The 72,089-nt window shown below is 35.7% G+C and overlaps 1 protein-coding gene across 1 annotated transcript; it reads left to right on the top strand.

Annotated features, from left to right (window-relative positions):
• Positions 1 to 17,518: 17,518 nt before the first annotated feature.
• LOC131078673 (uncharacterized protein At1g51745) lies at positions 17,519 to 49,397 on the top strand. Its single transcript, XM_058016424.2, has 3 exons — positions 17,519 to 18,333; positions 25,899 to 26,968; positions 47,349 to 49,397. The coding sequence occupies exons 1-3, from the start codon at positions 18,143 to 18,145 to the stop codon at positions 48,920 to 48,922; spliced, it is 2,835 nt and encodes a 944-aa protein (XP_057872407.2). The 5' UTR covers positions 17,519 to 18,142; the 3' UTR covers positions 48,923 to 49,397.
• The last annotated feature ends 22,692 nt before the right edge of the window (positions 49,398 to 72,089 follow it).

Raw genomic sequence — 72,089 nt, 5'->3', positions numbered from 1 at the left:
AAGTTGATTTAGGTTTGATAAGATATTTGTTTGAACTAGCTTAAAGATGATCGACAAAATCATGCAACGCAATGGCAGAGGTACACTATCAAGGTTGTTTATGCTCCGGAGGATGATAACCAGTTTTAGGCTTGCTGTAAACTGTTTTAGACAGGTTTGACTATTCTGGACTGGCAAAATCAGAGACCCGTACGACATAATTTCTGAGACCGTACGATAGTATAATAGTTTAAGGACAACAACAATTCTATTTTGTACGAGTTGCTGCCTAGAACCGTACGACAAATGGGTAGGTCCCGAACGACAAAAGATTCAATGCAATTATGTTTCGTACGACACAGGATTTAGCTTAAACGACAGACTGTTGGGTCTCGTACGACAGAGGATTTAGCTTGGACAACAATTTAGAATACTCGTACGACACAGGATATGGTGAGGATGACAAATGATCAGGCTCGTACGACTGTTAACAGGACAGAGATAAGAATTCTAAGTTTTTCGATTGCTGAGTATGACCAATTCTGAGGTGGACTGATTTATGACCAGGATAGACTAGCTTCGACACGGACAAATTTTCACTAAGTTGTTGATTCGTTTTCTCCAGTTTTAGTTTCAGGGATGAAAACATAGAAAACACACAGTATGAATAGTAACTCCAATCACAACATGCAAACCCTATGGAAGTTTCCTTAGAGAAGAAAACCTTTGCTTGCTGACTTAGGTACACACCCAATAGCTAATCAGAATATGGCCACTGAGTCTCATGCAATGGATTCTCAATGTCGTATTAGCTGACTCCAAATGCTAATGGGAGCACGATATGGCAAGTGTCTTGGGAGAGTTACTATCTCTCTTGCACAAAGATTATAAACCTTTCAGAGGTGAATCAGGTAGCTTCTAATTTTAATTGGATTTAGTAAGGGTTTCGTTCGGCGCGTCGAGGTATAAACTCAATTAAGAGGTCTTCCAGCCTTGAAAACCAAGGTTCAATATACCCGAAGGTACCGAGGAGAGTTATTCCCGAGCATTGCCGTTGACTTGATTTTCATCAAATCATGTTTATTTTATAGTGGGCTGGATTACTTGGCGTTTAGCCATTCCCACTTAGGTCGTTCCCCTCACACTGATTGTAACGACTTTAAGAGTTTTTCAACCCCTCGGGAGGGCAGGCCTGCTAAAGATGTACAAATCTCAAACAAAGAAAAATCCTCAAGGGTCTAGATTTTTTATTGTCTTAAAAAGACAAGAGCATACTCTCCTACCTCTCAGAATTTTCTAAAAACACAAAAGACAAATTTGTTCATTAACTAGATAGCAAGTTAAGTGCCTAAAAAAAAATTAAAGACTACACGATGTTTGATTGATTTCTCTTTAGGCAACCTGCAAAAACAACATATCAGTAGTCATGTTGTTTTTATTCTTTGACAGATGTATGTTTGATTGGTAAATTCTTTGACAAGTGTCCTGCAAGAAACTGGTTAGGCTGTGAAAATATCAGGCAGACAGAAGACAATTCAGGGTCAGCGTTAGCATAATCAAAATTTAATTCAAGAAAAACCCCGAAAAGTGAAACTTGCTTTTAATCTAACAGAAAACAAAATCGTACGATAATTCTCATAAAATGGAACGACAAAAAACTTTTATCGTACGAGTCATAAATTGGCACAAGATGACAGAGGATAAAATCGAATAACCAGAAACAGTATGTCGTACGAGTCCATATTCTAATTTGTACGACAAATTACAAGATATAATTTTATGTCGTATGATAAACTACAAGCTTCAATATAATGTCGTACGATACAGTGAAACTGCTCATACAATATTCACAGAGATTGTACAGATGAAACCTGTAGGATAAAAAGAATGATTTTAAGGCCAAAAAAGTAGTTTTCTGCCCCATGGTGGGCGCCAGAAATGTGTGTGTGAAAAGTGGACCTATATTTGTATCTGAAATACACAACACTTCAATTAAGTCATTACATGTATGGTTAAACATATATAAGCATGAATATAAAAACCATAACAAATCGACCCATTGCCTTCTAAAAGATGCGAGTATAAGATTGCTCTCAGATTTGTATAAGCAATACCAGTGACTAGACTACGCCAAGACGAAGGATTTAATCAATATGAACATGATATTAAGCTAAATGGATGCAAGATTAATCTAACAAGATTTAAGCAATATTAAATAACTAATATGCAATATTCTCAATGAACCTAGAGCAAAAACAATATAATAACAATATATTTTCCAGGATCCCTGAATAAGAGATGAGAGCCTGAATTTATAGAAAATTCAGAAAGAAACCAAACGCTGAGATCAAATGATGATGAGCGGTCAAGATTTTCCAAGAGGAAGCACAATCCAGGTGAATTGATGTGATTGGATGCTTTTCTCAGTTTTAAAGGAAATTGAACTAAAATTAAGATAAAATCAGAAAAAACTGATTTATTCTCTATTTCATTCAATTTTAAGATTTAATTGTTTTAATTGCTTTCTCTGAGATTATTTATCAATTTTTAATTTGTTTTTCAAGATTATCTCCAATTGATTTCTTTTCTCAATTTTTAATTCTTTCTTGGTCAATTAATTCCTTTTTTGATTTATTTCCTTTTTTGAAGATTTGTGCTCATAATTTCCAATTCCTCTTTCTTGATTTGTTTCCTTTTTTGAAGATTTATGGCAAATTGATTTATTTAATTAAATATGCTAGGATATTTAATAAAATAAATAAGAAAATTGTTTAAAAAAAGATTTACTTGGAATGATTTATTAATTAAATAAATATTTAATTAATATTGAGTTATTGATTTTGTCATGTGACATTTGATGATTAAAGGATTAATCGCCTACTCAAGATTTATTTAATTGCCTTGGTTAGGACCTTGGTGATGTTGTCGAGATTAGGGGCTCGTGGTTTAGATGACCATTTTTAGGGTATTGCAATGTCAACTATTTTATTTAATTTATTATAAACTATGTAAATCATTAATTTAATTTAACATTATTAAACTATATAAATCAATTAATTAATAATTAAACCAATAATCATAACACTTCAAAGTAAACCAACATAGGATAGCTCAAGAGACCACTAGACGCTAAATAACAACTCACACCAAGACATCAAGCTGACAAGGGTAATCAACTTAAACCTAGAGTGTAAAATGGGATATCATGTCATCTCCGATCAACTTGCCATTGGGATAAGACATGCTCAGACCTGTGAAGCCAGGTGAAGTTGATGTCTGATACCTACAAACTTGTCACCACCGATACATATGCAATAACATATACTACAACATATATCATGAAATAGGCAGACAAGTGAAAAGGAATTGTAATGACATATCACGCTCATGAATGAGTGGTATGGCATCATCCCTTCCACAAACGTAGTAGAAGACAGTCACACAACTAAGCACTATCATAAACATCATCGTATCCAATATAATCATGACATAGGGTTAGTACATCATAAGATACCATCAAATAACCATACACAAATATAGACCATGCATGTAAAATAAGTACATAAAGATCATCAAATAAGAGTCCATCATCATAATAGTCTATGAATATCATCATCCTCATGAAATCATAATATCAATTATAAATATAATGTGTCTATCATCAATAATAAAGCATCCAGATCACAAGTAAATCCATAAAAATCTATCAAAAGAATCTTGGGGTAGTCTATGCTATAGCAATATAGTCTATCGATGTACAAAAGGGAAAATGGAATCAAGGAGAGACACTACATGAGAGACCAAGTAGCCCCCCCTCAATGCAGAATCTACACCAATGGTAGAAGCTCGAAATTGAATGAAGAAATTGATCCATGATTGTCGAACAAAATTCCTCCCCTTGGGAAGAAACAAAACCAAAGGTGTATCCATGAAGTCTCCCGGATCATGAAGGGAAGATGTAGGAAAAAAACTCAAGATGTATGGAGTCTTTGAAAACTGCTTAAGTGTCCCCATGTCGATGCTAAAAGTTGTCCCCTCTAAATCAGGTGTACTAATCCACATTGCTGAAAAAGGCAATCCAAGATCTAGTGGAGATGAATGTAGAACATGGTCCAAAGACTCACATGTCTCCTCTAAGGATAAAGAGACCTCCTCCAAATGTTGCACATAAGTATCCACAATCATGTCAATCTCAAAATAATGATCATGTAGAGAATGAACAAGAGGGTCAGAGTCTTCACTCGCAACAATCGAAGAAGGATAATCTTCATCAAAGAGAAGATGAATATCATCAATGATGTCTCCCAAATCTACAATGTAGGATTCCACAAACAAACTTGTAATGGTTGTCAAGTAGTCATCCCAATGAACTGAAGTTGGAAGACAAGGAATACCCTAATGCACTGAATCACAAGAAGGCAAAATTGTTGCAATATTCGCATCATCAAGTGTGATAGGTGATGTGATATCAATGGGAGAAGATGAAATGCAAGACTCAAGAATGAGTTAACATGTGAGAATACCCAAGTTCAAGTACCCAAAATTCTCCTCGATATCTGAATCATCACAAGAAGTGCAATCAACATATGAAGAATCAATCTCATTAATAGGACCAAAATGTGAAAAGGAGTATAATTGAGATGCATGATTAACCACCCCAATTGCAATGATAACTCTGGTCTACAAGTCTCTAATGATAATTGAATCAGGTGTGAACTCCACAGTTTTCCTTGTTGCCCCATGAGTGATCTGATAGATGGAAAGAAGATTTTTTGTCAAATGGGGTACACACAACACATCATTGAAGGAGTTATCCCTGATGGAAATAGATCCTTTCCCAATCACATTCATATATGTATGATTTCCCATCAAATTTGGTGGCATGTGGCAAGGCTCAAACGAAGAGAACATAGACTACGAATATGCCATATGATGAGAAGCTCCTAAATCTAGAAGCCATCTCTCTGAATCACGACTTGTAGTAGCACATAGAGATTTTCCTTGACTTGTCCCAAAAGAGTGATCCTTCCCTTTATCCTTTTCTTTGGAAGAAGAAGTAGAAGTAGACATTCTAGAAGTCAAACTGATTCTATTCTTCTTAAGAAGGTGTTTCAATTCATCAATATCCTTCTTGTAACAATGATGTTCATCATGTCCCGACTTCTTGCAATATGCATAAAAAAGATTGTCCTTATATGATTTTCTCTTAGGTGAGGATGTAGAATCATCTTGTTGTGGAGAGGATGATTGTGCTCCATCTTTTTGTGGCTTTGGCTTAGACTACTTTTGGTTCTTGCCTTTTCCTTGATTGCTTTGATTCCCTTTATTAGCCACCAAAGCTTGTGACTTTGAAGATTTGAGAATCCCCATCTTGGTCAACTTAGATTTCTCAAGTATCAAAAACTTTGTGAATGCATCAAATGATGGTGGAGTTTATGAGGCACCTTGATCCAATCAATGGGTGTGAAAGCTAGAAACAAATGTTGCATACTTTGATGGAAGCTTGTCCAACAAGTTGTAAACCAATTGAGCATCGTTTTTGTCAATGCCACAATCCTTCAACTGCGTTCTTAGCTCATTTGCCTTTGTGACACAATATTGGATTGTATCAAAAACCTTGGCATCCAATGTTGTGAGTTCACCATCAAGCTTGTAGCCCTTAATCTCATCAACTTGACCATACAATTTCTCATAAATATCCCAAGCCTCTTTAACTGTAGTACATTTATCAATGTGAAAATGAGGTCATCTGATACATACTTTCTCAAGGTTCCAAGTGCCATAGAATTTTTAGTGAGTTATTCAACTTGAGCATTAGGATCAACCTTAGGATTAGGTGGTGTTGTTATTGTTCCATTTACATAATGAATGAGTCCTTTTTTCATTAACTTACTCCATGCTTTAACTTTCCATGGTGCATAATTATGTGGAGTTAAAAGTGGAAATTTAGGAGAACCCATAGCACCAAAATGAAAAAACACAAGATAGAGAGAGGCACAATCACACAAGACACCCCCCCCAAATTCACTCAATTAAAGAACCCTGCCCCCCCCCCTCCCCCCAAAAAAAAAAAAAAAAAAGATGACTTGACACTTTATACTTAGTGTGATTACAATGGGCCACTTGCAAAGAATGACAAAGTGGACTTCTGATTTCAACTTTACAATTGCCTTAAATAGGCTATAAGAGACTCCAACAAATACTGCAAGTGATCTAAACTGAGATCCAAACAAAATACAAGTACTAAATAGGCCAAAACTGACCAAATAATGAAAGTACAATTTCTACTCAAAATGGTGAAAATCTGATAGTACCATGTGAAAGTAGACAAAAAATTATGCACTTTAAAAAAAAACTCCACCTAAAAAGGAGGTCGTATGAGCTCGAACGAAGCCTCTGAAGTTGTAAAATTGAGGATTGGACATGTACAGTTGTGAAAAACTAGAAATTGTAAAAACTCTATCCACCGAAATAAAAAAATACCTCCGCCACTGTGGAGAGCACAAAAAATTAGCCCAAAAAAAAAAGCGCTAAAATGAGCAAGTTATGGGCCTCTAAAGTTTGCCTGCAAAATCAAAAACCTCATTGGACAGGGGCTAAAAGATTTCAAAAAAATGTTGATGTCATCATTCCATGGGGTTAAATTTGATGGCCATATGACCATCACCAAAACGTCACCTCCCCTACCTGCATGTATTATCTGTACTGTACGGATTATGACATGCGACAAACTTTGGTTGGCTCTGTACTACTGACGTGGCAATTTGCTGGATCAATCGTACGATGAGATGGCTCCAAGGTGGTGCTGAAGTGTGGCAGGTGATTGTGCAAATTCCACGTGAAGGTTGGATGACACATTGGATTGGCGCTTGTGGCAGATAACTGGGATACTGCGTGGCCCAATATATGAGTGCCACGTGATGGATGGCAGAGAGGTGCCAGGCAATTTTGGGACCACCGCGTGGCAGCTGGTGTGTAGACTAGGACCAATTAAAACTTTTTGCGTGGTGGATGGATGTGGGCCCCTTTAGGATGAGTGTCGTCACTGGTTTAGGAGCTAAGAGGCACTGTCGGGGGTGGCGCAAAGTGTAGATGTCGCTTAAGTAGTGCTGGAAGTCAGTGGTAGGATGGAGTTGTACCCAAGAAACAGTGTTGGTAGCCAGTAGGGGAGGCAGATGCTCAGAATTGCGGGAGGATGGAGTCTGCAGGCGCTTGGAAAATGTATCGATTGGGAGTTGCTATCGTTGCACAGTATAGAGAATTCTTGCAGACCCTGCACGAGCAAGGATGTGGAAAGTATAGTGGCGAGTGGTTGGGAGCCCTCCCACCCGATAAAAAATACAGTTTTTAAAAAATATATATATTTTAAAAAATAAAACATTTACATATAATATATTAAAAATTTGTGAAAATGACAAAAGAAAATTTGAAATATAGATTTTGTAGAAAAATTATATTTTAATTTTTTTTTAAAAACAAATCTGTATCATCTATAGCCAAATTGGCTAAAAAAATTCTCCAAAGCCTCGAAATCAATTTTTACCAAATATAGGCAAATTTATACTAGAAACGACCTCTTGGACGCAACAGTGGGGTTGAAATCGCTATAATATGCCTCCAAAATGAGCAGCTCTCGAGATCCGAAAATTAAATGCTCCAAAAGCTCTCCAAAAAGAATACTCAATGCAGCCCCAATAGCTCTGATACTATGTAAGAATTTTTCAAATATAGCCAAGATCTAGAGCACAATGAATAGCATGAGAGAGACAAAATATTCTATAAGAATAAACTGTATTCTAATCGAGATGCAAATACTATCAACTAGATCATTACTAGATCATTACTAGATCATTACATACAATGTAGATGAGCTTGCTTATAAAGGCAAAGCCAAATGGATATGTGAGCACACAATCATGACATGTGGCTCAATGAGAAACAAGGGTAGGTGAGGGTAGGTAGGAGTAGGTGGGAGAAATAATAAAATATTCCACCAGAAGTGGATCACCCACCGAAGGTGGAATGTAACAACAAGATAAGACCACAAAAGGTGGAATTTCTCCTACATGCATCATCCCTGTGTGCACACTTCTCTAAGTGTCTCATATCCAAACTACTATGAAATGCATTACCCTAATTCAACTTAAGTAAAGTGTAATTATGAGACATAATTTACACCAATTATAATGAATCTCTTTAAAATTTGTAGTGTAAGTGTATTTAGAAGGAACAAAGGGAAAAGTAGATGAAGAAGGAATATCTTATGTAGGGAGATTTTCCTTTCTATCATCATGCATATCCTCTTTGATGGGTTGGGAAGGAGGATCGTTATCATCTAAGGCCTCATCTTTATTTAATGTTATGTGGGGAGATAGATCATGAATAAAATGCATAACATCATCTTCTCTACAAATGTTTTGATGATTAAGATAAGCTCTAGAAGAATAAGAGGGATCTAGAGAGATTGAAATACCAATATTTTGATCTTGCCCCCCTTGCACTAGGGTATGAGAAGAAGATGGTGCCATGTTTCTCTTTAATGATTGCTCTCCATTAGAGAGATCATTGATAGGAGTATTAGATTTTTATTCTTTCACATTAGATACCCTAGGAGAGGTACAAGTATTAGGTTTTTAATTAGCATTTCTAGGATTAGGATTTATAAAAGCTTTTATGTGATCTACACATGTTTCCTAAAAATATCACCATAAAGCAACATGCACCATGGATAAAAGCTTTGAGATTTAATTGATTAATAGGAAGTAATTTAGAAATTCTAAAAATGCAATATGCCAAAGTGCTATGAATGAAAAGAAGCAATGCGAAGTAAAAGAAACCATTATCCAATACATGATTATGATAAATATAAGTGAAAAGCAATGTAAGAATATGTGAAATGGCAAGTAAATCAGATCTATTAATTGCCATTATGAATGATTAAAATCAGATATGAAAATAAAAGTTATGAGTTATGTAACCCACAAATCAAATTAACCAAAATAAATTAGGGTTTTTGTGAATTTGACCTCTAAATTTATGTAATTTGATTAAAATAAGATCTATGAATGCAAAATTGAAAATTAAAATGTTTCCAAATCATATTTGAAATAATTAATCCAAATTAAGCAACCCACAAGTTCAATTTTAGAATTATAAATCAGGGTTTGTGTGAATTTAACCTCTAATTTATGTAATTCAATTGGAAATTAAACTTGTATATGTAAATTTGAATTTGGAAATGCATAGACAATGAGATCTAAGAACATAAATAAGAAATTAAGGTGTAAGATGTTAGGTTCACCAAAATGTAATGTGGTGAAAATTAGGGTTTCCACCACTAGATGTAGTAAAACCACTAATTTTTCTCAGGGACCAATTACACTAGGGAAAGATAGGAATTTGATAGATCTAAATCTAATAGATCTAGTTTCTGATCAAATTCCAGGGGTTTTAAGTGTGCGTATTCTTTCTCTTGAGTTGATTTGATTTAAATTTGTTCAAGATGTTGAAATTAGGTTAAATGTGTGTAAATTGAAGCAATTATGCATAAACAATGAGCTACAGTCATCAAATGGAGCCACAAACCTAGATCTGAGCAATATGTGAGTGTTCGAATCTGTTCCTAGAAGGTTGACCTGAATTGTTAGAACCAAAGTGTTAGTCACTCTGGTTCTCTGAACTTTTTGTCATCCAAAAGGGAACCTGTTCATCTTTGCGAATAATGTTGATCCTGGAAATTACACCTTTGTACCTATTTACTGCACACATAAAGAGGGAAAATTGTTGGGAATAGAGGTTTGCCTAAGTCAAAACCTGGTTTAGGAATTAACCTTAAATGAATAAATGCAAATACTGAAATAAATAATGGAAAGATATACCTCATATCTGCAATTGTTGATGATGATTCTTTGCTTCTTGAATGTAATCACATATGTTGTATGAAATGGCATGGACCCTAATCACACACACATTCTTGCATATGAATGATGTAATTTTACTCCACAATGGTTGAATGAAGAATATGCAGCCTTGACGATTTTTGAAAATGCTTGATAATGAACGCTTCACGGATGCAATGATACTAGGAACTAATTACTTGGAGTCATAGGATGGATGGATGAAATTAGGTTGATCAAATGTCATTATATAGGGGTATCTAGGTCATTTACCGATTAGGTCGACCTCCAACGATCATGTGGAGCCACAAAATTAAATTGTCATTGGAGAAATAGGACCTTGGCTCTATTTCAAAATTGAGCCCAACTAAGAGGGACCAAGACGTTGGGTGCCATGGTCCTTCTCAAAAAGGGACCACAATTAAGCCCTAGGGAGCAGGACACCCCTTTAGAAGTTCATCAGTGGGTGTACATAGCATCAGAACTCTAGTTTGGGCACAAAACAGACCTAGATAGGTGATGAGGAGGGGACATGATAATGTAGGGGCACAAACATGAGCTGTAAATTGGCCTGGTGACAATTTATAATGCTACAATATATATTGATGAGACCATAATAATATAAACATAAAAAATAGATAAATAATATACCTATAAAACAATGATCTAGACTCAAGTTTAGTCAAACCAATTCATAGAACTAGGTCTAGCACTAGGATCAACATAGGTTCATATCGACATTTACCTAAAGTGATGCAAGGTATTACAATAAAAAACTTGACCACGAGACAATGATGACTTGAACCTACATGTGTGTGTGGGAAAACTTAGATGGCATCACTCGCATGTTCACCATGTCTATATCCCTCTCTCCAATGATGCTCTCCCCCTTTATCTTAGAGGGAAGGGCCTATCATCCTACATCCAAAATTTAGCAACCGCAATAGTATTTATCCCATTACATGCAATTGTCATCATATACAATGAAAAAAAAAGCAATAATCATATATCATTTAGCATTAAAGATAAGCATTAGATACACATATGCCCAATTCAAAACATCCATCTAATGGAATCTAATTCTCACATGCATATTTACCACACCATAACATGAAGGTAAAAAATATTATCAATGTTGCAAATCTAGTGTTCAATTCACGTCATGTGAGATTTGTTAGGTCTAATTATATGACTAATATTGGGGAATGGTTGGTTAAGAATTAGGTTTTACATCTAAATATCTTGTTATAACCTCGAATGAATAATGCATAGGTTCTCCAATGCTCGAAGATGAGAGGATGTTCCTTAATCCCAATCATTAGTGTAAATATTTTCTCACCTAATTGATGTGTTGTTATTTGTACCTAGGTACTATGCGCCCCTTGTCTCGATTTGATTAATGGTGATAGAGGAGAGGGATTGTAATTTAAGCATTAACACACCCCCCTTGATATTTCATTACAATGTAGAAAACAATGTCCCTAAGGAGGGAAGGAAATTAGTCTAGGTCAATCGATATTTAGGATATCATAGATTTTTTAAACCCTAAATTATTAAAGGAAGAGAAGGAGATGCATATTTTATAAGGATCCAAGTCAAGTAAGCAAATTTTACTTTAGATTTTCTTTTGATCCAGCCCTTTAAACTTTGGTCCCAACACACTATAAGCTTCAAGTTTAATAATTCCCTCGATAATTAGCAAGAAAATTAATATTTAAGAGGAAGGAAATGTTTTAGGTCAAAATTCAACGCCACTAGTGGTTCATACTACTATATTTAGTTTGATTACTATGAATAAGCTATATAGTTCAATTATGCCAAACTTGAGGGGGAGATTTAAAGTTGAAAAAATAATTGAAAAGGGCCAAAATATTAAAAGATAAAACTACAACTCAAATTCAACTTCTATGCAAAATATTCCTATTCCTATTTAGATACCTTAATTGTGAGGTACAACATAACAAGGTAATGACACAAAAAGAGAACAATTGAGTTAGAAGTATTATTTAAGATAAAGGATTTAGTGTGGGAAAAAAATCCACACATAAGCAAAGGCTTCTAGGGATATATTATAAGTGATTGTCCTTTATATTTTCAAGGATAAAATAAAAAATATCTCTACACTATGTGATGACTTATAGGAATCCCTAGAGAATGCGGTAAAAACATCTAGTAAAAGAAAATAAGTAGAGGAAAAGATTATGGAGATATAGGATAAATGGATGCTTCAACTATACTAGATGAAGTAGATGTACATGAACATAAAGTATACTAAGCTATATATTTTCCCCAAAATTCATTTCAAAGTAAATGATGTTAGCAAGTTACTTAATGAATAGACATATATACACAATACTAGGATTGATCTAAATGAAAAATGTAAAGAGTTGTTAACTTTAACTAAGACAAAGATATACAATGTAACAAATGAAATGGGAATTCCCACATGACCGATCATTTAGAAGGAAGAGTTAAAAGAAGTACTATCTATTTTTGTAAAATTGTTACTTTAGGATGATAACTTAATTTTGATTTATTTAGTAGTGTCTTAGATGAAGTTATTCCATTATAGGTTAGTGTTGCCAAATTCATTGAGGAAAGTAGTGAGGAATTTGAGGAAACTAGATGATTAGTAATGAGATCGCTAGAATGAGACTTGTGCATATTATTTATATCTTTTAATTCAATTTACTCTTTAAGGAAAGCTATTCACTTGTCATATAAAATCAATATAAAGGAACCAAATACATTAAGGAGTTAATAATAAATAACTACTAACATTAAAGGTTTTGGAGTTTGACTATTATAAGAATTGGTGCTTTGACATATTAGATCAAAGTTGTTAGAATAGGTGATGTTGCTACAAGGTTGAGAGATTGTGCATTTGAGGTTTTAATAGGATGAGGGTTCTCGTAAAGCTTGTTATTTAAAAGAAAAATGTCCAAGTTTTTCTATTGTGCAAAGGTTGAGAGATTGTGCATTTGAGGTTTTAATAGGACGAGGGTTCTCGTAAAGCTTGTTATTTCAAAGAAAAATGTCCAAGTTTTTCTAGTGTGCATACTCTCCCAATACTTCTTAAGAAATATTTTCATCTAGATCTTCACACGGTATGGATACTAGTTCTCTAAGTGGTTATATCTTCACAGAGTTTAACCTTATTGTAGTTAAGAGGGCCACTAAGAATATTAATTAAATACTAAATTAACGAAAGGTCGACATGTCGAGCCTAAGACAAATGTCTAGAGAAAATGATGTTACACATATGTGTCTTTGTTGTCATTGATGTCAAACTTATTGTTGATGGTCTAGTTGTTGGTGCTAATATGGTTGATCTTTTTGGCTATTGGTTTGGTCCAAATGTACTGTGATGTTAGTATGGATGTATTGTGGTGTTATTATGGTTTGATCGTATTGTGTTGTTGGTTCATGGTGCATAAGTGATGTATAATATAAGTGTATGGTGCAATATTTTGTCTGCCCATTTATTCTGGTTCGTGTTCCTGATGTCTGATTGCATTTGGTTGTTGGTCTGGATGTTTATCTGATTGATTATATGTTGTAGAGTTATTTGCAGGTTGATGTTGTGCTTTCTAGATGGATTAGGTTGATGATATGAGGTTTTTCCAGAGGATTGATGTTATTTGTTTGGTCTAGAAGTGGTATTGTTATCTCCGTTGACTATTTCGATGAACAATATCATGGTCTAGAATATGTATTTGCATTGGATATGTTTTAGATGGCTATGTTGACTATTGTAGAATGTTTCTAGTAGTTTGATTTCAAATTTCTAGTTGATTGGATGGTTGTTCATGAGTGACATTGTTGTCTACGATCAGTTCTGGTATTGTTTCAAGAGTGTGCAGAGGAATGCGCTGCTTTCTTCATCTTGATACTGCTTTGAGGATGTTGTGGATCAATTGCTATTTATTCCTAAGGTGTTGTGCATCTTTTTTTGTGGACCAATTATTCTATTTTTGGGTCTAGATGAAGTTGTGTTTTGGTAAAGCAAATTGGTTTGAACTAGCTTATGTCTTTTTGGTCCGAGCAGTTGCATGCAAAGAGTTTTGGTGATACTTGGAAGGTGTGTCAACCTAGAGTAAACCCTTACGTGTCTTCTTTACTTTTAACATGAAATGTTTTGGGTCGATGTTATGTACACGTTACATTTCCTTTTTGGCTGACCTAATAGAGATTATTATTGATCTGGTTGATATATAATGGATAGATTAGTTGTGTTTGAGTACTAGAGATGAATGATTGAAGCATAGGTGAGATAGTAAGAAGTATATGTGAGATAGTAAGAATTATGGTGCAAATGTGAAGTGAAGCAGTGGTCTAAAAATGTTGCAGAGCAGTTAGATGAGTATTGATCCATTAATTGTTACCCGCATGTTGATAGATGTCATTTCCTATGCAGTTGAATCTATTTTTCATATTGTATCTCGACAGTTGTTTTGTATCTTGCCATGAAGAAGTGATCTTCACTTGAGCAAGTCCTTCTATTGTATGTTGTCCCAAGGTAGTGCACCTTAGCCTACAAGTCTAGAGTAGTGAGCTCCTTGACCTGTGGCCAAAAATATTGTAAACAATCAATATATTGTGAGTTTGATTCTCATCATGGTTTTTCCCAGTTTGGGTTTTCCCTTTAAAATTCTTAGTGTTCTTGTGTGGATTCATTTGTTATTTACTTTCATGCACATTGATTTGGATGGATGTTATGGTTTAAATAGTTTTATTTGATCAAGTTTTAGTATGTGCTAATTCATGCCCCCCCTCTTAGCATTCGTTAGTGTTCAACAAATGATGGACGAGACACCAGTAAAAGATAATCAAATGTTCAAATCATAAGGGATTATGTGGAGTAGTGAAGAGATTCACTCACTATGATGTTCCAACATATCTCAATATTATGGTATGTAAAATGGGTAAATCATATTGTGGAGCTATTCCAAGAATCTTGTTGTCATTTTAAGATTAAATCTTGAAAATGAGTGAAAGTTAATGGTGTGATTGCTATAGGAATTTTATTTCAATATTTTGTTTGTAACAAGAAGGTAATTATAATTTTGATGTATTGTAAGTACAATAAATGCCAATCATTAGAGAAGGATGAGCATTGAATAAAAGTTATCTTCTGCAACATAGGAATTACCATGCAATTTAGTCACAACTTACAGTCTAGGGAGCCAAATGCTTTAGATTCTTTTATGAAATTTTTATCTTGAAGCAAAGTGTTTGAAATGTTCTCAAGGACAATACATAATAAGCATGTTTGCATATAGTTCTTCGTTACTAGCATAGTGTTTTAGGAGATGTACGTATCCTTGAGAGCATATTTGTTGCTTTGTTCTTATGATTCATTCATAGTCTCCAATGATAGATGTAACAACCTTTAATCCAACACATACAATATTATGGATTAGTAATAGATGTTTACAAATTTAGATGGAGACATGATTTGCATCATTACAACATTATATCTTGAGTAAATAACATCTTACATTCAATCCATTTGGGAATCGTGATTTATATATAGCTTACATTCAATTTAATGTTTTTGACTAAGTTTTCCAAGGATGAATGCACCAATCTTAAGTAGTAACTACTCATATTCTAAAATCAAATGAAATTATTTTTGTCATTATAATTTATAAATGGAATTTATTTACTAGACATATTGCTCTTGAGGGCACATCTAATTATTAAAAAAAGTGTTCCAAAAAATTCCTTTCTCATACACTTGTAATCTACTTAAAAGATCTCTAGTTGTAATTGTTAGAAACATGATTGTCACTACACCAAAAGATCAACCAGTTAATACTCGATACAACCATGATAGTTAATGAATCCACGAGAGGTGATTAAGCCATGTCGCAAACCCAAGCACTACATTGCACAACACAAGGAGACCAAGGGCGCACACCTTGCAACAATCCCCCCTCCCAACGCAAGCGAGGGGTTTGAACCTATGACCTAGGCTTTGATACCATTTGTTAAAAAAAGGGTTGTCGTTGCATCAAAAGATCGACTTGTTAATGCTCAATACAACCATGCTAGTTAATGAATCCACATGAGGTGGTTAAGCCATGTCATAAACCCAAGCACTGTGCTGCACAACGCAAGGAGACCAAGGGTGCACACCTTGCAATAGTAGTCCATCATAAAAGCCAACACAGATAGAAATTAGTGATAAACAAATTAGATTTAAGTTGTGTAATTAAGGTTTAGCTTTTTCTTACATTGAATTTTAAAATATTTCTCTTTAATTGTCATGTGGGATCTAATGTATCGTCCCTCCAAACTCTATAAAGCTTAAAGTGTAGAAGTATTACACCTATTCTTGTTAGTTGCTCCAAACTACCTATTACTTCAATTACAAGGTTTGCTTGATCATTCAACTTGACTCTATGCCCTTAAGGTTAAAGGTATTCTATGGGTGTATCCTTTAGAACATAAGAAACATTTTAGAGAACTAACAAACTAAACAGAAAATAACAACAATTAAATGATTTGAACAATTGATTTTTTTATGTTTCTAAACTTTCGCAATTTCTTAGATAAAAAATATATGCACTAATTCGAATTATTGTCTAGTGTTCAAGGCAATGACTAATAAGAAAAGACAATACTTCCAGGAATAATATTTTTTATTTTACAACATATACTCGACTACAAAATAGTAAAGATAACTTTATTTCTAATTTTTTATGTGATGTTTTATCACTTATGCAGTTTTTTGGTTATTTTTTATTGATCCTGATTTCATGAATTGTAGTTCATAAGAACCTATTTCTTACGAGCATGAATGGTCCACTAAGCTTTCATTTTTTTTTTAAAATTAAAATGAAACGATGCATATTTCACAACCAATAGTTCACAAGAAACTTCCTCACAACACTCATTGCATCTAGGCGATCTTCATAGGGAAATGTCTATGCAGTAAATAAGATGCACCTATGATCGTGATTATTAATTAGTTAAAAATAAAAATTCATTATATTCTAATTTCTAATTAATTAATAAATATGGTCAAAGGTGCATCTTGTATGTTGCATAGACAAAAGTTCTTCACATGGTTGAAGCATTGGAAGTTTCCAAATGGTCACCCAACCCAATACAACTCTAATTCAAGCACGCTTAACCATATAAATTCCCTTGCAATCATAGGGTTAAAGTATTGGGAGTTTCTAAGTGGTCACCCAACCCAATATTACTCTAATTCAAGCATGCTTAATCATATAATTTCCCTTACAATCAAACCCATTTAACTTGCTATTCTATTTGTAAAACTTTCAACAAGTATTGTTGTGTCTTGTAGGGGATCTAGTCCCTCAAAAACCCGAAAGTCGAACCCGACCCAAACACGCCTCTGAGGGTTTGAACCTTGGTGGATGGCTTCTATATCACATACCATCATCCTCACCAATTATGCTCAGCTCATTGAACTACAACCCTTTGACTTCTCATTCAAATTGAATAAAATAAGAAACCTTTATAAACCACAACACGTATATATTTTTTTTATAAAACATCATAGCATCACTAATTAAAAGAAAAAATACAAACTTAGAGATAGGGCACATGTATGCACAACTATTACTAAGGTTATTCTAAATAATTTATAATTCAAAGTAACCTTTTTCACACCTAAGTCATTGTTGTTTATGAGCACCGTTTAACCTAACTCGCTGTGACAGAAGATAACATACAAATATGCAAATCCAGTTCCAACATACCTGCCACTAAATTCAGCTCAACAAATAACAGAGGTCCTGTTGACCAATTGGTATTCTAGCAAACCAATACAATGATTTCTTCGCCTGCAACAAGTCCAAAAATACAATGATTAAAAACCTAATGTTTTGCCGCCTATTCCGCTGCGATGAAATGGTCAAGGTCCGTTATATGACGTGAATCCTGATTGGAACCCTTGATCAGCAGTGTAATGATGTTCAGGTAGCAAAACGATGATCTAGTGACTGAATGGAAATCTGTATGTTACAATTTAGGGGAGTGGGTTGGAAACTGCTGTGGCTTATTCAGAAAAGTCCGTTAAGGACAGAGTATTGTCGAATGGTCTCATTGGTGGCGGCGGAGGCTTGGATTCCGTGGAGGCCTAACAGGTTTCTACTCACATTTGCAGGAGGCTAGCTAGCAATCAGAAGAAATCCGTGTAGGGGCCTTATTTGGGTTCTCAAAAGACTTATGTGAATTAACGGAAATTTGAATTTTTGTCAATTAACGGATAGTTTAGTGCTTGTTGTTTGATGGCAATGGGTGGAGGATCAGATGATGCGACGGTTGATGATAGCATCGGGAGCATAGTTTGGGTTAGGAGGAGAAATGGGTCTTGGTGGCCCGGAAGGATTTTGGCTGCCAATGAGCTTTCCCTTTCACATCTGATGTCTCCTCGATCTGGAACGCCTGTAAAGCTTCTTGGTAGAGAAGATGCCAGCGTGTGAGTATTCACCTCACCTGCTCGCGAGATAGCACGTCATGATATATTCTTGCTTAATTATTTGTTAGGATCACCTGGTTCTAAACTTATATAATATTGAAGGGTTTTCAATGTATACATTGCTCCTTTTTCTATTGGGTGCTCACAATTTGAAGAAGAATCTACTAAGACTAGGTTCATGTTACTTGAGCTGCATTTTACATAACCCAAGTCTTTGGATTTTTGTGAAGTGAAAAACAATCTTAGAAAGAAGAAGACAAATATTATATATATGTTATCTAATATGCATGAGCTGAAGAAATTGACAGCAAAAGGTTCTTTCTCATTTTCTGATTTTGTGTTATGAATGGTTAGCCTTATGTAGGCAACCTTGAGGGCAATCACCTTTTCAAACAGTTATAATGTTCTTGATTCAATAATCAATTCTTACAGTATAACTATACACATTGTGCATCATATCAAGCACATCTGCTCATGCATTCAGTTATGTGTTTAGCTCAAAATTTCTCATCCAAACTGATATTTATTATTATTTTTTTTAATTTTGCTCTTGTTATTAGAGCAATAAACGAACAAAGTATACAATCCCATGTTAATCTGTTGTTTCTCTAGATGTCTTCCGAGTGCATTAAAATATAATAGAACTCTCAAATGTAAGGACCTTGATCCTAAACAATCTGTTGCTATTTCTCTCACCTTTTTCTAGTACATATTTTATCAGCAGCAAAGCATATTTTGGTCTTAGACAACAGCAAGTATGAGATAATTTGCCATCATATCAAACACATGTATTTTTTAAGAAACTCCAATGTGAGCTCTTACACATAAAGTAGTTGCACCAAATACCAAACAATGCAGCCTTTGGGAAGTGTAAGGTCAAAATCTCTTCATCGAGACAAGGCATGCTCTCGGTCAGAGTTATTAATGCACGATAGGGGCAATGTTGCAGCAGGAACAGGACTTGATTTAATACTGGAAATAAGTCCTTGCCAAGGTGGCATCACGTCTTGCATTTGCCCCATTGTTTCTTATTATAGTTAAAATGAAAGCAATGACGTATAAGTTATGGTAACTTCCTTCTCTGCTTGTATATACTCTTTGGAATTAATCTGTTCTCCAATTGCACTCTAGAGTTTTCTCCTTTCCCCTGAAACTTTATCAACTTATATACATTTGCAACTCAGATCAAATAAGCCTTTGTAATGCATGTAACTTAATCTTTAAACTATCTTTTTTAGTTTTAAATTTACAAAATCTTTAGACACTGAGTTGACATCAATGAATTTATGTACTGCATTATTTTGTCTTTTGGTTGGTTATGCTCTTACTTTTTTTTCATACCCTAAGTCTTGGCTATTGTGATTGGGTCTACTGTCAAGTCTCATTTACATATTTTAATTACCAGTGGTTATTAATATAATTAATTTTTTCTGCTTTATGTGCATGTTCTGTAATTTTTTTTTGAGTCTCCTCTAGTTTGTTGTGGAGACCATAAGCTTAGCAATACTATGAAGCGGATTCTTTCATCTTTTTGTACAATATATTCTCACCCGTGTCATCTTTGCTTTATGTTTTCAATCTTGAACAATAACATCCTATCCATTCTGGTTTTCAATATCATCCAATCTTTATGCTTTTTTGGTTGATGATATTACTTGTTTGATTGCCTTTTGGGCCCTCTTCTTTTCCATATTCTTCTTATATTGAGTGCATGGATTTTCCTGTTCCAGTTTTAAATTGATCCTTTCCATATACCTTCCAATCTAGCCTTCTCCCTACAAGGTCCTATATCCTGTCCTGAAACTGAGCTACATCCATTTCAGACTTCAACATTTGCTTTGCACAATCTCTAAATTCCAACTTTTGGTAGAATCTGTCAACCATAGTTAGTGCATCTTCTGTAATTGATTTTTTCGACAGACAGTAAATTGTATCCATGTTTTTTGAAGTCTCTATACCATGTATTTAGTCTTCTCAGATAACAATAAAATCATATTTGAATATTGCAAAACATCTTACCTGTCACGCAAGATGATTTCTTCTAGATGGTTATAATTGTTTGCTTAAATTTTTTTATTTTCATTCCTGACTGCTCACTCATCATCCATTATGAAAATTTTTCATTTTCAATTGTTGTATGCAATGTGGTTGCCATTTGCTAGACCTTGCGATAACTATATATCCAAATGCTTATCCAAATGCTTAACATTTTGTAGATCTGGTATGTCTATTTGTTGTTGGATGGGATCAACATTGACTATAAAGGATCCTTCTCTACCATTATCGCATTAAAGACGATTCATTTTTTTTTCATTCCTGCCCCCTCACCCCCCCCACCCTCCCCACTCTAATATTGCTCCATTTAATTTTTTTGTAGTTGTTTGCCTTTTGCATTTGAATGCGATTGTCTGTGGAATCCTAAGTGGGAAAGATTCAATTTTTTCGTAGAGAATCCTTCTTTTCTTTCTGTTATTGTGAGGACTTTGGTGGTTTAGATTCGATATATGACAAATTGAAAAACACCTTTAGATTTGTTTTGTTTGTTTGACATATTTTGTGGAAATAAGTTCCTTGTTTGTGTCTCCAGTCGGTGTTCATGTATAATACACCATTTTTTTCTCTCTGACTCTTTCCTCTAAACTCAGATTTTTCTGCTCTTTAATTCTGTTTTTTTCTTGTGGAACCAGTGCTATATTTAAGCCGTCTTTCCTGTTCTTTAAGTGGCTTGTTCATTTGCTTCTAGTTACTTCTTCATTGTCTTCAAAAGTTTCTTGTTGTTGTTTGTTTGGCAAAATTATGCCTGCAACATAAGGACATTCTTGATATTTGATTGCCAAGGCTGTGGGGAGCTTTGGATTGAAAAGTCTTTGTCTGCAACTTGATAGATTCGTCGAGTCATGAGATTATCGAGTGATAGTAGAATTGCCAAAATCTGGAGTCTGATGTGGGCTTTGATACCGTGCTTATCTCTGTTAGAGTTTCTTCTGCATCTTGAGTCGGTTGGATGGATCAATTTTGTTGATTATCACCTTGTTTGGGAAGACATTTTTGGATAGATCATTTTGGTAAGAGCAGTTGAAACTATGAATGTCTAGGTGTTGTTTGTATCTTAGCTTAGTTTGTGGTTATGGCTGTATTTTTCTTTGGTAGTGCTTTGTTTGGTGTTTTTCTTAGCATAGTCCCTTATTGTAACCTCCTTTAACTTAAGTAGTACCAAAAAAAAGGTAGTACCTTGGTTGCTCCCTATCTTACTACCCTGCCTTAGCTGCTCTGGTCCTTGCTTGCGATGCAGATCTTTGCAGACATTTCCAAACCTTGTAAGTCCCTTTGGCAGAAGTTGATGCCTTGTTTGCTATTTCCATGGTTTAAAATGGACAATCATACTTCACAGCAATAACATCATGCACTTGAATCTATTTTGGAGATTCCTTCACTTTTGTTTAACTGAGCTTAAAACTTTGTTTTTCTAACTCTTGTTTCTCTCTAATGGTGGTTGACACATCTATTCCACCTTGAAATTGACAAATGATATTTTAGCACCATTGAAATGATCTCTTGAGATTTTAGACTCCTTGTGTTGTTCTTCCTTTGCACTGGATCTTTTTTAGGCCTTAACAAATAGCAGTAACCTTCTGTTTTCAAGATCCATCTTGAGTTATCAGGTGTCTTGTTGATCCTACCACACATGTGAGAGTCCAAAGGTGATTTTAATTCAACAGCATCATCATAGACAATTTGATTCTTGATTTTATCTCAGATTAAAGTGTTCCAGTCATACTGCCTTGCTATCTCTGTATATGCAGAATTAAATATCCTTGGTATATACAGAATAAAAGAATCTCTGCACTTTGTGCTTTGTTGTATATAAACACACATCTGAATGTCTATGCCATCCATTGATTTTTTTTGGCATCTTTGCCAAAAAAGTTCCAACATTGCTTTGCAAGAAAAATAAATTTTATCAAGATTGATCATCTACAATTTAGTCAAAATTTTATACCTACAGTGATCTTATAAGAAATATAGAGAATTTGGCAAAGCATTTTCTATCCCCCTAGTTTGAAGGTGACCTTGCTTTCTCTAGTGGACTTATTGGTGAAAAAATACGTTGCTTGCTTACCTATAAGCAGATCTCCCATAGCTGCATGAAGCTCCTTCAGAGTGGGAGATAATTTGTTTATGCATGTAAATGGACCCGTAGTGACCTATGTATCATCTCCAAAGGACGTGCTACAGAACAATGATGGATTCAAAAAGTATCTAGCGACATGGAGGGAGGCTGCATGTTTTGATCTTTTTGTTTTTGATAATCTCCCACAATGGCACGTGCTTGTCCTTGTTTTGTGTCATCCCAAAAAAAAATAAAAAAATGTAGTCGTCCATAATTGTACCATCTGTTTGACTGGCAAGGTACACTCCATCCACATTTGTTTCAAATTCACTTTTAGTTGGAGTCTGCAATTCAAGGAAGTGAGTAGAAAACCTCATCACCTCTCTATTCTGGTGTCAAACTGCCACACGCCCAATAGCTTTGCTAGGGATGTGAAGGAGACGTGCATTAGCTTTAGAAATGTTGCCTTGGATTTCAAGGTCATAAAAATGATATTTCCCTAGCCAAGTTCCCTGTGAACAAGTATATTTGTTTGGCTATATTTTTGTAGCAAATTGCATAAGGGGCCTTCTTATTAAAGTGACCCTTGGCAATTTCTCCCAACAATTTGGAAGGCAACTGAAATTGGTAGTACTCCCAACTGAACTAGTATCCCCCCGCTCATCTATGTTTGCAATTTCAATTTGAATTTCTAGATTCCCAGCATCCCCATCTTCATATATTCTATGAGAACTCGTTGTTAGGAAAGGTGTCTTGACCTTGCTCCTAATGTTGAGTATATGAAGAATGCTTGAGATGTAGGTAGAGGATAGTGAGTTTGTAGGTATTATTATGTTTGCAAAATTACTCTAGATCTGTAGTTGTTGATACTCTTACAAAGGTTTGCACTGTAAGTATCTGTAGTTGTTGATACTCTTACAAAGGTTTGCACTGCAAGTATATTGCAACTTTGTTTAATTAGCTCAATAATACATTGGGCTGCTTTGAAGTGTGAGTTTTTTCTCCTGAAAGGATTTTCCCCATGTAAATGAGAGACTTGTTTGTATGATTTTGTTTATATTTTATATGTTTTTCTCCTTTTTGTAATTCTAAAAATCTTAACATTTGCACAATACTCTCGTCTAAGATTAGTTCAGCAAGTGTTTCCACATATCTCTCTTCCTTTCACTTATAACAACTTAAGAAATAAAATTTATAGCAAAACTTTATTACATAAAATGCAAGAGCTCAAGACACAAGGGATATCCTTATCTTTTTCTTTCTTAGATCGCATCAGCTACAAAAGCAAAAGATACACAAAACTTGCAATCTTCATTCATTCAACCTTGAGTTGTTTGTTTGACAAATGATTAGCTAAATAGTAATATTTAAAAATAAATAAATTAATCAACTAGTTCTTCAAACAAGTTTTTCACTTTTTTTTCTTACTTTAGATTGAATGAAGCACAACAACATCAGAGGATACACAAAAGATCCAATCCTTATTTGATTCTTTTAGTAACAAAATAAAATAAAAAATTAAAACATTTAAAAACAAAAAGCAAAATCTAAAAGAGGAGTTTACTTAATTCTTCTTTTAGATTGCACGAGGTACAAAAGTAGAGGGAATAAACAAAAGTTAAACTAGCTATCTATTTAATCATTATACAAATAAACATTGATTTTAAAAAAAATCTCTAAAAACAACATTTCAAAACCCAAAAAGCAACATTTATAAACTTGAAACTTCGAACCAAAAAAAGCATAAACCCTGGAAATTAGGAAAAGGGGTACATGAATTGTTCATTTATATAATATATTTAAATTTTGTTTATTTGAATATTGTAATCCTCAACATAAAAAAAAGACATTCAAACTTAAAAGATTTGAGTGGGAAGTTTAGTTTTGAATTTACTTTGTTGGATGATGATTGACGAAGACATTTGAAGTGGATGGGGACTCTTCCTTTACCTCTTCCTCTTGTTCAATGTGAATGCCAAATTGTTGGTGGCATTTTCAATTGAGGGTGGGCTATCATACTAATTATTTTTTTGGGGGCTGTTGGCCCTGGTGGGCCTCACTCATTTATTAAGGTGAGGGTTTGTACTTTTTTTATAAAAAAAGTGGCTGTATTTTATTTGGGGCATGTGGACTTCTTGCCATCCTTAAGATAGTTGAGGGACAGAGAGGTATCCGTTGGCTTTCCCATGGACAATAGGGAGTCTTGGATTGCCTACAATAGGGAGTCTTGGATTGCCTCCTACTTGTAGGATGTTCATGGGGACATCCCTTGCATTGTAGGGATGTCCTGGGATAATTTCCTCCAACAAGTGGCAGTGAAGGGATGGTGACGAGACATCTTGTCCTTTTTGCCAAGGCCTAGGAAGTCTCCATTTCAAAAACTAGTTTTTTTTTGAGGAGCAGGGGGAGCGAACATGTCCCACGGAACAATGGATTATTTAGTGACCAAAAGCACTATATTCAGATCGGCTTCATCTTAAATTGTCATAGAATGAAACAAGATAATTATGAGGTCATGAAAATGCACATGAAACATACATGGATCATTCAAAATATATAGAAACATAGTTGACAAAATGGGAAGATTGTATATTTTTAGGATAATTATTAATAAAGACTTTGCTATTTGTAGCCAAAATACTTTTTGATTGTCTGCCAGAAACGGATGATGTTTCTGGATCTTTTGATATGTTCTAGCAGTACAAATCATAAAATTGTATAGGTATATGTGATTTTTAGCTTATAGTGTAGCCAGCTTGCCAACTGGGTATATAAGACCCCTCTTGCGGGACAAGATTTTTTCAATTAAAATATCATATTGTTTAAAGTTTGTATTCAGTGGGCTTCAATTTCATGATAAAGCTTAGGACTAAATAAGGCCTTGCCAATCAAAGAATATAAAAGCAATTCTGGGATAGGCACTTTTGAAATGTTTCCGTGAGCTATTAAACAACTCAAGTAAACTATGTTTAGCAATAGTGTTACAGGATAGGGATATGTGGCACCCGTTATTACTTAACTTCCATGATCGCTTAAAGTTTTCTATCACTCAAATGCATGAATCATGAATAATGCAAACCACAGAAATGAATCCAAACATGGCCCATGTGAACAAAACACCTAAAGGCCTAGTAAAAACCTTGAAATATAGCTACTCAAGAATGACACATAGAAGAATGCTGGATTTGTTGAATTTTCTGTCATTTTCACTTTTTGGGGAAAGGTAGCTACAGTTTCTAATCTCTTTGGCATGTATATATAATATGAAGACATGTTTTGCCCCTTGTCTAGATTTTTTTCTTCTAATTGTCTAATTGACTATGAAACTTGAGTTTTTAAGAACTTAAACAAATTTCTAGCACTACCTTCATCCTCTTTGTAGTATTTATTGCATGCAGATCTTTTTTACAATGTTGCGTGGAACATTCAATTTCTGAGGTTTTTACTCTTTCAGGGATTGGTACAATTTGGAGAAGTCCAAGCGAGTAAAAGCTTTTCGTTGTGGGGAGTTCAATGACTGCATCATAAAGGCAGAATCTTGTGCTGGTGCTCCCACAAAGAAGAGAGAAAAATATGCTCGTCGTGAAGATGCTATTCTTCATGCTCTTGAACTCGAGAAACAGCAAGCTGAGAGAAGAAAAGGATCCACATGTCCTGAAGTAGTTAGCTCAGATGGAAAGGAATGTGTTACTTTAGCAGAGCAATCAAAAAATTGTGATAAGAGCCAGTATGCTCCTGATGATTGCATTTACAGTGATTTTCTGGATGCTGAGAATTCTGGTGTATCAGGTCAGAATACAATCACAGAGTTTAGTTCCAGACAAATGGCCATCCAAAAAGTAAGACAGGAAAATGAGATAAACAGGGACGATGATGGAATTGAAGGCATGCCTAGGATGAGGGGGTTGCAGGACTTTGGGTTGAGAATTGCCCAGACAAAGAAGAAGCCTATTATAGCCATGGTTTCTGATGTTATGGGAAAAGTAGTCCCTGCTGAGAACTGTGCTTGTAGTGCTTCTTGTATTGCTAGTTCCACAGAAAATGAGAGCTTTATCATCAACAATAAAGGGTCCTTAAGCTATAAAAGGAAAAGATCTCATGTGGGGCATACAGATGAGCTCCTTGTCAAGAGACGTGATCGACGCCGGCCACTTACACAGGTTCTACAAAGCAGTGAAAAATTACCAGTATCTTGTTCCTCTGATTGTGGTTGCAGTATGCATGAATTAGTTCAGCAAGAGGGAAAGCAGAGAGGAATGCATCTTTTGGCACCAAAGCATGTGAAGAATTCAAGCTTTTATACACTTCCTAATAATAATTCAAATTGCACAGGAATTTCTCCTAAAAGGCAGATGTCATTTCAGGTTTCTCAACGTGTATGTCAAATCAAAGAGAAGCCTTCTCAATCTCATTCTTTGATGGCTGATAACACCTATGGTGATTTGCCAGAGCAGCAAAATTCAATCTCTAGTGAAAAAATTGATCTAGATTCAGTTGATCAAGAGGGTGACACCACATTTACAGGTGAATGTTTGCTAAATCTTTTTGCTGTAGCCTGTTTGAACTTTTTTTGCTTTTTGAGTTCATGTATTGGTGCAGGAAAAAGTACATGCAATGTTTATTCAAATTTGGAAATAGATTTTCTACTTTGCTCGTTTACAATTTCTATTTGTTTACAGTAACCTTCTAGGAAATATGACCAACACTGTAAACATGTGTAATGTTTTTGGAGGGCCTCTTGATTATGGATATATGTGTTAGGATTCAGAGTTTCGACAAAGATGGTTGCAATTTTATTGATGCTCTATATTGTATTCATCATATGGCAATAATTTAAAGGAACATAGATTGCAACCCTTTCAAGTAACATAGGCATGAAACAGAGTCTAGATTTGTTAAAATTGCTGCTGATTTATCAGACAGCGATCCAGATACTGTCAGGAATTTAGCCCTTAACATGTTTATAATTGGCAGAGAAAGATATTGAAGAAGTGTTGTCTTGATATTCTGAGAATGCAAGGGCTTTTGCATTTTCAATTTCCAAGCTACCAGGAAAGTGGGATGAGAGTATATTCAGAGAACTTGAAGGTTGTGTTTGGTTCATTGGCTAATGATGCCACTTTATATTTATATAATATAAATTAAATACTAACTGCATAGAGTCCAAGCATTGAACTCTGTTTCTTATCTGCAATCACTAGCCACTAATCCTCTTTGGATTGAAGTGATGAGAGACGGGGAGCTGAAAGTTTTGCAGTCGAATTCCAGTCTAAGGAATTTGTGGATATTTTGCAACCATACTTGTGGGATTTGTGTCTTTGCCATCTTTTTCCTAATATCTTATATACCTGAGATTTTTTCAAACAATAAGATTTATGAAGACGAAGTATGAGAAGGTAGAAATGCTTATGGAGATCCATCCATACAAAATTTATAGACTAAAGTTCGTTGTGAAGAGGTTCAAGGTGCTCAAATGCTTTGAAAATGAATGTAAACAAACAGCCATGCACCATATATGTGGATTAGCACTGGCCAAACTTTTTGTGAAGCAGGATAGTAATATCATTGGAAACTTGGGAAGTTGGAAGAGAGTCTGGCCATTCACATCAGGTTGTGTATTAGAAATTGGCCAAGTTGGATTCATTAATTAATGCCATCTGAGTTTCTCTGCATCCTGTCATGCATAGTTTTTTAATATTAGAGATTGATTACCAAAAAGGACCAAGGAGCAATTACAGTATATGGTGCACACTCCAGCCACAAGGCAGTTCCAGTCAGAAAGACCCATAAACACAGCAGACTTAAATAGTCTGCATAGAAACACAGTTGCCAACAAGGGACCATTACCAACATATCCAACTGAAAAGAGTAATATTTAAACATCACTGCTACCAAAAACAACTCCACAGAATATGACTGACGACAAAACATATTATTTCCAACAACACTTTTGGTCACTGTCATTTTCATAGTAGTCTATCTCTTAGGTTCCAATAACAGGTTCTGCTTCATCTTCTAAGTTCAGATCTTTAACAATCGGCTCATAATTCACTGATTTCCTGGTATTTCTACTGATTTCTAACTCTTTTAAACATCAACATATCCAACTGAAAAGAGTAATATTTAAACATCACTGCTACCAAAAACAACTCCACAGAATATGACTGATGACAAAACATATTATTTCCAACAACACTTTTGGTCACTGTCATTTTCATAGTAGTCTATCTCTTAGGTTCCAATAACAGGTTCTGCTTCATCTTCTAAGTTCAGATCTTTAACAATCGGCTCATGATTCACTGATTTCCTGGTATTTCTACTGTTTTCTAACTCTTCTAACTCTTTTTCTTTTTAAGGCTTGGACACATTATTTTTCTCCATATATTCTCTAGGCAGCTACAACTCTTTATTGTCAATGTTGTTTCTATCCTGTGGCCAGAAGTGTGCATTAACAATCTCTTTTGTGTAGACCAAAGTGAGGCCCTATTTCAAAAGGATCTTGAACCTGCTTTTCAGGATCTCCATGATCATTGAAACCTGTATCATTATTTAAAAAAGAAATGAGCTCATTGTTGGAGTCAGTAAGATTTCTTCTTCTACCTTGGAATAAATCATCATTTCTTGCTTTCCAAATATGCCACAAAAATTCACCAGTTAAGAGAAATTGGAATTCATTAAGCTCAGTAGAGAAGCTTTTGTCATGCCCAAACAAGATTTCAGCCCAATTAAACCCTTCCCTATTATCCCAAATTAGAGAAATTCCCAAAACGATAGATCACATTTTAAAAGCAAATGGACAGTCAAAAAACAAATGCTCAAATGATTCAATTTTATTACACATTTTGCATAGATTGACAGGGAAACCACAATTATAAATGCCATTGAAAACAAGCTTTTTTAGAATAAGCAACCATCTAAAACAAATTTTTTTGGGCTCACAAACAGAAGACCACAATTGTGCATGGTTATGACATAGCTTCTTATAAGCAGTGCATATTTACTTGTATGAGGTGTTCCTAAACCAATGATTATCAAATTGTCCAGAAAGATCCCAAAACTAGAAAAGGTATATGCTTTTTCTTTCATGCTTCACTTTGGTTATGAAATATTAAATAAATTTTCTCTTGATTACCTGTGGAATAGATCTTGATTTCAGATTTTTCTTTGCTTGCTTGAAGAACCAAACTTTAGTAGAGAGTTAACTGTAATCAAGATTATCTATGTAATTCAACCCTTCAGAGGTTGATTGATTAAATGCTTGTCAGAGGCACATGTACTTGCGATTGGTGGTTTGTAATGTCCCCATTTTAAAATAGGATTTAATAATAAATACTAATAATAAAATTAAATTATAAAAGAATAAAATTAAATAATTAAAATTTAGTAAGTTTAATGAAGGGTTGAAACTTGAAAAACTTGAAAGGCATTAAATAAAAAGTTACGACTCCCTCAAACATGAGGTATAAAAAGGGAGAAAAGAACTTCATTTGAGGAGGGCATTTTTTATCTATAATGAGAAGTACAGATTTGATTTAAATGGTAACACAGCAATGAGGAGACATGACCCTTTAAATGGATCTCTTTCCAAAGAGAGGTGTCTTGTCAATAAAATAAGAAAATATAAAAGGATATGCAAGGCAGAAAGGAGGATATAGGAGTCCATTTTAAAAGCAGAATTCTTAGTATGACAGCAGATACATAAATATCTTATAAGCAGATTTGAAAAGGGGAATATATGCAGAATTGAAGGAGATCAAGCAATCATTTTGGGGGAAGAACATCCACAGATTTAAACATCTACAGCAGTCATCCAAATCACCGAATAGAAGCAATTACAACAATTGATCAAGAAGATACACTCAGATCAGACGTGTGAAAGCAGCAGACCTCTAACTATTTCAGATCTGTTATAACAAGCATCTAATAATCTTAATAATTGCTCTTGTGGTATATATTTAGCCTATGCATTATTTGTTAACATTTATCTCTTATTTATGTATATGTATGATTGGATATAAAATGCATGTCTATTAATGAATCTGTTTGTGAACACCAATCATGTAGGGAGGGAAGGTGTAAGGAAGAGGGGTAAGTATGAGATCACCATCTAAGTAGGCCACCTTGAGTGGATATCCATGTTGCCTGCTGTTGGGGCCAAGAGGGCAAATATTTGCTCTTGGGCTTAGATACGACAATTAAGAGGCCCCCTATCACGATCTCCTCTCCGACTCTACAATGATTGATTATTGGCCTTAAGGGATGAGGCATGAATAGGGAAAGTAGGTACAAGCACCCCACTAGGTAGACTACCCCGAGTGGATGTCCATGTTGCTTGCCATTGGGGCCAAGAGGGCAAGTGTTTGCTCTAGGGCTTAGTGCGGGGATGGCTTCAGGTGGACCTATCATGCTTCTTTATCCAAACCCTAATGCGTTTGAATAGTAGGAACTGATATAGATATTGCCTACACAATGATTTGGGATTATTACATGTTAGTATCTAGCCCTAATAATTGAAGAAATATGTATATATTTATCCTTGGTTATGGTTGCAGGATCTAATCAAGGCTCATATTGTTTAAAAGAGATATTTTACTTGGCAAAGATATAACCCTAACCCTAACTCATCTCTTGCTTTATTGCAACTGTGATTCTAGGGAACAATCTAGAGTAAATCTGGAAGGGGACAATAGTTATTTACTACCTGAGGTGATTGTGTTTTTGATTAAATCATCAAATGGTTCTTGACATTCCAGTCTGTAAAAGTGTTAAGGGATTGTAACAGGTAAGAGGGAAACTTTATCCCAGATTGTAACAGGTAAGAGGGAGACATTATCCCATAGAAATTTAGATTCCAAACTCTCATGGAGGAACTGGATCTTTGGTGTATTCTTGAACACAAATTGACCACCCTAATAGATCCCCAATCACTTGTTGGCTATGTAGTGAAGGCTGCTAAGCTATAAAAAGGATTGTCTCAGACTCTGTTGAAGACTGCTAATGATATTGTAATGTCTGTCAAAGAAATTTATGATTCTTGCTTCATTTCGAACATGAATATTCTGAGAAAGATACCAAAATGCGAATATTTTAATAAAGGTTCATTTGGAGACTTAAGTTGTCCTATGTTTGTATGGGCGAATCTAACATGATAAATATCATGAATAAGATTGATTTACTATACTAGTTTTTGTTACTGATCTAATGTTCAAGATCAGGAGTTCACAACCATTTTTTTGAATGGATTCTCCCGACATGGGAAGCATTCTTGATCATTATTTGTGCTTAGTAAAAGTTACCCCTATACAATTCAATGTGGAGCATCCTTGTCCAAGAGGAAACAAAGGTTGAAAGAAGAAGCTCAGGAAGGGTAAGCAGAAATAGGAAGCCTTATCTTATTTTGATGCAAACAAAAAGAAAGGTCATTTAAAATTTTAACTTGTTACAAATGCAAGTACAACAGACATTATGCCTATGAATGCATGGAGATGGAATGCTAGAACAAGTGGACACAGAAATGTCAAATTAAGCAGTTTGTTGAGAGTGCAGGCATTTCAGTTGAGGTAGATGAATTCCCTTGAAACTTGAAACCATGCTTTGTATGATTTCAGCACTTTCTTTAATTCTACTTTTAGACAAAGTTGGCATATAGACAGTAGAGCATGAGGACATATCTCATGACAAGAGGCTGTTATTCATGAGGACATGTCTCATGACAAGAATAAACTAGAATTCAAGTGGCTTTAGGTAATGACCACTTATCTATTGATTGGAGCTAGCATCAGTCCCATTACTTTCAACTTTCAAGTGATGGGTTTTTGCTTGAAACATGTTTTGTGTTTTTGTAGTTTGACCAAGAACTTGTTTGCTATTGCAGGCATTATTGAGTGTAAAGCTGAATTTGATCATAGTCAGTGTCATTAGAGTGCAACAAAGAATTTTCACAACTTGCTAAATTTATTATGATGGTGGCTTGTGTAGGATTCTTGTAGCCTCTACTTCTAATGGAGACTTGGTGCATCATAATGCTAATTTGTGGGGATTATTAGCATAAATGGCTTGACCATTTGAATTGTCGTGTATATTGATATTCTCTTTTGCATGCGCTGCTAGATTTTAAAGTTGAGCATACTGTGTGTGTAAGGGATTCCTACTTGGGAAACACACTCCAAAGCTGCCTTTTCTATCTTTGAGTGGTGATCAATGGAGATTTTTACATTTATTCATTCTGATGCATGCAGATCTCTGTCTGATTTTTCCTTGATAGGTAGTGTTTACTATGCCTTATTTTGGATTGCACTTGGCAGCTCTCCAAAACTCCCTTTCCTACCCATAAGCAAAGATCAAGGGAAATTTTCAAATCGATCCCTAGATGTATGGGACCTGTGGCTTCTCTATCCTTGGCAGGTAGTCTTTATCTTGTCTCTTTTATCGATGATTCTTCATGAAAATCCTGGGTTTACTTAATGAAAACTAAAGATAAAGCTTCAAATAAGTTTAAAAAAAGGGCTATGGTGGAGAACCAGAAAAGCAAGAAGGTTAAGAAACTAAGGCAATGGAGGAGGGTACACCTCCAATGAGTTTGACACTTATTACAAAGAGGCAAGGATAAAGAGAGAGCTCAGTTTCTTATAATTCCAATCAGAATGTTGTGGTTGAGAAATATAATTGGTCCATCAATGGAACTGCAAAAACTATTGATGCAATGCAAAAAGGGGCACAAGGCACAAACACAAGTTCAAATGTTAATAGATTAGTTCCAACCAAAACTAAACACAAATGAACTCAAAAACCTTAAGATGCATACCAAGAGAGATATAAAGCAAACAATGAAAAGCATACAGAAACGAAAGAAGGAAAGAAGACTCCCCAAGATGCTCCTAAAGATGCTCATAGATGTTCCTCCCTTGCTCTTCTCCTCTCCAAGATCCAAATGGGTGATTGTAAGTAGCTCTCAGCCTTTAGCACAAAACCATGGATGGCATGAAGATTTGAAAGTGGTTGAAAGATGATTTAAAATCTATTATTATGCAAATGTCTAGACTAAGATTGCTATGAGAAAGCTCTATGAACATACAAGTATAATAACAATGCAAAAATGCTTCCTCCTTTTCTTGAGAAATGAGGTCCTTTTATAGGGAAAAATGTTGATTGAATGGCTAAGATTGAGTGAGCTTGTGAAGGGCTATGATTGATGGGTTTGTGATCCATGTGATTGCTTTCAACCCAATCCCATGATGATAAGTGTCAACATGAGATGGCTTGAGAGGAGAGGGAAGAAGCATTTAATGTCTGAGGAGACATGAGGGTTACCCTAGGAGGGTTTGGTTAGGCTTGAGTTAGTGGATAAAGCCTTTTATCCAAGGGTAATGCTTTTATCCAATGGATAAACTCTTGTGCAAGAATTAATGGGGATAACCATGGTCAAAGCAATGAATGCTTGAAGAGACCCATGAGTTAAATGAGGGTTGAGTTAGAGGGAAAGTCTCAAACCATGTGGGTAAGTTTAGTTAACCATTAATGGTTATGTAAGAGCCATAAAGGCTTTGAAAGACTTTGGGGGTTAACTTGTTGAAGAATAAAAGCTTTTAATGCATTTCAAAGACTTTGGGGCATTTTTGAGAAGTGACCTTTGTTTCGGAATGTGCAAATGATTAGAGAGGGGGATTAGGCTAATTGGAGGGGGGGTGGGGGTTAGAAGAATTTAGAAGGAAGTTAGTGGGCAAGTGGGTTTGGTGGGTGAGAGAAAATATGACTTTATTTAGGAATAAAATCTATATATTTGTGCAACTTGCATTTGTAGGAAAATGCAAGTAGGGTGGGATTTTAAATAAATATTGATTTATTTAAAAGGGGAATTTGATTTGTGTTTTTAAATAAATGTTGATTTATTTAAATAAGAGGAATGAGGGAAATTAAATAAATTAGATTTTTTTAATAATTGGGTTAAGTTAGGGATTTTAATTTTAAATAAATTTATGTAATTTATTTAATTAAAATAGCAGAATGGGGGTTGAATGAATTAATTAAATGTGAATTTAATTAATAGAGGAATATTAGTGTATCAAATAAATATTAAATATTTATTTAATCTAGTGGACAGATTTATGTGTCTACAACTATCATTCATGAAAAAGATTTGCGTATGTGTCCTTGGACTAAAGAATCTAGTACTACTTTCTACATCTTCAATATGTGCTCACTCAACACTTTAATAGAAATTGTGGAGAAGGCCTTAACAGATAAGAAAGCTAGAGGTATTTGGTTTTTGAAATTTGGCTCTCTTTGTACCTAGATAAAATGGAAGAAAATGTAAATAAAATTGTAAAATTTGTTGAGGAGGGATGGTCCTCAGGTTCTCAGGAGGCTCCTACAATGGCCGAATAGGCTGAGATGTGCTATACCAAGTACAGATCAGAAATAAGATTCTAAAATGATTGATTCTAGCCTAGAAGGAGATGACTTACAATCTTCCATTTCAACTTGAAAGTTGAGTTGGCTTTCATAGGTTTTACGATATGTAGAGGAGCATGTTTTCATGCCTAGTACTTCATTTACCTAAGAAATTTTCTACACATCTTACATTGATGACTTTTGTTGCCATTGGCATCCCATTTATATGTGTCTCATCTTTGCTTCCATGTTTAGCATTCGACTGATCCATCCTTTGTTGATAACAGATTTGAGACATCCTGAAGGGGTCCCCTAACTGTCAAAAGATGCAAAAATTCACAAAGAGTCTTGAGTCTAGGTTGTTGTTGGTGTTGTCCTTGGTGTTTGGGTGTTTTCAACCTTTCAGACTTTCGAGGTTGTCCATACCTGCATGCCTTCCCTGTCATTGCCAAAAACTTGCTTAAGTCCTCATAAAATATTCATCTAAGTGTTGTTTTGTTGGAGTTTCCCATCCCTCGATACCATTCCTTTGTCATTTCTGAGCTTCGAAGGTCAAAAGTTTGTTAAAAACCTAAGCTCTTTGCATCCACCAAACTTTTAGACTTCCTCATCCATCCATCCCTTGGTAGCCATTCCCCTACATCTTCACTCCTTGAATTTTGATCCCTTGCACTCAAAAAATATTTCTAAGTTGTGCAGGTTCATACTTTCATCCTTGACTTAGTACTAGGTTAAGCTCCCTCCTGACTTCAATTGCCAAGGAAATCTTGTTTTGAGTGTGTTGACATTTGTCATGGTTTGCAAACATCAAAAGTGCCAATGAATGAAAGAGAAGTCAAGAAATTGTGTTTCGGCGATTCATATAGTTTGCAAAACATTCAAAACCTGGGCAAGGGAACAAAGAAAAGTCACCAAGTTCACGAGTTCTCAAACTCTATGAAAGTTTGATGAAGGGGGAAGGAATAAGTTCATTGTGTTGGCAAGTTTGTGAGCTTGCTAATTTGCTAGAACGCTATCATGGTTCTTAAGTTTGCAAAATGTGCTCGATATGGTTTGCCATGTTAGCAACAAGTGTGAAAGATTGAAGAAGAAAAAATAAGTCGCAAAGTTCCTGATTTTTCTAAGTTTGCAAGTTCATGAATTTATCAAAAATGCGGCATGGATTTGCAAGTTCTTCATTTCGCTGAAAGTGCCACACTTGAGAGAGAGAGAGAGAGAGAGAGAGAGAGAGATGGCCATGCCCTTGATATCAATAAGTTCACAAGCTCACAAACTTGCTAAAAGTGTGATGTAGTTCGTGAAAGGCCAGAATCTGTAACATAACAAAAATAGGGAAAAATAACAAATGTTTTAAAATAGGCGAACTATGTGATGGATGCAAAAAAAGAGGTGCGATCTGTTAAAAGATTTTAAATGCTAAGCGCCAAAAAGATTTTAAATGCGAAGCCCCAAATGTAATGGCATGTTTCTCTACCCACTCCCACCTGCTTGCCTTTATTGCAAATCAAATCTCCCAGCTACTTGCATTAATTCATCAAGTCTCCCTGATATCCTGGCTGTCCAATTTGGAGGGAATACATCTATGCCCTTGATTTTCAGATTGCTATAGTGTTGTCTTCTAGGTCAAGTGCCTAGCTGGGTTAAAGAGGTTTTAGATTTCATTTTGAAAGGCGATTAGATTGGATTGGATGGGAGCAGTTACAAAACTAGTAGAACAGTGATATTCATAGAAAGGTCTAGATTTTCAACTTCCAGTTTTGGGTAAAGTTATTTTGGTATTGAAATGATTTGGGTTTCCCAAATTTCAAATTTGTAATAAACTTTTGTAACCTTTGTAGATCGAATGATCTACCTTAGTTGAGTGTCTCCTTGTGTATGGTATGCATTTTTCAATGTGTTCATGAGTATCTGGCCAATTAGACAATCGTAAAATCCTTGCAAAGCTTTTGTAAGGTATCTTTTCAGAATAATAAAGGAAATGTATGGGTATGCTTATGGATAATTCAGTAGAATCATTTAATATTCTGCAACTATCCATTGTTCTTCTAAATGTATGTGTAGAGCTTATCTCGCTTGTGCATTTTGAAAGGCATAGTCTTTTGTGGTAAATTGATTAAGTTATCACCTTTGGTTTCAGTAAATACATCTATGAACTTGAAGACACTGTTGTCCAGCTAGATAAAGGCATTGGTCTGGTACTGGCTCCATCTCCTGATCATCCCAACACACTCAAAACAAATTAATATAAACATCTTTTCAGTTTTATCTATTCTAGTCTGTTTCAACTGCCATGTCTGAATGCACCTAGCAGCAGAAGGGTTTATTATAAAACACATTCTCAGACACCTATGAGGCAGATTATCTGCTCTAATAAGGTGCTTGACCTGGGATATCGCAAACCAGCATATAGGCATGAATTGACAACTGAAATAGGGGTGCATATGCAGTGGGTATGGTTTACATCAAGGGTAGTGTTTGGTTGTTGTGATATTTGTTGCAGCACCTTAGTGTTTAGCTGATTGTAATGTTAAATCTAGTGTTATGAGAGACAATCATCATAATGAGAGTTTTACTCAAGCATGAGTGCTAATGCATAAAATGCACTCAATTGTTGATGAATGTATAAAGTGCAAGTTGCCGTAGTATAGAAAAATCTTCTCCGTTTATCCTCTATCGTTTTCTTAAACATAGTTTTAAATCTCAGGCTTGTCAAAAACTCGGGAGCCCAAAATTTTAACTTGGACTCAAGCTTAGCAAAAACCAACATATAAAAAATTGTATAAATTCATGAAATAAACAACACACAAAAGACTGTTAAAAGCAATAAAGACTCCATTAGAGAATGCATTTGTATATTTACTACTATAATTTTATTTCTAGACCAAAAAGGAGTACAATGCATATTTTACTGTCATGTGATGATTTTTTCACCATCAAAGAGAACTATGAATCTAGATAATATTTTCCATATTTCTCCTCTAACAAAAGCTCCTCATTGACTGCATTTTGAATTGGATGATAAAGATTCGTTTTTAAATTAATCTTTAAGCTTGTCCCATCTACTACTACTCTCCTCCAAAATTAATCATCTACAGAGTAGACATGGTTGTCACATCCTTGACAATCCAAATATGGATAGATGTTATCCAAGTCAATCACATCATGAATCTCCTCCCTCTTTTTGCTTATTTGATGCAAATACAAAGTTGTATTGCACGAAAATGAATTCATTATGGTGCTTTTGGGTCAACCAATTGTGCTTCAGTTTATGTGAATGACTTAAAAAATGCCCCACGTGTGCTTGCAAATGGAAGCATTATAGGGCTGACACAAAGTTGGATTTAGATTTTGAAGATTTAGTGTTTTTGCACAATAATCTTCCCATCATAAATTTGCTAAGAGGTTATGCATATTTTTATTAAGTAAACTAGACTTACACTTATTAAAGAAATCTAGTATATTATGTAACTTTCATTGAACTTTTGAAGGACTCAATTTTTTTTTGTATCCGGCTGTTGGGTCATTCTCCTTTGAATGCATAGAGGTTGAAGAAAACAGCCTTCTTTCCACACGTTTGTAAATCTTCAACTTGTCAAGAATAGTTGATTACTTTAAAGTTCTTAATTGTTAAGTTACCTTGAGGATATTGTATGTGCTTTTGGCAGTTAATCATCAAAGAGTCTTTATAACTTTTTCCCCTTTGGCCTTCTTTTAAATACGGAGACTCCAACCATCTAACACTCACAAATATTTGCTTAAGAGATGTTAGTGAGGCTACAATGTGATAATATGGTGGCAATTGTGCAACTCCTAATTGTACAAGCTCCGTCCTTTGGTGTGCTCACTCATTGAGATTTATTTAATGATGTTTCCTGCTTCTTCAACCATGGTATTCACCCATCCCAGTATGCCCATGTCCTCAATTAGGGATCAATACAATGAGCAGGAAAAAGATTCCAAAAATGGTGGAGTGCTTTTCGTCAAGAAGTCTTCCTATTGCTACTTATGTTCCTTGTAATGTGCCCTAATGGGACCCTCTTATATTCTGACCTAGAATCACAGTTTTAGTGCATAGCAAATACAATATACTATTGTCAACTAAGCTTGGTCTGGAATCTACACAACAGTTTAGTCAACATTTCCATTATGCCTTAATAGATTATATATTCAGCATTCTTATACATTGCATAGTTATATGAAGGATTCAACAACCCGTTTTCTCCCTATACCAGTTCCCATTATGGAGCTCAAAAAGAATCATACAAGGTGCGTCGAGTCTATCTCTCTCCAACAAGTCCAAGAGCACCAAGGACCTCGTCAACTTGACCTCTTGGCCCACACTCGGGGTTGGCATACCTGTGGAGCCTAGTGCTCTTGCTTCCTTGCATTCTCCTTCCTAGTATTCCCTTATTCTTTATCTGTTATAATCTACTCTAATGTAACAACAGAAAGAGTGGGTATATGAGACGTGAAAGGGTTGCTTGGGTCCGTTGTCTACCAAATCCAAGGAATGGTTGCTTCTAACCTCCTTGCTAAACTTGGCGACTCATGTTGCTCTCCCTCCAAGCCCATTACCTATACACACATCAGCTTGTGAGTCTGGCATAGAGAGTGTAACTGGTTCCTTGACTCCAAGGGTTCTTATGACCACTTGTGAGCCCCTCGTCACCACTGGATTACACCTCTATCCTCTTCCCACAAGATGCAACCAACAGATTGGACCACTGGAAGTGCATACATCTCACATGGACTAATTCTATATAAATATTGCTACTGTATTTACAAACATATCCAGATATATATTTATTTGCAGATTTGTATTAAACACATTGTCACATGAGGTTAGTTCGTACCTCAGTCTTTGCTTCTGCAGACTTAACTAATATGATTCATGTTGATGCTTGGTTGCCAGTATAAGTGTGGCCTTTGATCTGCTGTAGATTGCTTTCTGCTTTCTGCCATGATTCAAACTAAAATCTTTTTATGGTTCAAACTGTTTTCAGATTGGAGTTTCCTCCTTATTATTTCCCCTTTACCAGAATTTTCCCCTCTTTCGATCCTTTTGTTTGAGTGAATGGTTGATGATATTCTGATTCGATAATCTCTGTTGTGTACGCTTCTTCTTTTCCTTTCCTTTATATCTCTCAATGTGAGGGAGAGGTCACATCTCTTCATCATGTGTGCCCTTTGGCAAGAGACACACCCTTTCACCATTAGCACCCTTTGAAAGAGTGCAACTCTTCATTATTTCTGCCCTTTGAAAGGGACACAACCTTTCACAGTCAGATCTGCACTTATTTAAATTAGATCTGCACTTCTGATTCCCAAAGTATCCCCCTCCCAAATGAGGTTCTCTTCTTCTTTTTATATCTCATGTTTGAGGGATTCACAACTTTTCATTCCATGTCTTTTGACCATTCATTAACATAATTCTTTTAAATTTTAATTTTAATTTTATTTTTATTCTTTTGAATTTTAATTTTATTATTATTATTTACTATTAAATTCTATTTCAAAGTGGGGACATTACATTCCTGCATTGTCAATCACAAACTGGATGACATTCTTTACACTCACTTCTGTGGCTTCCTCTGACATATTGCAGAAAGTTAGAAAAAAACATTTTTAATTTCATTGGAGGCATCACTGAACTTGAAGAACTAGTTAGCCTCCTGATGCCACCAGAAAGTTGATCCAGATGTGGTTCTTGACATCTGTCCACCCATCAGACAAAATACTGTAACCCGTTTTGTGCAAAATTTGCTTTTAATCTTCTGGAATCACCTTAGTATTTTTTCACATCATCCTCCAATGAGGGCCCTCACAAATCATGTGGCCTAGGTGCATTGACCAATGACTCCCTCTCAACATGGAGTAATATGTTTTTATAATACCAAAAATTTGTGGTAGCGTTGTGTTGTGACCTTTTCACACATCGCCCCGTTGCAAATGGGGACCCCCTAATTTTTAGGCCCTCCCGGTCTTTTGGCTTGCATTTTTGGGTTTTTTTGTAGCAGTCTCGTCAGTCTCTCTCTAAGTTTGCGAGTGTTTGGGGGTCATATTGGTCAAGTCTGCTTTTCGTTTGGGTGAATTTTAGGGTTTCTGCCTTCAGTCCTAGATTTTAGGGGTTTCTTTTAGGGTTTTGGAAAAACTGAACTTCGAATTGGAATTGGGGACCCTTTAAGGAACCTCCCAGTAAAATTTGAGCGGATTCTGAGAACTTACAATTTTTAGTAAGTCTATTTTTAGTAAGTTTCATTGCCTCTCGGATTGGTCTAATTTTGCCAAAAATCAAACTTACTACGTTTAGTAAGTTTCTATTTTTAGTAAGTGCTTTTCTGACCTATTTTGCCCAAACCTTGACATTTTGAAACACTTACTATTTGGGAAAATCTATTTTTGGCAGGTTCTTTACAGGAAAACGCTGAAGACTAAACGTTCTTGAAGATCATTTCTAAATCTGGAAGAGTCAGAAGGCAGACAAGTTGGATAAAAAAAAATGGTTAAGTTTGGAACTCCTATTCCAAAAGAGGAAAGCATGCAAAATCATCCAAGTCTTGAAATTCACATCAATCCACCAATGTTACCCTGATCCGAAAATGGCCTGAAATTTGACTAAGTCTGAAAATTTGAAAGATCTTCCAAAATCTAGAATTTGCATTATGATTCCTAGGGACCTGAAACCACTCTCAAACATCCTGACAATATATATGAAATATAACTTAAAGTATAAGAAAGGAAAACGATATTTCATATATATATTCTAATAAAGGAAAATTCCTCCATGGTCAAAATTCCTTCCTCCTAGCAAAAATCCGCCCAAGACATTTGCATTGTGCCAAAGTAGGGTATGCATGGAGAGATGGAAAAAGTATGAATTCCATGACCAAGAGCAAAATGCGCCCTAGCAACTATGGAAGGTGCCGAATGAAGGAAACAGGGGAAAGCTATAAAAAGTCAAGATTCCATGCCCAGTGCAAAATTGCACCTAGCAAAGATGAAGGGCGCCAAACTAGAGGAGCCATGGAGGTTTCAAAAAACCACAATATTCCATGACACATGCAAAATGCCGCCCTAAGGTGATGAAGGGCGCTAAAATCAATGAGTCTTGGAATTCATAGCAAATCAATGAATTCCTTCCCTTAGTCAAAATTGCGCCTTGGAAAGTGATAGGGCGCCAAAATGGAAGGTCCATGGAATTCATGGTGGATGGAATTCCATGGCAAATGCAAGATTTGACCCAAAGGTGATGAAGGGTGCCAAAGTGGGGGTTGCATGGAAAATGAACACTTGATAAAATTCCTCCTCCAATTAAAAAAAAAAAACGCCTTGGCTAAGGAAAAGAGGATGAAACGACTAAGTCAAAGAAAATCAAAGGAACGAAGAAATTCCATGGCATAATGAATTCCATGCCTTGAGAAGAATTGCACCCTACTCCTCAGGAGGGCGCCAAATTGGCCCAGGCATGGAAAATCCAAGAAGGTTCAAAATTCCATCACCAAGTGAGATTTGTGCCTAAGGAAGGTACTAGGACACCAAAACTTGATGGTCATGGAAAGCTTCAAAATCACAAAATTCCTTACCAATATAGAATCATTGCCCACGTCCAAAGGTAGGGGCCCAAGTCAAGGTATCAAGGAAGAGCATGGAAAGGATGAATTTCCTCTATCAAAGTCAAAATTCCAGGCCTAGTCAGGTAGTTGAGAATTTTCTAAGGCATGGAAATAATGAAATTCCTTACACCAAGCTGAATTCCACATTCCATGCTTAAGTTTGAAAGTCCTGGATGGAAATTTCCAAGGCAAAGGAAAATTTCGAGGGTCAAGGAAGAATGGAAATGCATAAATCCCATCAGTAGACATTTTGAAAAATCCTATTTTTAGACACCAAATCTCGCCAGAAGTCGAAAATTTTCGCAGATTTGGACTCATGAGGGAATCCTCTCTCTCCTAGACCCAGGTTAAATTTTAGGAAAGTTCCTAAAAAATAGGTGGTTGAAAAGTGTTGAAAATCTCCTCCAAGGCAAGGAAAGTTGAGAAACTTAAAAAAAAAAATGCTTCCAGAGTCAAAGATTCTCTCTCCTGAAGTTTTCTCCCTCCCAAGGATTTCTTGCCAAGTGGCAGCCAGGTCAGCGCATATTGAATTAATGACAGATTCCTTGTGCATGCGGTCGTCACGTCCAGGAGATGATGGTGCATTTATGTCTTCGTGGTGGTGCACTTATTACGGGGATATCTTGACCAAGTGGTGGACCGGTCAGTGCATGTTGAATGCATAAAGAATCTTTTGCATGCAACCGTCGTATTAATGATTTTATGTCAGATTCTTGCCGCATGTAGCCGTCGCGTGGAGAATAATGGACATTTATTACTACATGGAATATTCATTGTATTTTGGGTAAATCTGATGTAATGGGGTGCATTTAATGCACTAATGGGCGCCATTTTTGGGCTTTTAGAATAATTGTATATGGGCTTTATGGGGTATTTATTGCTGATTCCCACCTTGTTGCGTCTTGAGTGGGGAATCTTCTAGGGTGAAACCCTAATTAGGGTTTTTGCATGTAGTCAATACTAGGAGCCTATATAAAGGGGTGACCCCCTCATTTGTAAAAGGAGGGAGCTTTGTATGAAATTGTTGCGATAAATTTTTGAGATAATAACAATGAAACATTGTTCTCTAATGGTGTCCACTTAAGTTATTTTTTCAAAGCTTGCATGGTTTCACCTTCCTCACTTAGAGTAGAAGTAGTATAGTGTTTTGATTTCAATGGAGAATGTAATGGTGTTTGATGAATTTCCATGGTTCATACTTTTTGCATCTTGCTAATTGTAAGTTGCAGTGTAAAGTTAGCCTGAACCCCCTAAATTTGTGCTAAGTTCGATTGTGGATGGTCGTTTGGATTGCACCGATTTTGGGTATTCAAATGTACTTTCTCGATTTGAAAATCCTCTAGCATCCCCAGAAGATTGCACCTGTTTTTGCGGAGTTGTAGTTGATCTTGGCAAAGCAGAGCTTGGTTTATTTGGAATTTGTCCACCAGAGCACTATTCATTGTTATCACTGCCTTTAGGAGTAGATTTAGATCCTTCTAAACCCTTTCCCCTTTATTTTCAGTTCATTTTAGTCCATTCGAAGCAGCAGCATCTCAGAATTGCCATATCCAATGATGGAGTTCCAGCCACAACAAAGAAGTGAAAGAATGATGCAAACGTAAGGCCCCTTGGATTACCAGCAATCACATTAGCCAACTTAGTCATGTCCGTAGCGTAAAGGAACCTTGGAGTTGATTGTTTGAACTTCTTGCAATCTTAGCATGCAATCGCACTTTGATCAAGAGAGAGTGAAGTGACTGTTAGGTAAACTTTATTCTGTGTTCGACCTAGTCATAAAAAACACGTCAACACGTTGCTTTATGCTTCTTTTCCTAGTTCCATGTAATATATTCAAGCAAAGGCTACACACTATGACTATTACAAGGAACAAAGAAGCCCTGTGAATGCAACATGATAGAACTCTTTCCAGTGGATGCGCCCCACATGTGTTGGGCCTACTAATTCTGTATTTGAATAAGGGGAAGAATTTATCACAGTTTCAGTTGTCCCAACTGTCATCTTATTTCTATAATTTACTCTTAGCTAACAAAATGATTGGTTGTCATGGATGGTGAATCCAGATATGTTATTGGCAGATCTTCTCTTCTTGGAACTCTAAGGTTCCAAGAATCTGCATCCTCCTCCTCACAGGTATGTTAGTGAAGATATCTAGCTATTTTGCATTGTTAATTGTTTGCTCCGAGGTCAGTGGATACTGGATATATATCTGGTATCTTCAAGTTCTTTTTTTGTTTAAAAATCTCAGTGTCAAGAATTGCATTATAAAAAAAAAAATCTTTGATATCTTTTTGGAAGATTCTATTAACCCGTTGAGTAATTTTTTCATGATTATGAAGAGATATGGGTACATAGGATCTCCTTGCCTTAGCACACAATAACATGAAAGAGTTCTGAGTCATACCTTATGGAGCAATAGTGTAGTTAAGAGTGGAAATACAAGAGGGGGTCCATTATGCACAATTGAAAGGCTGAGTCCAAATGCCTCCACTGTTTTGAGGATTAGCGACCAGCTGCATCTGTTAAAGCCTTGGACATGGCAAGTTTGATAATGACCCGTCTTTTTTTGCTTCTACAAAGAGTGGCTTATCTCTTGCTTGACAATGATGCCATCTGGTAATTTTTGCTCAATTACAAATGATGATTGAGGCAAGACAACGCAAGGCAGAAGTGAAAGGAATTACCATGCTATGAGCTTAGAACTTATTTGATAAGTTATATTGCACAGATTGGTCTGTAATGAGCCATGGTCGGTATTATTGTTGATTTTGGATCTATTTCTGATCCGAGATCTCATAGCATTAATGCTTTAGCATTTCCTGTCACTTCTTGTTTTGTCTACCATATCAACATGGTTGTTTATGGTTATGCATTTAAAATTGTCGGTAAAATTGTGCTGGAAATCCTTTTAGTGTTGGGTTCTTGTCCTTTTGAAATGAGAAAATAATGTCCCCTTTTTTTGTGGCTAGATCTAGTTTTGGATTTTATAATCAGCTATGGAATATTCCGATCGAGCTATTTCCCTCTTCTTTAGTGTCATTCTTCTAGGAACATATGAATGAATTTCCATTGCACGATTCGAAATTTCTGCTTTACCTTGCAAGTAGCTGCCGTTGCCTAGTTTGATTCTTTAAACTGGGTTTATAATATTATATCACTGATTGAGGATTGATTTGCAGAAGAATTGTGTAGCTGTATCTATTTTTTGGTCCAGATTATTTCATGGTAGTGCTGATGCCAAAAGCATTCTTCTCATCCATGCAATTGTGAGAGGTCAGCAAGGGCAGCTTATTATTGGGCTGCTTCTGAGGTGGGAAATCTTGGCTCATGGAGTTTGTGGAAAATATTCCTAAAACCTTGCCTATTCCCCTCAATTTTCTTTTTTAGATGCTGTAATTTTCCCATGAAGTTAAACATGGCATAGATTTCTAAAATCCACCAGTTTCCACATTTTGATAAAAATGTGAGTGTGGCAATCACACAATATCAATTATGGTATAGTCGCACATCTTCTGCTTTCCTCAATACTGGCTTCTATTACTATACATGCAAACTCAATGTACTTAATCCAAAACACGATGCAAAAGCAAGTAAATGAGAAATAAAGCCTGGACTGAGAAGTACCTTCAAAAGTGGTGTCCGTGTTGCTAAATGCTTGAAAATGCTGTTTGTGGAACTTATCAGCTTATAAACATCATACCTGCATGTAGAGACACCTTTGCTGGATTGGCATACAACATAAAACTTCTTTTAGTGAGAGGAAATTTTCAGTTACCTTTTGTTTAACTTGGTCCTTTTATTTTCAAGCATGCAGATAGACCGTAAAACACACACAGGTAAGTACACTTCATAATACTTTTTGAAAGAAGAATACATTTTAGAATAAACATTGTTGTCTTCTGCATGGAGGTCTCTGAAGTTTAGGATAAAAATCTTCTATTGTCTTAGTAGATATCTTCAAAAGCAACTCATTTTGCTGGAACAGCTTGGTTCTCCATTATTAAAAATTGCAATTACAAATATCTTGCCTTTCACACTTGTCATTGGAGACATATGCAATCTCGTTGCACTTTTTTGTATGTTTAAAGATTCAAGAATCTCTTCTATATATATATGAATGTTTATGTCCATTCAGACAACATTAGAGTTTAGAAACTATTTCTATGTTTTGTATGTCAAGGAAAAGGTTAAACCCACCAGGGAAGATTGGAAATGAGTTCAACATTGGGATGTGGTTGAAATATGATGGTTTACAGAGATGGACGTTTTGCTAGTTTTGTAACATGGAATCCTTTTTTTCAAAATTTGTATGGTATATATGCCTAAGGAAACCATTCACTTAATTTCTCGACTGCATAGTCATCTAGAGATGTAGGGGTATCTGCACAGGGAAACTGTTTCAAATGATTGTATATAAATATATTCACTAGAAGATGTTGGTACACAGCTAGGGACATAGTTCTCGTCCCTATACTGAAGTCGCCTGATGACAAGGCTTTGATGGTATGGTCACAATTCTGATCATGTGACATAATATATCCAAATGCATATCAATCTTCAGATTAGCTTGTGAATTTTATCTGGCAAGATTTTCTCCAAAATGCTATGCTGCTGTCAAAGGAAATAACCAAAACATTTGTCAGCTGCATTCAATAGTTTGGTTCAGAACTGGCATGCATGTTCTGCATTCATAAACATGGAAGAATGCTAAGAATTATTGACTGTACTTGTGGTTGCATGTAAGGAATATATTAATCTTCAAGTTAAACATAAATTCAACTTTTATGGTCTCTCCTTGTGAAAAATAGAAGCTAACGTAACTTTAGGGCTATTGTGCTATTTTTCTTCACGTCATCCCTGAATATCTAAATTGTTTTCTCTGTTAATGCTTGTTTTCTCAGATTCCCAGGTTCTATCAATTCCAATATCAAAGAATTTTGCAAATGAGCTAGACAGAAGGCATTGTGAAGATCCCATTCAAGGCCAAACGAGTTTGATTAACAAGACTGAACTTGATCAGGCCAATTTCTCTAGTTCCTTTTCAAGGCATAAGTCTGCTGAGAAGATCAAATGTGCTGTTGCTGATGCAGGTGTTTCCAAATGGCAGTTGAAAGGAAAACGTAATGCAAGATACATGAATAAGAGGAAATTATATAGTACTAATGAGAGGACTTTGGTTGAGAAGGACAATAAATGCAGAGTGGTTATTTCTGCAAAATCTTCTGAAGACAAGCTTTATGTAAATGAGGAACCTAAGACAGAGACAGTGTCTGGGAGTGCTTCAGTGGAACCTGAAGTCTCTCCTAAGATTGAGAGGCAGTTAGGCAATTGTTTTATTCCTGAATGCCATCAAATATATGATTCTGCTAAAAGCAATAGTATGGACTTTGCTGATGAAAGACAACAAAGAACAGGAAGTTCACCACCGAGGAAAAAGGCAGAGGTAAAGAGTCTTTTAAGTCAAGAAATTTTTGAAGATCCTATGCAAGAAAAAAAATCTGTAGGCATTTCACATCAAAATTCTCAATTTCTTTTGCCACCATCATGGGAAATTAGAAAGCAGGAGTGTTTACCTTTTGATGAATTGCTGCAAAATCAACAGTTACATCAGACTGACAGCAAACAAGCTCTCTGGGAAACAAATTCAGAAGGATTTGATTCGGAAACTTTTCCAAGGCCAGTGTGTGAAGCACTAAAATCTTTAGATCAAATCCAATTCAAACAATCTGATTCCTTAAGGATCCCCAAGTTTCTGCAATTATCAGAACCAACTTCAACAGAATCTAGCTTGTTCGATGTGCAGATTGATGTGCGAGCAAGCTATAAAGGGGAGCATGTTCCTTTAGTTTCTTTGATGAGTAAATTTAATGGGAAGGCCATTATAGGGCATCCTATTGCTGTTGAGACTCTGGAAGATGGTTACTCTGATATTTTTCTTGCAGAGGATGGCTACTTAAATGATTCTGTTACCAAGTTTCAGTCATATGGTTTTGATAAAGTTAAAGGTGGAGCACTTCAACCTGTGTGGCGAACGGCAAGAAGAACTTCAATGCAGCGTAACCGTCGACCTTCTTCCTTGTTGAATGACAATTCCAATTCATCACAGTATCTAACCCATGGAAATAGACAATCACTGGGGAAAGTTTATCCAGGCATTCTTAATCATAAAATTCGATATATCAGGAAGAATATGCGTTATTCTACGTTAGATAAGAAACTACCTAAGAGATTCTTGAAAAATGTTGATTTGCCATCACGGAAGACAAGGACATTGTCTTCTATAACTGTTGAACATAATTTAACAAATGAGACTAATGAATCAACCCACCCAATTAAAATGGCTGAAGTTGCTCCAGTTAGTTGTATTCCAATCAAACTTATATTTAGTAGGATAAAAGAAGCAGTTGGCAGTACATCAAAATCAGGGAGTCATAGGTTGTCACACACCAGTTTAGCTGTGGAGAAACCAAAATAGGCACTTTGGTTAGAGAAGTATGAGATGGACCAATTTATTGTATCTTGTTAAATCCCTGTACCTCATTTTTGCAGCTTTCAGATAAATTATATTCTATGCAGGGTAAGTGCGAAGCATCTCGCTCTAATTGTAGCAGATAGTCAAGAATACAGTTATGGCATGAATGGATTTGCATAAAAATGAGACCTGGAGTCTAGAAAATCCTATTTCCATCATATCAATGTGAAGCCATGAAGATTGCACAGGCTTCATCCTGCATTTTATGTTGCAGTCTGATGGTATGCTTGATCTTATGAGTGTAACTTTCTGTATGATATTGAGATCTTTAATTTCTAGTTGCATCAAATGATTGCTTCTTCATCATGCATTGAGATTTAGAAGTAGTAGCATGACATTATCAGTTGGATACCAAGATATATTATGTCAACTTTCCCGTAACTAAGAAAATATTATGGTGGAAACAGATTTTTTTCAATGCTTTAATCGTCAATAATTAGTTAATTTGTCAGAGAACTCAGTAACTCACTTTAATTCAGTTGAAGTTAATATGTATTCAACTACTCTCTTCTGTGTTTGTAGAAGACTATTTGCATTATGAACAGTTTTGAGTCTGCAAGCACTTTTCTGGTGCCTTGCATCATGGGGCCATTTGGTAAGTTTGTATTTTATTTTGAATATCAAAGTATAGAATAGGCAGTCATTGTGAGTTCTTTAGATTCACTTTATCTACTTCTTGGTTGCAAGAACATTTTTGTTTCATTGTTTGCACATAAATGTACAGTTTTGTCATAAGAATGAGCATGACTTTTTGTTGTAGTATGATGATTAATTTCAGGTGATAATATATCTGAATGCTTTCTAATTGCTGAAATCTATTTTTTGATAACTGTGCAGATGTGCCCTTTAAACTCAGGCTGACTAAGTTTTCTGTGGGAATCCCTGTCTGGAATGTTCTATCATGAGAAAGATTTAGGATGCATCCTTGACATGCAAACCAGGAAAAAACAAAGCAGATTTCAACTTAGATGACATTTCAGGGTTCAATTTATCCATAGTTTACCTAGATATTTTTGGTACACCAGTTCCATTCCTTATACAGCATAACCATGGCATAAAGACCATTTTTATAGGATATAGAGACACAGCAAGAAATAAAATCTTTGATTGTCTAATCTGATCTCGAAAGCATCATTGGTGTATTGAACTGAGATGATTCTTGAAGATATTTCAAGCACAGGTTAATTTTATCGCAGTCAAATTATAAATTATATACTTAATGAAGGCATTCGAGAATCCCTGAAGGCACTGCACTTCGAAACCCATTACATCTAGTTATAATTACTATCTTAAAGATGTACGTGTATGCAATATATGATCAGATGGCAAGAAGGATGACTTTTGGGTTTCTAATAATGTGAAAACTGTGGTCAACTGCATGAGTACCGATTCTATTGGCATGTATGATTTGGATGAAGCCAAAGGTGGTCTCAGTTGAGCACATGAAAATGTGTGCATACAATACAGAATGGGGTTTGGTGGCATCTATATAGGTTTTAGTTGCTTCCGAGGTCAAATTCTGGTTCAGAACAATTAGTGACTCCTTTTCTACTATGTTGAGTTCTCCTATTGAAGGTCATGTGCCTGCTCTGAGATGGCCTGGGAGCAAAAGCAGTGACAAGAGCACTGCTGGAGCGCCTTGGTCGCTCCCATGGGTGCCAATGCATCATGGGCACAAAAAAACAATAAAAAACTCTTTTAAATGCAAAAAGAAATAAAGAAAAACCCTAAAATACATGATACAATTTTTGCAACATCATTTCATATATATATAGTATTACTTCATTTCTTCATCAAATAGGTTACTCAAGTTGTTTACGTTAAGTGACTCAACATAGTTGATTTGAATATCATTGTATGCTGGACACTCCATGATGTAATGTCATTTTGTCTCCACCAACCCTTGAGTGCAATATCTACATGGAAGTCCAAGGATCATGCAGCATGCAAAATATAGGACAAAAATGCCTACTGAATTATATTCTTTTAAAATATTGCATCAAGGTTTTTGATTAAAACAAAAATAGGTTTTGAAGAGACCCAAAACCCTTTGCGATCAGATTTTGAATGGATTTGGAACCCTCAACCAGAAAGTTGTCATAACATAAGGAACATGAAAGCACAAACAACCTTGGGTAAAAAAGGCACCCAAAGCCAAAAAACGTGGGTTTTTTAAAAATAGTCTCCCACAACCTAAAACAAAGCTGCAAAAAGAACAGCCTGCAGCTAGCCTAAAATTAGCCCCCAACTAGGTACCATCAAGATTTACATTTAGAGCTACTCTTGTGGGAGCGGAGAGTCATGTCAAAAGAAGAATTAGAGAACTTAGCTTTCTTGACCTTAACAGAAATCCAACCCTCTTCCACTTGCGTTGCCTTATCATGCCAAGCCAGTGCACCATTATCCTGAGAATGAATGCCTACAGCTATTGTCTTAGAGATGTCATTAGTATTCCTCCCTACAAGCATTGACTTTTCAGAAAAGCCACCAAATTTGATAGTTGGAACGCTATCACCAGAAATTGCAGCCTGAGGCCCATTCTCTCTCTCTCACTCTCTCTTTAGGGGTTTCAACTTGATAATCTTGCACAACTTCAGCAATCCCACCATTTGTGACATCCAGAGAGGATGCCCCTAGACTCCATGATTCCATCACAACCACCTCAAAAAAACTCCTATGTTGCTCAGATTTCTTCTCAACCATATAATGCTGTTGAGAAGCACCTTTCCACCATGTAGCCATCATTGCTTTTTTCTCAAATCCACATTGTGCAACTGCATGACCTGTTTTAAAACATCTTCTACATCGGAAGGGGATCCCTTCATAGTCCAAAGATTGAACCCAAGACCTTTTAGAAGATTTAAGTAAAATCTCAATAGGCAACCCTTTTGAAACATCCATTTCAACCAATATGTAGGCAAAGGTGGAGTGATAAATATCAGAGGATTCATCATCCACCATCAAAAAATCTCCCAAGGCATCACCCACTTCCTCTATAAGAGGATCAACCCATAAATGAAGGGGGAGATTAGGAAGCCGAATCCATATTGGGATCTTATTAAACGTTTCAGAAGAAGGGTTGAAATTAGAGTGCCAAGGCTTAATCATCAACAAAAAATTATCCTCCCAGCTAAAAAAACGATCACATAAGATTTTGTTTCTATCATGATCATTATCAAGCTTAGCAACAAAAAACCTTTTAGCCATGGAGAAAATATGAACTTTACTAGTAATAAGAGGCTTCCATAGTTCTGAGATCCAGGTGTGTAGTTGAGGGAGGCAAGGTCAAAAACCCCTAAACCGACATATCACACCATGTAAGGAGAGAACAAAAGCATTATGATCTATTTCCTCTTCTGTCTCTGCTTTCAGATTAATAGAGATGGCATTTGCAACAAGAATGAACCCACCATATGGCTGTTTCCCTTGTCGTGACCTTGGTGCCTCACCAATCTGCCGTTGCCCAATAAACACAACCGCGCTAGCATTCAACAACTTGCCAGAAAGCCACACACCCTGCAGACCACCAGCGATAGAGGCATAGGGGTGGGACGAAACATCCACATCACCCACCAGGGAGGAGGCATGCACAGAGGCAATGCCACCGATATCCACAACAGGAACGACAGAGGCCGAGGGCCGAGAAGCGCCATCTTCAGATTTTGAAATCGCCCCATGGGCGGGAAGAGCCGTTGCGGAGTGAAGTGCCATGTTCCCAAACCCAAGTTGACGCGTCAAGGTTATGGTCCCAAATCATTCTAAATTTCTATATATGGGGAGTATGTTTACCGTTTCTTGACAACGATCTATTAGTGACATTTATCTAATTTGAATTTGGATCCCAACAAAGCATGTGCCAAAAAATCAATACATGTATAGAACTTAAAAGCCAATTAACTATTATACTCATGAAGAATTAAGAGCTCTAAAATGGAAGGATGATCATCCAGATATTTTGGTTACCAAGGCATAGATGAATATCATGATAATTGTAAACAACTCAGATTATATCTTTTTAAGTTTTGTTTTTTAGTGTATCAAATTGACGCAGCCATGACCTGGAGGATCTTCAAAGAGAACGGTCCAGATCATGCAACAAGAGTAACACAACGAAAGCAACAACACAGGAACATAGAAAATGGAAAATCAGACATTCGCATCATCATATATTCATCATAAAACATCCGGTAACATTCGGGTTACATGCAGACTAACATGCTCGGTTATAGAGTACATCCAAGATACAATTCATTCGGACCTCCAAGAAGTATCCAAATTACAATTTATGAATGTAGATCTTCATGCCATTTTTTTTTTCAAAGGATCACATACAACAATATATATACCATCCGGAACACATCCGGGTTGGCCACAAAAGATTACATTTACCAAGGAAGGAAAATGAAACGTGTAAAATAGGTTGGCCCCAAAACGTGAAGATCTCATCCGCCAAGAACAAACATGAAGTGCGGACCACAAAGGAGGGTTGACTGAGGGCCTAAGAACATCATGTGTGGTGCCAAATTGTTCCGCAATCCAAGGAATCGCTCCGCACAAGAAGAAATTTCCAACATAGATGATAAGCTCAAAACTGCTCTGGAACCAAGAAACATACACTTCGAAAGAAATAAATTGTCGGAAAAGAATCTAAATGAACTGGAAATCTGGAATGATGCACAAGAACAAGCTTGGAAGTCAAAAATCTGATCTGCCAAGAAAAGAAACTACCGGAAAATGTTGAAAGTAACACAGAAACTGTGACAAGATAAAAACTAAAAGCAAATATTTTTGGATGATTCAAGAGTGCTCATAGACTGGGGATGCTCTTGCATCAGACACCCCAGGTAGAAAAGATGTTCCATGAGAGGCAACTCATGAACATTGAAAAGGATTCGGGATATAGACCCCATGCTCATTTCTGATCCAAATGTCTTCTTTGTCTGCAAACTTCTTCTTAACCTCTTCCAGAACCTCAACCAAATTCTTTAGCTTCTGTTTTTCTTTATCCCCCTTTGCTTGATTCATACCTGCACATTGTCTCTGATTGTTGCTCTCTTTCTTCTGCAACTCTGATTTATTTCTGCCACAAGATTTCATCCGGTTTGCCACCATCACCTTAACCTTACTGCCATCCGGTACCATCTTGCTATCAAACCTATACAGTAGAGCCTTTTGCAAATCCATGCCACCATCCGGTGTATCCTCTCCAACCTGCTTCTCAGCATTGCAATTCTTCACAAGACTCAAATTCTTCACTGCCTCCTCCTTCTCCTTCAAAGAAGCCAAAGTAAACTTCTGCCCATCCTTCTCAATATTGATCAAGTTTCTTCTACAATCATAAATAGCTCCTCTATCAAATTGCCAAGGTCTACCCAACAAAACATGACAAACACTCATAGGCAAAACGTCACACAAGACTTCATCCTTGAAAGGTCCAATATTAAAATTAATCAAGCATTGCTCTCTCACTTCCACCTTATGATCATTTTGCAACCAACTCACCTTGTAAGGGGTAGGATGCTCAAGCCTCTTCAAACCAAGCTTCACTACCATCTCCTCTGATACCAAATTATCTGTACTTCCAGTATCCATAATAACCTTATAGCACTTACCACTTGATTTGCAAACAGTCTGGAAAAGATTCTTCCTTTGAGTAGGTTTGGTATCTTCACTGTTCTGCTCCATCAAGACTCTTTTGAACAAAAGGGACTCTCCTTGCTCTGGTTTTAACACATTCTCTCCAAACTCTAGCTTCCTGATTCTCATTTGCTATGCAATTCCTTACCATTCCTTGCTTACACTCAAAAGATCTATGTTCGGTTTCTCTCCACTTAAAACATTCACCTAAAAATTATCTACTGCTACTGCCACTACCTTTTCTCTGTGTCTTCTGATCCGTTTCTTTACTCCATTTAGATTTTGGTTCTTCTTCAACATTCTGCTTCTCTATACTGTCATTCACCTGCCCCTTATATCTCTCCTTTCCTCTAGGGTTATTCTGCTGTCTCCTTTTCACTTTATCTTCAGCCTTCAAAGCATATTGATAAGCCTCCTCGATTGTAGAAATCTTCAGCATAATCTCGTCCTGGATGTTAAATCCAAGTCCATTTATGTATCTAGCCACCTTCTCTCTATCTATCTCTCTATGTCCAGAACTGATCATCATCTTGTAGAATTCCTTAGTATACTCTTTCACACACATGTTCCTCTACTTCAAGTTCTACAACTTCTTGATCAATTCCAACTCATAGTCTCCCAGAATGAACTTAGCCTTCAATCTTGCAACCATTTGCCTCCATCGGGTGATTTTCATCTCACCTTTTTCCACTCTATCTCTCTGCAACTCTTTCCACCATAAAGCAGCATGCCCTTTCAACTTAGTTTGTGCTAACCAAACTCTTTGTGGATCCTTAACATCTTCAAACTTGAAGTAATCCTCCAATTCTCAATCCAAATCTATCAGGTATTCCGGATTCAACGAACCCGAAAAGTTAGAAATCTCAACTTTATGGACTTTACTCACTTGTGCCACCACTCTAATAAGTTTGTCTTCTTCCTCATTTGTCGGTCCTTCCGCTCCTTCAGACTCAAGCTCTTCTTCTCCCTCTTCATACTCATCCTCTGATTCCAGATTCCTCGGCAAACTAGCCAACGCATTTCAGATCTCATTGCTCATCTCATTCTTGAAATCCTCCATCATCTTCTCTACTCTCCTAGGGTTCATCCTTCTCGACAACATCTCCTCCCTTGCTTCGGTGCAATTGCCTCAACTCGACGATCTGACTACAAGGTTTCAATTGCCTCTTCGTCGGTGATCAATTGAACACACAAGCAACTTGCCTCCAACCGACGATCTGTTCACCCAAAGGAATGCCTCAAGGTTCGCAACCAACTTTGATACCATCTAACGCAACCATGACCCGAAGGATCCTCAAAGAGAACAGTCCAGATCATGCATCAAGAGTAACGCAATGAAAGCAACACCACAAAACATAGAAAATGGAAATCAGACATCCGCATCATCATATATTCATCATAGAACATCCGGTAACATCTGGGTTACATGCAGACTAACATGCCTGGTTACAAACTACATCTAGAATACAATTCATCCGGACCTCCAAGAAGTATCCGAATTACATTTTATGAATCTAGATCCTCATACCATTTCTTTTTTTTTTTCTTTTCTCAAAGGATCATATACAACAATATATATACCATTCGTAACACATTCAGGTCGGCCACAGAAGATTACATTTACCAAGGAAAGAACATGAAACGCGTAAAATAGGTCGCCCCAAAACTTGAAGATCTCATCCATCAAGAACAAACCTGAAGTACGGACCACAAAGGAGGGTTGGCTAAGGGCCTAAGAATATCGTGTGTGGTGCCAAATTGTTCCACAATCTAAGGAATCGCTCCACACGAGACGAAATCTCCAACATAGATGATAAGCTCAAAATTGTTCCGGAACCAAGAAATAGACACTCCAGAAGGAATAACTTGCTGGAAAAGAATCCAAATCAACTGGAAATCTGGAATGATGTGCAAGAACAAGCCTGGAAGCCGAAAATCTGATCTGCAACGAAAAGAAACAACTACCAGAAAATGCTGAAAGTAACACAGAAATCGAGACAAGAACAAAACTAAAAGCAAATAATTTTGGTTGATGCAAGATTGCTCATAGACCGGGAATGCTCCTGCATCACAAATTATACAATGTTCTATCAAATTTAACTGTAGAGTTTTGAATCAATGATTTACAAGAGATGGATTCTTGCAAACTATTATTCATAAAATATGGGTTGATAAATATTGACATAGTAACTAGACAAATAAATCGCAGTAAAACATCATATAATCATAAATTGTAAAACTTTGGGTGGACAGCTGTGTATAATTTTTTAAAAATCAACGTTTCAGATCATACTCTATGATCTAGATTTAGTAGATAATTATGTAAACTTATTTATATTTATGTTTTGGATCACATTCTGCGTGTAACTTTTTTACATTGACATTTTGGATTATACTCCATGATCCATCATCTAGATCATGAAATGTGATCTTCAATACTGATATAAAAAAATTATACAGCTATCTACCAAAAACTTTGCAATTTATTTCATGGAGTGGACATATCATCATATAAACAGATTATAAGGCAGTAGATTGCTTGCACAATGGTGAATTGCTTGTATAATTGTGAAAAGCTGCTAGATGTTGGAGAATAATCCATTATCACTAGACACAAAAAAGAGGTTTCCTATAACCCTCGCTACTAGAGCCAGCCTTAAAGATATCAAAGGACCAGGAACAATAGAAAGGTGAAATGTTAGCTGCTGCTGCATTTTTTTGTGTGTTTATAATGATTGCCCAATCCCAATTTTCAACATGGCTTATCTAGAAGTGTGTAGCAATGAAACTAAACTCATTTGGAGACTAATTTTTTTATCTGCAATTTTAATCATGCTCTCTCCATTCGATTCATTCTTCATCTGTATTTCATGCACCTATTCTCATCCATATGAAGAGTAAAAATAATATATTATGGAAGCATGTTGCAGTGGAAATTGATTTTCCTCTTGTACACCTATACTGCTAAATTGGCTATGACTTGCCATCTTAGGTGTTTCAAATTCACACATTCGAATTTTTTTGGTACTACATGAGTAACTGATTTTAAAAAATCAACGATAATATTTACTAGATTGATAGTTTGATCAATGACCAAATGTGTCCTACATACAAATTTATAATGAATTTTGTGGGAAGTTTCTTTTCAATCTTCTCTAGAATTATCAATTACTATCATGTGTAGATTGAATATTATCTCTAATTTTTCTGTAATTAGGTTGAATACGTTTTTATCAATTTTCCATCTATACAATATGAAGGAAATTAGAAGTGCAACAATTGTTTGGATAATTTTCTATTTTTAGTGAAATTCAACTTTTTTTTATCATTCCATGTTCTTTATTGTGTTTCTATATCAATTCATTTAGCTTCAATATGGATTTGATGTATTTGCATTGGATTCTAGTTTCTGGTTGGCAAGGTATAGGAAACATTCTCTCTCGTATCTTTGGTTGGAGTTTTTTTCAAAAATTAACAAGAATTATCAATGTATAGATCAATTTTTCATTGTTCAATAATTTATTTGAATCAAAATTGAAGTAATTATTTCATCCAAAGAGAATACATTTCCACCTTGTAGATCACCTTATGCAATAAATAAAATAAATTTTTGGAATTGTTTTAAAGAATTAAGAAATACAATTCAGTCCATAGAAAATATTTTGTATTGTTCTTATATTAAAATAATAAAATTTAGAATATAAAATCATATAAAAATTAATTTTTTTAGTAACAAATGTAGGTTACAATACCATATCAAAGTTTGACCTCCACAAGAGATCGACACTCTTAATCTAGGAGAAAATCTCTAATCAAGATATGGACCTATAATCTCCATCCCGATACCTCTATATACAAACAAGAAAGAAACAAGAACACATATTGTGTAAAATTTATTTTTTAAATTAATGTTGTGACATTTTTTTAAGGTGGGTGCCCAAGTTTGATTCCATCCTAATAGATTAAAAACTCTAAGACCAATCCAAATGTTGTTTCTAATCCAAGTATCAAAGATGGTTTATCTTCATATGACATTTAATCAAATGCATTTTACATTACCTTCAAAATTAAACACGTTTCCTTAATATGCTAGCCACATTGAATAAATTTTCAATGTTACATAAAAAAATCCTACAAAAATATTATACATCCTAAAGTACGACACCCTATTTCAAAGTGGACTACAACTTTACAAAAGATTAATATTATATTCAAGATATTAAACCCTTTTCCCAACCAATTTTTTTTAAAAGATTTATAAAACTAGTATTATTATTAATTTACACTAATTTACACTAAATCACAACTTATTTTTGAACATCCCCCCTTCCACAATGAAGGAAAACAAAATCCTTCTTGGGGGAGATACCTAGTACAAAAATCAAAGCAAACCACCTGAAAAGGACATCTGACAACCCTGACAAAACAAATGGACAAGAAAGGGCAGAGATCAAACTAGATCTTACAAGAGGAATGATGCTATCTAAGGATACACAAACCCTAGGTTTGAAAGGATTCAGGAATAGAAAAAAGTTTAATCACAATCATAGTAAGACTTCATACCAAAAGCAAATAGTAGAGCTTGCATCATAAAACCTAAAATCCTCGATTTGGCTTGGGCACACCTATAAAGCTATGCCTTCTTTGCAAAAAAATTGCAAGCGAGCAACGTTATGAATGAAATCGTAGACTGGTGGTGCGATGCGTTCCGTGGCCGGGTAAGTACAAGATCCTTGGACAAAGGCTTTTTTTTTATCATTGAATGTGTGGATGAATATCTAAAAAGAGAAATCATGTATGGAAATCCTTTATTCTTCAAGGGCTTCAGTTATTATTATCTAGATTGGGAACCTAACTTTGACGCTAGTGAGCACATCATAAAAAAAAATCGCCTAGATGGATCACGCTAAAAAATATGCACTCGAAAAATTGGAGCATGGAAGCCCTAGAAAAATTTGGGGAAGAACCGGGTTCATTTATGGGGGTGGAGGAAGATTTCTTTTTCAAAAAATGGGACTTAGAACTAATTTTTTTTCAATATGGATAGTAATTTGAAAACCCTAGATACCTTGGAAATTACTGGTAAAAGGGAAATGGTTTAAAGAGACAAAATTTGATGATTATCCCTCTAGAGATGGATGCATCCTAGGGCCAAAGTTTCAAACCAACTACTTGTCCCATGATACCATAAGCACCTCTGCGATCAAATTCTAAAATAACATCACAGTTCCTCCATCAACAAAAGTTCGATATGAAAGAGAAATAGAAAAGGGAAAGATGCCTGCAAAAAATATAGTCAGATCTTAACAAGAAAAAGAGAATGATTTTGCAGATCCCAAAACCAAAATGAGGTAATGGTAAACACTCCTAAATTACCTGAGTAGTTCCCCAATCAAATGCCTCAATTGGAAAGAGGTAAAATAGAGTGGGCCGTAAGGGATCTAAAGGATCTCTTAATAGAAGCATAAGTGCTTTGAAAAGAAATCAATATGAAGCTCATGTAAGTATTCTACATGGAAAATTCCCTTACCTGCAAAAAGATTCAACAAAATAAATTGAGGGCCCCAAAATTGTTACAGGAGTGGGGTACCCTAGAGCAAGGTCTTACCCTAGAGCAAGGTCTTGAAGAAGGGGAAATCAAGGAAGAGGAATTCAATGATAATCTAGATAACGATGAGGGAATCGAGGAAAAGATAAGGGATAAGCAAGAGGAAAGGAGCAAAGAAGTCTCAAAAGTTGATACCATATGTGAATTTGAAGAAGGGGAAATCAAGGAAGAGGAAATCAATGATAATCTAGATAACGATGAGGGAATAGAGGAAAAGATAAGGGATAAGCAAGAGGAAAGGAGCAAAGAAGTCTCAAAAGTTGATACCATATGTGAATTTGAAGAATGGGAAATCAAGGAAGAGGAATTCAATGATAATCTAGATAATGATGAGGGAATAGAGGAAAAGATAAGGGATAAGCAAGAGGAAAGGAGCAAAGAAGTCTCAAAAGTTGATACCATATGTGAATTTCTAGGTATCTCATAAGACTAGTCCAAACATTCAGTAGGAGAGTTGATAGAAAATATAGAATTGGAAAAGAAGAAACAAGCTCTATTACAAGAGCTAATAGATGAGGGAGAAACCAAGGATAGGGAGAATGGTCTGCTTTTTTTTGGGAGATAACCAAAAAGAAAACAAGATAGAAACAAAGTTGGGGCAAGAGAAGCTAGGTGTTTTGCAAATTTCTTCTAACAAAACCAGGTTGGATTATGGAAAGAATTCTAACAAGAAGGTAGGAAGGAAAGCTCTCCAGGAACTAAGAAAAAAATATGGGAAGCGAAAGTTCAACTTAAAATCACCACACTCATGGAATCAGGGAAGGGAAAGCTCCTTCCCCAAGGGCCATAATGCTCCTATTGTGGAATGTTAGGGGCGTGAATGCCCCTAACAAAAGACGTTCGGTCAAGCATAGGGTGGGCTTGACCAAGGTAGAGAGAATTCTATTACAAGAAACAAAATTATCTACCATAGAAATGGAAGCCTTTAGAAAGGATTCGGGAATTGGAAAGTGGAAGTAGTATAGTTGGGAGGGGCTTGAGGTGGGCTAGCTGCCATTTGGAATGGATGAACTCACAATACTGGTTCTCGCTTTTTGACCAACTTTGACACTTAGATGAACATTTTGAAAAAAACCTTCACTTTCTGACACCTATAACTTTTAAACCGTTAAGAATTTGAAGATGATGTAAACCACTGATTTGTAACATCTTGTTTGTAGATTTTAATTTTATTGATTTTTCCATCTCCCTCGAAAAGTAGTTTTTTACAACAAACAACATTTTAAACAGTGATATGCATCCTAAAATGCATAACTTTTTTTTCTATAAATGATAAAAACTTAATTCTTTTGAATTTTGGTTTGTAACATCAATACCCAAGGCATGTAGTTGGTTTGATAGTGATATGTTGAATATTTTTCATTTTATTTAGTTTTGAAGTCCAACTAATTTTAATTTAGATATAGGTGTACGTTTGAACACATAACTTGTTATATATATCAAAATTCAATTTTATTTATTTTGTTAGAAAGAAGACATGAATACCTAGGGCATAGATATTTTTCATAATTTTTTTGAATTAGTTTACTATTTTTCCCAATGCATTGAACAAAGAAGTTCATGTTTGGTGGAAAACCTACATTCATAAGAAATAAAACAAAAAATATATTAATGAAATTACATATATGAAAAATTATACTATTTGGAAAGCTTATAATAAAGATTAAATACTTAAAAAAAAAAAACTTCTAAATGAATTCATTTGACCCCCTAAAAGTTAATGTAAAATTGGTTTTTTATCAACATTTGATAGATGGAAAGGAGACTCCATTGCAAGTATGATTTATAAGTAGAGAGGTTTTATCCAAGAAATTTTGATCTAAGAGCCTTTGATCTAACTCTCTTCAATTAATTACTTCAAATGGGACCTCTTAAAACTTAAATCATTATATTTTCTAAAAAATGTATGATTTCATAAAAAATCAGGATGCACCAAAAATTGGGAACCAGTATTGTAAGTTCACTATTTTCTTTGTGGAACTAGGGCCTGAGAAACATTGGATAGGGGGTAAATTATCGAGCCTAGTTTGCAATTTATAGTGTATGTTGATTAATGTCTATGACCCAATTTCTTGTATAAATAAATGTGACTTATGGGTTGAGTTGGATAATTTCATGGAGGCCCACTCCTTTCATCAAAATATAATTGTGGGGGACTTCAATACTATTTTACATTGGTAGAATAAAAGAGGGACTGTTGTCAGAGCTGGTCAATCTTAGAAGGATTTCTGAGAATGGGTAACCCGAAACATTTTGCTAGAAATTGAATTAGGAAATGGGACATTCACCAGGAACATTAGAAGATTGGGATTCAATAATATTGTAGAGAAATTGGATAAATTTTTCTTCAAAGGGGATCTTACCACATTTCCATTCACTTTAGATGGCCTTATTCTCCCTTGTTTGCGATCAGATCATTATCCCATAAAGTTAATAGTTATGGGCGATGAGAAACCTATAAGGTCACCTTTCAAGTTTGAAATCATGTGGTATAAGGATGAGAAGTTTCTGGATTTGATATAACTTTGATGGAAGGAAGAGAAATTTGAAGGTTCCAAGTTATTTTGCTTCATTGCGGAACTGAAACATGTAAAACATAAATTGATTCAATGGGACAAGGAACATTTTAAGAACATCTTCTCATCCAAAAATCAAATTGAAGATGGGTCAAGCAAGTTGTTTGAAGAGGTCATTCAAAATGGGATGATGCAAAACTTTTTAGAGAAAAAGACCTAATGAACGAATATGAAGATGTCCTTTCCAAAGAGGAGATTTTTTGAAGGCAGAAGTCAAGGGAGACATGGATTGAGGCGGGTGACAAGAATACCGAGTACTTTCACAATGTCACAAAACAAAGAAGAGATGTAAACAAAATCTCAAGATTGGATGATGGTGATGGAACAATCTTGGAAGATCCCAAAGTTATTGTGGATAAGATAGTTGAATACTTTTTCTCACTACTCAAAAACATGGAGGGTTCAGATCTTTCCACTCATCAAGTGCTTCTACAACACATTCCTACATTAATCAGTGCCAGTTATAATAAAATTTTGAATACTAAAGTTACTATTGTAGAGGTGGAGACCACTCTCAAACAAATACATCTTGACAAAGCTCCCAGACTAGATGGTTTTCCAGTTGGTTATTTCCCAAAATGTTGGAATATTCTAAGAATAGAACTCATGAAGGCCTTAGAAGCTAGAAGAAATTCTGAGAAATTACTAAGAGAGGTCAATAATACCTTTATAGTTCTCATACCCAAAAAAGAGAAGGCAACAAGGTTAGAAGATTTTGGCCTCTCTATGTGCAACACTATTTACAAGATCATAGCCAAGGTTATTGCAAATATATTAAAACTACTATTATTTTTTATCATTTCAAAATAATAGATTGGGTTTGTTCCAGGAAGGTCAATCCTCGATGGAGTAATCATAGCCCAAGAAGTAAGTTATTCCTTGCAAAACATCTTTGAGACTGAGATGCTAATAAAAATGGACATGAAGAAAGCATACGATAGGGTGCATTGGAGATTCCTATGTAAGGTCCTCGAAGCCTTTAGCTTTTATAAACAATGGTTCAACTAGATTTTCAATTGCATCTCGAGTTCCAAATTTTTAATTCTGATCAATGGCTTACCATAAGAAGGCTTTTTTGAATCCTCAAGAGGATTGAGGCAGGGAGACCCATTATTTCCCTTCCTTTTCATTATAATGGCCGAGACACTTAAGGAAAATTCAATAACTAACAAATATTAGGTTAGATTGAGGGGATCAAGGTGGCTATTAATATTTAGGTTACACATCAACAATTTGCGGACGACACCATGTTGTTTGGGGCAACTAAGAGAAAGGAGGCAAGACAATTTATCAAGGTTTTATCACATTATGCCAAAGCTATGCCAAAGCTTTAAGTTAGGAAATCAATTAGACAAAGTTTGAGGTATTCTTCTTATCAATTCCCCCTAGGAAAGAAATGGGAATTCTAAACATTCTCAAGTTCAAAAGAGGGGCATTGCCATTCTCTTATCTTGGACTGTTGTTGGATAAGGGTTCGAGGAACTCGAGGATGTGGGATCCCTTAAAAGGGAAGATTGATACAACATTAAATTCATGGCCAGGTCGTTGGCTTTCATGGGCTGGTAGAATAGTAATGCTTAAAATATTTATCTCCTCTTTACCCATTTACTTGCTGTCTTACTTAGCCCTCACTTATGGAGCTAATCACTCAATGGTACAAAAAATGGTACGCTATTAGAGCTTAGCAGAGAAAGAGAAATTTTCTCTAATCTCTTGGAAAAAAAATTGTAAGCCAAAGGACTATGACAGGATAAGGCTCATAAATCAACAATGGTAGAATAAGGCACTTGGACCCAAATTAGTTTGGAAAATGTTTAGAGAACCACAACTTAAATGGACAACAATTCTACAAGCCAAATACCTAAATAATAATGACCCATTAGAAATCCTTAAGGTTGCCAATCCCCCTAAGGGTTTGAGGGTATGTAATTTGTCAGAGTTATCTTGTATTAGCTAATAATTATTTATTTAATTATTAGTCTATTATACTCTACCCTTAAGCTAAACTTAGGCATTTAATAACATTGTAGGTATTTAATAATTATTCTAATTATTAAATACACATGATCCCTTTAGGGTTTCTTTAGGTTTGCACAACTTTAGGGTTGCATAATCTCCTTTTATAAGGATTGATTTTGTACCTTTTTAATCATTCCCTCTCTGAATGATAATTGTTTTCTTCAGAGCCATTATTGCTTTTTTACCTCCATTCTTCTCTTGTGATAGGTATTTTTCTTGTAGGTGTTCTTGGGATATCTGAAGTTGTATTTCTCAACTTCTTCATGGTATCAGAGCCTACATCTGTTGCTACTTGTTCCTGATTTTTCAAAAGATTTTTTTGGAGGCTAGGGTTTCAAGTTTTTCAAAACCTTTTTTATTGATCTGGGGTGCTTTTTTTTTTTTTTTTTTTTTTGTTTGGAATTTTGGGCTCAAACAAACCTCATAGATGGACTTAGGAGGCTGATTGGACGAATTTTGATATATAATTCGCCTATTTTCGGTGATAGAGGCATCTGTGGCATGATTTTTTATTGGTACGTTTTTTGAGACACAAAAATCCGTACGACCGTCCCTGCACCTACGTCAGAAATATTTTCAAAAAAAAAAATCAACTGGTTGGTAAATAAATAATAATTTTTGATTGTTGGTTTTAAAAAATTTTTTTTTGTTAAAAAAGAAAAATCAAGTTGTTGCATGTTAAAAGATTTTTTTGAATTTTTTTAAAAAAAGTGAACCCTTTGCAGCAAAAGTACATTGTATCAATGCTGACTTCAGCATGACATCATATTGACGTTAGCGGTACATTCAACAATACAAACAACATGCATAGCCCCTGTGACCCTCTTTGTGCCCTAAAAGAGGGGTTTTTTTTTCTTTTCTTTTGGCCATAACTTGGGCATACGACATCGTTTTTTTGCAAACGAGATATCGTCGAAAAGATGGTTTCGTCTAATTTTCAGATATGTGGGTTTCATCACCTGGTTTTTTCGTTGATGTATTCTACAACCATTTGAAGTCAAAGGTGTTGTTTTTAGTCCCGAGCTCATAATTGTTTACCAGTTTATCCGTTTTTCGTGATTTTACTCCAGGTACATTTTATTTAGTTTTTTGTGTTTTCACACTTTGATGAATTACTTGAACATTTAAGCTTTTGGAAACTTCTCGTTTGGGCAGAATGACTTGTTGTTGGTTGTTCTTCATGTATTTCCAGCCTTTTATCTTCTTTGAGCATTGTATACATCATTTTGTAAGCATTTTCTTTTTTTCAAACGCACTGAGATAAAGTGCCACTATGCCTTGCATGCTTGGGATCTTGCACATCTTGTGCCTTATTGTACATGCACTATATTATAAAGTGCCATGGGGGGTTGATGTTTGTCTTTGTTTGCCATCTACCTTTGTCACGTGAGTGTTCCTTCCATGACATTAGCCTCATGATGTGTGTCAAGTGAGTGTTCCTTCCATGACACTATGTACTTTTTTTGCACCTTCGATGTTCCTGGTTCTTTGTCATGCAGTTCTTGTTGGCCGTCCTTTTTAGTGTACTTGTCACCTCTCCATTGTCAACATTATGGGGGGGTTTCCGCTGTTGGTTGTTGGTTCTAATGCTTCCTTGGTTCGTTGGAGTGAGCTATGTATTTAATATTTGTTCCTATGTACTAGGCAGATGCAGTGACTGGTTACCTATGCATTTCCGTGAGATGGATCATTTACCACATGGACACTCTTTCATTCCTATTTTTGGAGGCAACCTTCCATCTTCAATTGGCTAGCTCTTCAGACTTTGGTGTTTTTGCCATTTGTATCTTCGAGTTTAATTGTTTGCCTTTGTTTGCCATCTGATTCGAGTAGTGTTATTTGAGGACACTCATGCAGATTGCAGTCTTCTCTACCTGATCATCTTCTATTTTAGTGGAGGTTCTTCAGATCGATAGTTATTCTTTGACAGTGTTTGCAGGTTCTTCATGCTTCATTGATTCTTATGCTCTTCTTTTGTTTCTATCTTTTGGAACATTCTTGTTTGGAGGCTTCTTCAGTCCTTCATTTGTATTTCATCTCTTTTTGGAGTAGAGTTTTTTCCCATGAGGTTTTCTCAATTTCTTCGCTTTACAAAGATCTTTTGTACTTGGGTACCTCATCGGGCCTTGTTGCTGGGACCCAAATTTGCCTTCATCATGTAGTTGCATTTTTTGCTTCATACATTTAGTTTTTTAGCTACTCCCTAAGTTCATCTTAAGGGGGGGTGTTAGAGTTATCTTATATTATCTAATAATTATTTATTTAATTATTAGTCTATTATACTCTACGCTTAAGCTAAACTTAGGCATTTAATAATATTGTAGGTGTAGTCACATAAATCTGTCCACTTAATTAAAATGAATATTTAGTATTTATTTGATTATTTAACCATCAATCAATAATTAATTAAATTAATATATTTAATTAATTCATCTTAACCCTCTTCTCCTATTAATTAAATAAATTATTCAATTTATTTGATTTAATTCACTTAACCAAATTCAGACCATTAATTAAATAAATAAATCATATTTATTTAATTAAATATTCTCTCACATTTAAATAAATTAATATTTATTTAAATCCCCCAAAATCCCACCTCTCACATTTAAATAAATTAACATTTATTTAAATCACTTTTATCCTCTACCCACTTGTATTTTCCTACAAATGCAAGTTGCACAACTATTTTAAATAAATTATTTATTTAAATCACTTTATCCTCGGTACCACTTGCATTTTCCTACAAATGCAAGTTGCACAATTATTTTAAATAAATAATTTATTTAAATCACCTTTATCCTCCACCTACTTGTATTTTCCTACAAAAGCAAGTTGCACAACTATTTTAAATAAATTATTTATTTAAAATCCTATTTATCTTCACCCACTCGAAACCTTTAATGGTTTCCCTTAAAGTCTTCAAATTTAATGACTTCCTTCTAGAGTCTTCTCAAACCTTTAATGGTTTCCCTTAAAGTTTTCAACCATTTAATGCTTTATCTTCCTTTTTCTCATTTAAATAAATTAATATTTATTTGAATATTTACTCAAATGCAAATTACACCATTTAATTGAAATAAATGATTTTATTTTAATTGAAAATACCAAAATTCCTCCCACTTGCATTTTCCTACAAAATCCACTTGCATGCCTAAACCCCTTCTAGATTCTTCTAAACCCTTCCTAATTAACCTAATCCATCCCCTAAATATTGTCACATTCCTAAGCAAATTGAAGTCACTTCTCAAAGACTCCAAAGTCTTTGAAAAGCAATTAATGCTTTGTGTGTTCAACAAATTAACCTCTAAAGTCTTTCAAACCACTTATGGCTCTTACATGACCATTAATGGTTAATTCCACTTGCACCCATGGTTAAGGACTTTGACCCCTAACTTAACCCTCATGTAACCCATGTGTCTCTTCAAAGCATTTATTTCTTTGACTAGGGTAACCATCATGTCCCCTCAAACATTTAATGCTCCTTATCTCTCCTCTCAAGCCTCCTCATGGTGACACTTGTCAACATGGGATTGGGTTGAAAGTCTCACATGGATTGAATATCTTTCAATCCTAACCCTTGTTAAGATTACTCAATCTTAACCCTTCATTTCCCCATTTCTTCTATAAATAGAACCCTTCTCCTCAAGCAAAGAGGAAGCATTAGAGTATTGTTGTTATACTGGTATTAGCATAGAGTTTTTTTTTATAGCATCACTATCTACACTTGCATAGCATTTGCTTATCATATTCAACCATCTTGAATCTCCATATGACATCCATGGCTAGTGCTAAAAGTTGAGAGCTACACTCATTTGGGACTTGGAGAGGGGAGAAACAAGGGAGAAGCATCAAAAGGCATCATGGAAGCATCTTAGGGAGGCTCTTCTCCTTTCTTTTATTTTGTTAAACTTCTTTCATGCTTTTTGAAATCTCTTTTGATATGTTTTGAATGGTTTTTAGTTCTTTGTTTTGTTTTTATGGTTGAAACTAACTTATTAACATTGAACTTTGTTGTTGCCTTGTCCCCATTTCCATGACATCATTTGTCTCCCATAGAGTTTTTCTGCATCACATGCGTCTCTACCTTCAAGACAAAACAAACGAATTTGATTCAGAATCATTGAACCGCAGAGCTTTTATGCAATATAGAGCTCTGAGTTATCATAAAAAACCAAGGAGGTAAGATTAATCCCAACTTTTTCCCAAACGTCTGTATCACATACAACACAACTCGAGAAATACCACCAACACCCGAAAGAGAAGAGGTAGAGTTTGTCCCATTTGTGACACAGTTTTTATTGAAGTTAAAAACATTTTCATCCATTATCTTTTTCATACATCACCACTTCATCATCAATCCGTTCCAACTCTCAAAACATTAAGAGGTTCTTGTTCCAAGTTCTCTTTTTAGATATTGCTTGAATCAAAGGCATCACATTACTTTTTAGATTTTTTCTACATCTAGGATAAGCTCATCCTAAGAGACACATCTACGCATGTTAAAACTAGTTCATGAGTGAATCCTCTCATTACTAGGTAGTTCACTCTGTAACACATCTCAGATTTCTCTACACCTTATCACATCAAATCTTATCAAACAAGCAAGCAATTCAAAGAAGGAATTTTGGTTACATCTACCTTAAAAGTGCTAGAGATCTACATGCAACACAATTCACCAACCATCAATCTCTCATTAAGAACTCATCATTATTTTCACACAACTTCAATAAAAGCTTGTAAACAAAATGGCCCAAACCCGATCACAATCAAGGCAACGAGAAATAGAAATGGAAGAAGAAGAAGAGGAAAATCTCAATGAATTTCAAGAAGCACTTGGAGGAAATGCAAATGATGAAAACCCAAGTACTCCTACTCCTGCAACAATAGAAAGGGCCCAGCATAACCCTCTCTTTAACAGACTTTTTGACGAAATACTCAGGAGCAATGTGGATGCTCACTTCTTAAAGCTCGCTCAAAAAGGAGCAAAACTCCCCTCTGACTTTGATCTTGCCTAATTAAGACAGGCATCAGAAAGACAAAGTCGCCATGAAGAGGAAAGAGGTAGAGATCCCATCAGATATAACATTCCTCAAGGTAACCCACCACCTCCTCCTCCAAATGAAATGGAGATGTTGCGGCAACAAGTTGAGAATTTCGCCCAACAACTTCATAGTGGTGTCAAAACTAACCAATTCTCACTCAATGACATCTGTCTCTATCCTTTTGATTGGAATCTTTATATGCCACCCTTTCCATGAGGATTCGAAACACCCAAATTCGAAAAATATAGAGGAAGGGGAGATCCCTGCGATCATGTCAGAGAATTTCATTCCACTTGCCTCGAAGTGGTATATGAAGACACATACCTCATGTGCCTTTTTCCCCAAAGCTTGGGAGGAACAACCACATCATGGTTTTCCCGACTATCAGGTGGCATTAGAACATTTGAGGAACTTATCCAGAAATTCCTCGCTCATTACTCTCATAACATTGAATGTGACATCACCATGGCTGATCTGTGCAACACTAAACAAAAACCAGGTGAACTATTCTCAGTATTCCTGCAACGTTGGCGTCAAATGTCTATCAGACGTTCTCTTCAGTTACCTGAACGAGAACTAGTGGAAATATTCATTTCCAACTTAAATGAAGAAATGGAATTTCACCTGGATGTCAAAGACACAGACTCTTTTAATGATATGATCACCAAGGGTTTGAAGTGTGAACGGGCACTCATCAAGAAAGGACTCATCAAAATCTATAATGAACCAAAGGATGCTCCTCGCCCACGCTTCAATAGTGATAAACCAAGCTTCTAGAACAAAAACAAGAATATCGTCAACGATGGGGTTGTGGATGCCAGGACTATACAAAGTGCACAACGTGTGGTTCGGTTTGCAGGATAGAATCCTCCACCTCAGAATAACACAAATGTTCTTTCAAATCAAGGTCATATCACATCTCACGATGAACCTAGACCTCGTCAGCAAAAACAAAAACGAACATACACTCCCTTAGGGGAACCCATTGAAACAGTATTGCGACAACTCATTTCTCAAAATTTGGTCACTCTACCTAAAACATCAAACTATGAGCCTTAGGTCAAACCTGCATGGTGGAGAGATACTGAACAGTGTGATTTCCACCAAGGGAGAGGACACAAGACAAGTAATTGTCACCGATTGAAAGATCTTATTCAGGATCTTATTGACCCAGGAGAAATTGAAATAGAAGGACATGACCCAAAAACAACAAATAATGATCATCTGATGTTCAAAAATCCACTTCCATCACAAGATCAAAGGGGTCCTTCCACTTCCAGGAGAGGCACTGATACCACGGATTATACGCAGGCTACGTATAACTATACTATAAATAATCTGTATGATGCCAGTGAACAAGTTGCAACTATAACCTTAAAAAATCCCAACTCAAATTGCAATGTTGTTACACGTCGTGGCAAGGTCACCATAAAGGCAGCTCCGCAAGGCACCACCTCCATCCCAAAGCAGTACAATCTTGTGGAACAATTAGACAAAATGCCTACGCTTATATCCATTTTAGAACTATTGCGCCTATCACCATCCCATAAAACTATCTTGGATCAAGCACTCCAAGAGGCGTCAGTCCTTGCAAACCTGAATACAGACCAATTTCAAGCCATGGTTGGAAGTCTAAAGTCATCACCTTGTCTCACTTTTTCTGAAAGTGACAACTCTTCTTTCCAGCAACCTCATAATGCTTCACTACACATTGAAGGCTTTATCAACTAGCATAGGATCAAGCGAGTCTTGATTGATAATGGAGTAGGCCTGAATATTCGTACACTACAGTTGGTCACAACATTGGGATATGCCATAGAATCAGTGGATCCTCGCAAGAAGATCACAATCAAAGCCTATGACGATGCAGAGCGTTCATCCAAAGGAGCTGTGGTACTCCCAATCCGAGTGGGCCCTGTGGTAAAACACATCATCTGTCAGGTTCTGGACCTTCCTCTGCCATACAATCTATTATTAGGAAGACCATACAATCTATTATTAGGAAGAGCTTGGATACATGCCATGCAAGCCGTTCCATCTACCTACCATCAATGTATCAAGTTCCCACATAACGGTGTAGAGATCACAATCCTGGGCGATGCAAATCCCTTTGTGTATTGCCATAATATCAGCCATCAACCAGAGATTACCGTTCCTAATAATAGAGAAGCCATTTCCTCCACATCATATATAAGTCCTGCCTCTCTTGCCAGTTCGAACACCAC

Source organism: Cryptomeria japonica, chromosome 2 (assembly GCF_030272615.1).
Source record: "Cryptomeria japonica chromosome 2, Sugi_1.0, whole genome shotgun sequence".
In the NCBI taxonomy this organism is placed as follows: Eukaryota; Viridiplantae; Streptophyta; class Pinopsida; order Cupressales; family Cupressaceae; genus Cryptomeria; species Cryptomeria japonica.
Note: the sequence above shows the minus strand (reverse complement) of the source record. Positions and strands in the feature narration are given on the sequence as shown.

What these genes read in the sequence shown, in the direction of transcription:
- LOC131078673 (XM_058016424.2), top strand. Translation starts at nt 18,143, where the DNA reads ATGGCAATGGGTGGAGGATCAGATGATGCGACGGTTGATGATAGCATC. An exon ending in GGTAGAGAAGATGCCAGCGT is followed by an intron (nt 18,334 to 25,898) that starts GTGAGTATTCAC and finishes TTACTCTTTCAG; the next exon opens with GGATTGGTACAATTTGGAGA. An exon ending in GGGTGACACCACATTTACAG is followed by an intron (nt 26,969 to 47,348) that starts GTGAATGTTTGC and finishes TTGTTTTCTCAG; the next exon opens with ATTCCCAGGTTCTATCAATT.